At 47.1% G+C, this 68,079-nt stretch overlaps 7 protein-coding genes, 1 long non-coding RNA gene and 1 pseudogene across 22 annotated transcripts; 5 read left to right on the top strand and 4 right to left on the bottom strand.

The window, feature by feature from the left end:
• Positions 1–277: 277 nt before the first annotated feature.
• LOC125550192 (HSP20-like chaperones superfamily protein) lies at positions 278–4,467 on the bottom strand. Its single transcript, XM_048713130.2, has 6 exons — positions 4,290–4,467; positions 2,497–2,677; positions 1,903–2,059; positions 1,401–1,438; positions 1,262–1,298; positions 278–669 (listed from the first exon to the last, which is right to left on the bottom strand). Exons 1-6 carry the CDS (start codon positions 4,292–4,294, stop codon positions 635–637), a joined length of 453 nt encoding a protein of 150 aa, XP_048569087.2. The 5' UTR covers positions 4,295–4,467; the 3' UTR covers positions 278–634.
• Positions 4,468–6,628: 2,161 nt separating this feature from the next.
• LOC125550193 (membrin-11) lies at positions 6,629–9,696 on the top strand. Its single transcript, XM_048713131.2, has 4 exons — positions 6,629–7,075; positions 8,804–8,924; positions 9,020–9,169; positions 9,282–9,696. Exons 1-4 carry the CDS (start codon positions 6,792–6,794, stop codon positions 9,441–9,443), a joined length of 717 nt encoding a protein of 238 aa, XP_048569088.1. The 5' UTR covers positions 6,629–6,791; the 3' UTR covers positions 9,444–9,696.
• Positions 9,697–13,889: 4,193 nt separating this feature from the next.
• On the top strand, positions 13,890–18,485 carry LOC125550194 (chlorophyll(ide) b reductase NOL, chloroplastic). Of its 2 annotated transcripts, none has more exons than XM_048713132.2 (13): positions 13,890–14,369; positions 14,615–14,683; positions 15,020–15,123; positions 15,212–15,298; positions 15,582–15,649; positions 15,761–15,809; positions 15,897–15,982; positions 16,320–16,377; positions 16,924–16,974; positions 17,219–17,269; positions 17,370–17,411; positions 18,021–18,131; positions 18,236–18,485. In XM_048713132.2, exons 1-13 carry the CDS (start codon positions 14,117–14,119, stop codon positions 18,281–18,283), a joined length of 1,077 nt encoding a protein of 358 aa, XP_048569089.1. In that variant the 5' UTR covers positions 13,890–14,116; the 3' UTR covers positions 18,284–18,485. The 2 variants fall into 2 exon arrangements, with proteins under 2 accessions (XP_048569089.1, XP_048569090.1); XM_048713133.2 differs by having other exon boundaries at positions 13,894–14,369; positions 15,020–15,081.
• A 152-nt stretch (positions 18,486–18,637) lies between these two features.
• Positions 18,638–20,968, top strand: LOC125550195 (protein PHR1-LIKE 3). 3 transcript variants are annotated; one of them, XM_087517449.1, is made up of 8 exons: positions 18,638–19,152; positions 19,613–19,782; positions 19,898–19,983; positions 20,082–20,182; positions 20,299–20,359; positions 20,445–20,477; positions 20,568–20,603; positions 20,712–20,968. In XM_087517449.1, exons 2-8 carry the CDS (start codon positions 19,614–19,616, stop codon positions 20,748–20,750), a joined length of 525 nt encoding a protein of 174 aa, XP_087373575.1. In that variant the 5' UTR covers positions 18,638–19,152; position 19,613; the 3' UTR covers positions 20,751–20,968. The 3 variants fall into 3 exon arrangements, with proteins under 3 accessions (XP_087373575.1, XP_087373574.1, XP_087373573.1); XM_087517448.1 differs by having other exon boundaries at positions 18,638–19,502; positions 20,082–20,167; XM_087517447.1 differs by having other exon boundaries at positions 18,638–19,502.
• A 3,220-nt stretch (positions 20,969–24,188) lies between these two features.
• On the bottom strand, positions 24,189–32,911 carry LOC147974391 (uncharacterized). The gene is made up of 6 exons (XM_087520028.1): positions 32,505–32,911; positions 29,010–29,567; positions 28,127–28,707; positions 24,987–27,100; positions 24,660–24,867; positions 24,189–24,486 (listed from the first exon to the last, which is right to left on the bottom strand). Exons 1-6 carry the CDS (start codon positions 32,909–32,911, stop codon positions 24,215–24,217), a joined length of 4,140 nt encoding a protein of 1,379 aa, XP_087376154.1. The 3' UTR covers positions 24,189–24,214.
• LOC125553373 (UDP-glycosyltransferase 73C5-like) lies at positions 28,025–29,656 on the top strand. The gene has a single exon (XM_087519462.1). The coding sequence runs from the start codon at positions 28,143–28,145 to the stop codon at positions 29,616–29,618; it is 1,476 nt and encodes a 491-aa protein (XP_087375588.1). The 5' UTR covers positions 28,025–28,142; the 3' UTR covers positions 29,619–29,656.
• Positions 32,912–38,489: 5,578 nt separating the features above from the next.
• LOC125513137 (uncharacterized) lies at positions 38,490–44,132 on the bottom strand. 5 transcript variants are annotated; one of them, XR_015601951.1, is made up of 9 exons: positions 43,832–44,132; positions 43,669–43,726; positions 43,127–43,235; positions 42,997–43,058; positions 42,415–42,599; positions 39,960–42,327; positions 39,417–39,490; positions 39,217–39,291; positions 38,490–39,049 (listed from the first exon to the last, which is right to left on the bottom strand). It is a non-coding gene; the product is annotated as an uncharacterized LOC125513137 (long non-coding RNA). The 5 variants fall into 5 exon arrangements; XR_015601952.1 differs by lacking the exon at positions 38,490–39,049 and having other exon boundaries at positions 39,069–39,291; positions 39,960–40,017; positions 40,242–42,327; XR_015601949.1 differs by lacking the exon at positions 38,490–39,049 and having other exon boundaries at positions 39,069–39,291; positions 39,960–42,098; positions 42,218–42,327.
• Positions 44,133–44,899: 767 nt separating this feature from the next.
• LOC125532377 (uncharacterized) lies at positions 44,900–52,310 on the top strand. Of its 8 annotated transcripts, none has more exons than XM_087517445.1 (8): positions 44,900–45,409; positions 45,519–45,754; positions 46,607–46,753; positions 46,939–47,159; positions 47,832–47,939; positions 50,783–50,904; positions 51,094–51,310; positions 51,777–52,310. In XM_087517445.1, the coding sequence occupies exons 1-3, from the start codon at positions 45,278–45,280 to the stop codon at positions 46,704–46,706; spliced, it is 468 nt and encodes a 155-aa protein (XP_087373571.1). In that variant the 5' UTR covers positions 44,900–45,277; the 3' UTR covers positions 46,707–46,753; positions 46,939–47,159; positions 47,832–47,939; positions 50,783–50,904; positions 51,094–51,310; positions 51,777–52,310. The 8 variants fall into 8 exon arrangements, 7 of the variants coding, with proteins under 7 accessions (XP_087373571.1, XP_087373565.1, XP_087373567.1 ...); XM_087517439.1 differs by having other exon boundaries at positions 44,903–45,409; positions 46,560–46,753; XM_087517441.1 differs by lacking the exon at positions 47,832–47,939 and having other exon boundaries at positions 44,903–45,409; positions 46,560–46,753; positions 50,793–50,904.
• A 1,553-nt stretch (positions 52,311–53,863) lies between these two features.
• On the bottom strand, positions 53,864–56,341 carry LOC147974390 (uncharacterized; annotated as a pseudogene).
• Positions 56,342–68,079: the final 11,738 nt, after the last annotated feature.

The raw sequence follows: 68,079 nt of genomic DNA, 5'->3' as shown, positions 1-68,079 counted from the left end.
CACAAAAGCCATTTTTTCACGAAACTTGTCACATGTGTAACACTATATCATGTTTGTTTCCAACATAATTCAGATTCTTTTTGACGTTTTTCAAATTCTATGTTTTCTTAATTCCGGTGCATTTGCACCCAACACCCAAATCCGCACTACTGTGCTGCGCTGGTAACCACAAACTGAGAACTTGTTGCAAAAATCATCGAAATATCATGTTTCCATGAGGCAATCCGCAGCCAGCATCTACCATGCACAAACCCAAGAAAAAAATTAACATCCGACATATAATAATACTAGCACTAATTCTTCAGGTGCCCATGAGTATGATCCTGCCATCATGTCAGAGAAACCGCAAGGTGCTCAGCATACATGTCCGACATCTTCTTGCCACATAACACCGATAACCAAGTCGGCCACAAACCATGACTCATGGCTACTACATTCAGATTTCATAACCCTAGCTCAGCGACGACCAAAGAGTAGTAATCGGGTAGATAAGACATGGCACCATGTCACAAGTCTGGTACCACCATCCCAGCTTTTTAGCGCTAACGGTTACTTGCTATATAGCGTTAACGATTGCCTACTTGCTACAGCAGCACGACCTACTTCCTTCATATGTCCAGCCCGGCCTGCCTGCTCATTTCCCTCTCAGCTTCTCAAGGTCAGGGAGATCTGCAGCCAAACAAAGCCGTCGGGTTAGTTACAAGGAGCACAAATGTCCTCTGATTGCGACTTTTTTTCAGACTCCTTGTTGAGGGGATGCTACAACCACTATATAGTTTACGCATATGATGAAATTTGACTGTCGGCAGAAACTAATCCTTGTCAAGTGTGGTAAGAGACTGAATGGTCAACAGTACAAACTAAGTTATCAAAGGAACTCTCCAACTGTGCAGAATTATATTCCCTCCATCTCAAAATAAGTGTCTAATGTTTAGTACAACTTTGTACTCCCTCTGTAAACAAATATAAGAGCATTAAACACTCTTATATTTCTTTACGGAGGGAGTACTAAAGTTAGTACAAAGTTAGGACACTTATTTTGGAACGGAGGGAGTATTTAAGATAATGAAGTCTAACGAAAATCCTATCGTGATGCTACGTAAATACAGATTAGCTCACGCTCCAAACCATATATACAGGTTTGTGTACAGAAAGTTGTGTCCATATTGGTAAATTAATCAGGTTCAAATTTGATCGTCAGAAGCAGCATAACGTAAAGGCCAGGCGTATGTGGCATTCAAAGTACAAGATGGGCACTCACACAGCATTCCATCATCAGCATCGCTTTCGTCATTTTCCTGCGACGGCATGAGGATAACAATAAGTAACTCTACACTGAGGATTAGACATGAACCAAGCAAGGAAATGAGGGGGCACAGAAAGTTGATCATGGTTCATACCTCACCACCATCAAAGTCATCGTCTGAACCCGAATTCTCTGAAAGGGATTATGTGTTAGATTGACCGAAGCATAATGCATAATGAACTAAAATGCAGATAAAAGTGAAGAAAGTAGAGCCTCATAGCAGCTACATGATGGGATCACAGATTAAATAGCCAGAGTACTTATCATCATTAAACCAGCTTCGAAAGAGTATAAACTTAGTTAGCTTATCAGCAAATTGCTTGTCACATAACAATACATTGCAATATGAGAAAACTGGGAATGGCATACATGTGACCTTCAGGAAGAATGGTATGTCCCACCCCCCCATAATGACAAATTTAATTCACCCTGATTTTGTGTAAAGCATAATACTTGACGCAGACAACAACCAAATGTGATCTACTTAATTATATCTCACTTTCTTTTCAAATCCGTTTTCTATGATGAACTCCACGAGTTGGTACAAGAAAAATGTTTATATTGTTCATTTATAGCATATTATCATTAGCACATACCAGACTCTTCATCCTCATCGCACCATTTGTTCCAGTCAACTTTGATGTATGGATGTTTTGCCTCTGACTTCAGCAACCGCTTCCACCAACATTTCTTATCTTTCTGGATCGAACAGATTATGTTTCGCGAACCCACCTTTGTCTTTGTTTTGCTTCCCTACAGACAAGTTAAAAAAAAGGGTTACTTCACTAACAGTTCACAAAATAAAGTGATGATCGTCCTCATCAACATTGCACAGGAAATTATTCAGCAGCTAGTGGCTCAAATATAAAGGTCCACTTCAATGATAATTTGTTGACGCCACAGCTTACACTTTACAACATGCATCGATTAGTTCCTTCAAACATAGTGGCATGCATATAAATATTACAAAGTAGATCATCTATATGTGGACTCAAGTTCCTATGATTAAGTGGCTCTGTTACCAAAGACTGAAAGACAAGCGACAACATTCTAAGTATTATATATGTCCATTCAGTAGCTTTCTAACATGTATCCAAGCAACAACCCAGAGGTAAAAACTGAACCGAAATTAACATCAACTGAAACCAGCCCTGTATTACAATGTGGAACTGACGACCACAAATACTTACCTCAGGCAGTACGGAATCGAATAGCTCCAAGGCCAAGCTAAAAGATTCCCCATGAGCAACAGCTGAGAAGCTAAAGATGCCCTGAGGTTCAGTCTTGATCACAACATCTTCTGCGTCTGGGACTGAGATAGTCAGGTAAACCTTTTCCGCGCGTTGAGCCCAGAGCACCTCAGGTTGACGACTGCATGCCACAGAAAATGCATCATGTTGTGCCACAGCATCCAAAAAAAAGTGTGCACCTAGTCACTTACTTACAACAGAAAAACATTAAAAAAAAGCCCTAGAATAAGTATCATGGGAGGCGTACTATCTTCTTTTTTGCATACTTCAGTGTAATATATTCTAAAGAGGTGATTTGGCTGAACATTTCTTAGTCAGAAAGAACAGATTGGCTGTCGCAACAAATTGCATCAGTCTAACAAGAACTTATCTGAAAATGTCACTCATACTAGTAACAGGCAAGGCTCAAATATTGGCATAGTCAAATCATTAAGGTATGCCATGTGATATAATGCACGCCAAGTCTACACATTTCCTTCCCCCGCGTCACTGGAAAAGATGAGGAACGCTGTGGGACCGCAAATGAGTGGAGATCAAACTACTTAACAAATAACCAGATTAATATCCTAGGCACACCCTTGCGTGTTCAACAGACGCGCCCACATCCAATACTAAAACTGGCAAGTATTCCAATGTAATAGTGTGCAGCGGTAGACTGGCAGGCAACTGCTTCAACATCGATGAATCGGCATGTTTTTGTACTGAAACAACTAAACAGTGCAGTGACCAGAGCACAAGAGACACTGGGCAAGCGATCTAGCAAGGCAATGCGGGTCCTATTTGCGCAGTCAGGAACACGTTTCAGGTGCTTCCCCGACCAATGCCGAATATGACGCCCCCAGGAAGTGTAATTATATTATAAAGAGGTAATCTGGCTGAACATTTCCTAGTCGGAAATAACAGATTGGCTGTCGCAACAAAGTGCATCAGTCTAACAAGAACATATAATTGAAAATGTAACTCATGCTAACAGGCAAGGCTCAAAATAGTGCTGTAGTCAAATCATCAAGGTAAACCATGTGATATAATGCACGCCTAGTCTACGCATTTCCCCCGTGCCACTGGAAAAAACAAGAAACGCTATGGGAGTGCAAACAAAAGGCGATCATACTACTTAACGATAACCAGATTAATATCCTACTAGGCGCTCCTCCGGCATGTTCAACAGACGCCCGCCCACATGCTACACTAAAAATGGCAAACATTTCAATGTAACAGCGTGCAGCAACAGACGACAGGCATCCTTTCCAACATGGATGAAACAGCTTATTTTTGTACCGAAACGGCTAAACTGAACAGTGCAGTGGCCAGAGCACAAGAGAACTGGATGTGAGCTGAATCCGTTTCAGGTGCTTCCAGGACCAATGCTCGCTGAACATGACGCCCCCAAACAAACACCTAGAGCTGGCGGAGGAACCCGTGGACGGCCTCCGATCCTACGGCCACTTCCAACACCCGATCGATCTACTCCGCATGTATGTACACGATCAACCAAGCCCCCCAAAAAATCGTAAACGCCCTACAGCCCGTGACTCCAAGGGGATTCGGCGCGGATTTGACGGACCAGGAGGCGGTGGGAATTCCGTCCCGATTTGGGGCAGAGGACGAAAGCTGCTGGAGCGAAAGGAACCGCCCCGCCCCAGCCCCGCGCCGCATTGGGCGGGGGCGACGTCGAAAGGAAAAAAAAAACACCGGCGCGTGATTCGGGTTGAGGGGAGAGGATGGAGGGGTACCTCATGGCGACGCGGCGGGCGGCGGGCGGCGGGCCGGGGAGCGAGGAGGAGGGGTAGGGTTTGCGGGGCGCGGTGGGGAAAGCGGGGGCGCGGCGGCGGCAGGGGAGAGGAGAGGACGGTGAGGAGAGCAGAGCAGCGCACTGTTTCCCCGTCGCTTTGGTGTTGCAGCTTTATTTTGGGGCAAAGATGTGCCCCGAAATGCCCCTACACTTTGAAACAATCTCGCACGGGCTATATGCAAGTAATTTGAATTTTTTTATTTATTTTTTGTGTAAGTCGAATTCGCGTGTGAAGGAAGGAGGAGGACATGGCGGAGCTCGAGGCCAGAGCCGGGCGACGACGTTGCGAACGGCAGTGAGCCACGACGTTGACGGCAAGGCCGAGCCAGGAAATCTTCGGAGACGGGGATGGCACTGCGAGAAGTGGCGAGATGTAGCGTCCGAGACGGAGGCGAGAAAATAGGTTAACATACACGGATGGCGATGCAATGGCGAACATGAGGATTGGGGCTTACGGGGCTAGCCTTGAGCGGTGGGGGGAGGGCGGCATGACGCAGGGGGCGGTGGCCGATAGATGGGGCTGTGCTGGGAGGCGGCTTGGGAGAAACAAGATGAGCATTGGCGACACTGGTCTTGATCGTTGGATGAAGATCTGCCGGCCCATAAAAAATGACTTACACCAAAAAAAAATTCATTCGACTACCCGTCTTAAAAGATTTTACCTTTCTCTTACTAGCAAAGTAGAACATGTGTTCTGCCAAATGTAGTACAAATAGTACGTGCTCATAACTTCGTAACCACTCACACTTAAAGGATATCAACCAAATTACTAGGATGTACAATGAATACTTGGTTTCTTTTGTGGTTCCCCTTTTATCTAATGATACCTGTGCATCGATCTGACTTTTCCCTTTTGGACGGGTCTTCGTAATTTCTGACAGTCCTTTTCTATGTGGCCGGCGATAGTGCACTCGACACAATAGATATAGGAGGGGTTGAAAGGTGAACCAAACCTCATCATTTGTCAATAAAAAACGGAATGTAAGCCACACACGCAAAAAAAAAACAAGCAAGAAAGACCATATATCCAATACCAAAGCAAAAAACGCCTCAAAAGAAAGCCCTCTGTCCCATAGTATAAGAGCGTTTTTTATACTGATGTAATGTTAAAAACACTTTTATATTATGGGACGGAGGGAGTACAACATAGTCCTTGGAGTTTCCTGCTAATACCGGCAACACGGCGCACCTTCGTCGAACATGAAGGAGTACCATCTCCCGAAGGGGCTTTGTGACCCGACGAAGAGGATCGCCATTGGCGGTGCCATTATCAGGGTGGTGCATCGGTCGGGGTTCATTCGTGTACCCTTCTAGCCTCAAACTCATCGTTTGTCCTTGACAAAGTCAGTGCAGAACACTAGATCCATCGCTTTAAGACTGCATCCCTTGATCTTAGAATGCCATCATCCCCCGCATGATGTCGTCGTCGCACATGGCGGCACCCATCGACCAATCCACTCATGTACAAACCTCCTCGGCCCTTGAGGTTGCGCTAGAGAAAACACCGTCGAGACGGAGGCGAATTGGGCGGAGAAAAGGCCGATGTTGTCGTCTCCTCGACCCATCCCATAACACATATCATGCCGATATAACTGGTTGCTAGGAAGACGCGACTCCTAGCTTGTCGGCTCCCCACAAAGGACATCACATGAGTGGGCAATGAACTGGATGACAATATCGGCAATCGTCGACGAGACCTAGGGTTACACAATTTACTAACCAACGTAGAGCCCTATGGCATCCCTAACTTGCACGTCAAGATGATGATCTTCTAGAAGTCAGACGTCATGCGGGGCCCAGACTATGCCTTAGCGTGTTGGGCCCTGAGACTGACCCGGTGTTAGTTTCAGATTGCACCATCAGATGGTTCGACCTGCCGATCATGGTGAAACATGATAATGTTTCATGGCAATCAGTACTTTGTCAGACCAACCACTCAATCGTTCAGTTTATGGACATCTTGTCAACGAGGCTAATAGACTTGCGGGAATGTGTGAGTGTTCTTTTTTAAATATTGAAGTGCAAACGAAAATAGGGTTGCTCATAGTCCAGTTAAGTTTAGTCTCCTTGTGGTAGCACTGCTTGTTGGTTGCACTGTATACAAATGCTTCCGAAAGAATGACTGTAATTCTATCTCAGTGGAAGAAAACCCAATATTTTGTTGGGGAGAAATAGATGATGTGTGTGGAGTGTGTGTTTTAAGGCAACTCGTATGGAGCCTTGGGGTGGAAGGAAGGAAGGCAGGCAGGCTGCACGGCGAGGGCCCACACGGCATCGACGCCACCACCATCACGCCGTCCGTGCCCAATCAAGCGGCCAGCACCCGCCACCAGCCACGTCACAACGCCTCGCTCGGCGGCCCGAAGGAGATCGCGGCCCTCCCAAGCCCGATCCGAGACACCGGAAGCAACCCTCGATCGATCGATCGATCTCGACCGCGGCGATGGATTTCTCCGGCGGGGGCGGCGGCGCGACGCTGTCGGAGATGTACCAGAGCGCGCGGCGGCTGCTGCTGTCGGCCCGCGACGGCGTGGCCCGCGTCGAGCGGCTCGCCTCGGCGCCCGCCTCCTCCTCCTACTCCGCCTCGGCGCCGCTCGTCGGCGCGCCGGACCCGGCGGGCGCGGAGGCGGTGCGGAGGGAGGTGGCGCAGATCCAGGGCCTCTGCGCGCAGATGGACCGCCTCTGGCGCTCCATCCCGGCCAAGGGCCAGCGCGACCTCTGGAAGAGGTGAGCGACACTCCTCCTCTTCCTCTCCCTCCTCTGCTTAGGCCCTTACTTAGCCCCATTTAGCTGCTCCGTCACGAGTTCCTTCTCCATGCCGCGTGAATTGGCGATGAGGCGGAGTGGGATCTCCAAGCGCCGACGAGTCGTCGGCGCGGCGGGCGTAGATCACAGCTTTAGTGTATTGCATTCTGTCGTTATTGTTACTTGAGCGTGGATTTGGCGTTAATGGTGAGGACTGAGGAGCATGTGTAATCTGTGCCATGTATTCAACTTGTGTGCTAGTACTTGGTCGGTAGGCCTCCGTTATGCTTTTCAGGAGCTGTAAGTTAGGTTTGTTCGACGTGCCAACTTTGGTACGCTTCAGTTATGCTGTTGAGGATATGGAAGTTTGGTTGTTCAATGTGCCTAACTTGGTATGGTAGGCTTCAGTTATGCTTTGAGGAAATTGAAATTGGGTTGTTCAGTATGCCGGTTTGAACTTATTTAGCTTGACCACTATCAGTTTTCTTGCCACTGAATCTGCCTGTTGTTGGTAGACAGATCCATTGGCACTAGATTCATAACAAATAGTTCCTGTCGCAAAAAGAACTCTTTGCAAATTTTAGTTGCGCCCTTCTTGGTGGTTCAGAGGGGCAAGTCGCCGAGGTTTTTTTTAATTGTATTTCATGTAGATACTTTTTAGCAATCTTGCATTGGCAAATTATAGGTGCACTGTGACTGATTAGGGATGCCAGTGCCAGAACCACCGTGGCCTCCACATAGACACCCTCAAATAAGAATTCCTAATTCAGCCTTTCATGATGTTAGTTCTGCTTTGTATGTTGTCATGTACAATTCTTTGTAGACTTAACCAGGGTCATATTGTTTTAATTCAAGTACCCACCATACACAAGCAATAAATAACTCCCCGAGTATCATTACACTTCAGGATTTAGTCAGCAAGCAGGAATATTTTGATGTAGGAACTTGATAGTTCATATTGAAAACTAGCCTTTCTTCAGAGGAATTGGCATAACCAACATAGCATACAGAAAGTTGCAATCTAATTTGTTGCTTTTTTAACTTATCAGTAGTTATTGATTAATTGACCTATCCATCCACCTTCTGGGTACAGTGGAAATCCTACAGCAGGTATTAGGATAATACATCTTTGAACCTTGATTTTGCCCTCTGCTTGTACCAAATATTTCCATCTTGAAATGCACGTGAGAGGGAGTGCTTTACCTACATTCCTTTAATGTATAGGAGTTATACACATTAGATTGGATTGTTTTCTTGCTATTAAGATGACATTTTCTCTAATTCCCTTTCCTTTATTGTAAGAATTCACAGTTGCAGCAGTACTAAATAAATTATTAAGTACACGTATTTTCTTCTTGTGTTAATCTTTCTCTGGAATTCACCAGCTTAGATCTGAAGCTCTTGTCACTCTACATGTGTGGCCATGTGTCACACTGAGATAGTTAGACGCCCATGCTAGGTTCATCCGTCGTCAAGGATGCTATATTTCCTTTTATCCGTTTTGTAGAAATGGAGTTCTGTATAAAAGTTATATTTGTGGCTGCTAGAGCAACTCTCGAGAATTACTTTAGGGTATGCACTATGTTGTGAAATTTTTGTCCTGTTGCATATTTAATTTCGACAGTGTGCACAATTTAAAGGAAGAGCTGAATAGGAGTTATGTAGGTTGGTGTTCCAAGTTTTTAACATTGTTTGATGCTATCCTGGCAGAAAAGTGGAGCAGCTATCTGAAGAGGTTGATTCATTGAAGGAAACCCTCGACAAGCACTCATTGCGGCAACGAAAGCGGATTTTGGAAGCCAAGGAAAGGGCGGAGCTATTTGAGAGAGCTGTAAGTAGTCTTGAAGCAAACAAAGCATGAGCAGTTGCTTTTTCCTGCAGGATAATTTCGTTGCAGCATTAATGAATTGGAAATTACTGTTGTAGAATGGTGAGTCGTCGCATGTCCTTCAAATATTTGACGACGAAGCCCAGGCAATGCAATCGGCCCGCAGCTCTTCTCGAATGCTTGACGAAGCCTTTGAGACAGGAGTGGCCATCCTCCACAAGTACTCTGACCAGAGGGATCGTCTGAAGGTAAACGAAACAGTTCAACTTGCACAGCACCCTGCTGGCCTTTGTTGGCATGGTGGAAGAATGTGCCTGCCTGATAGTAGTAGAAGTAACATCTCCTTGCACTTGATTGCAGAGCGCGCAAAGGAAGGCTCTAGATGTCCTGAACACCGTTGGCCTGTCAAACTCGGTCTTGAAGCTTATCGAAAAGCGGCACCGAGTCGACAAGCGGATCGCGTACGGCGGCATGATCATCACGGTCGTGCTGATGGTTGCGTTTTGGCGATGGACACACTAGTTCTCGATGTTCTCTAGAGGTGGGCACAGTAGCGCATGAGGAATTAAGGAAGGGGGTTCTTGTTCAGTTTAAAGTTTGCTATCTGTAGCCCTTCCTTGTGTAGCAGGCACAACTCTGCTCGGTTACTGATCTATCTTCTTTGTATTACTATTATATACTGTGTGTATAGCGCGGACTATGAAAAGATGTTGACAACCCTCAGATCAGATATATTCTTCTGCATGCACAGTACAGTGGCCTGTTCTGTTACTATGACATTTCTGTTGTAAGAAATGCAGTCGTGGGCGTGCACATCTTGCATGCAAAAAGTATGCTAATACTGCTGTTTATGACCTCTCTTTCATCCTGTTTTAGTTTGCGCTTTTGCGGTTCTCTATTGGATAAACAGTGTTCCGTATTGCGTTTTCAGAATTCTGTAACTTGTCTTCTTGAAGACAATGTACTCCATTCATTTCACAGTTGAGTATCTTTGGAAACAGTGGGTGAAACAAACGATTTAACAAAGTAGTACAGCCGAGCCACAGGGCAATCCAATAATCCACCTCTTCATAGGAAATTCAGTCCAAGGATGAAGAAAAAAGAGGCAAACAGATCACACGATCCTCTCCAATTCCCTCGCGTAGCCGAGGGTCTGGTTGATGACCGGCGCCGCCGGTATCTCCCTTCTCGCTGCACCCAGCTATCTCGTCTCTGCGGACGCAGCAGATATCATCACAGTGATGCACAGCAGCGCAAGGAGCTAATCTGTGGAAGGGGTGGAGACAGAGGCCGATACATCAAGTCATGTATCAAGTCAAAATTCTTGCCTTAGATTTGTCTAAACGTGAATGTATCAAGTCATGTTTTAGTATTAGATACATCCATCTCTAGACGAATCTAAGACAAGAATTTTCGGACGAAAGGAGTAGAAAACGCGGGCTCAATGTTATAAAAATGCGGAAAACAACACGTGCACATAACATAATTTTATATTCGAAAAAATCACTATATTTTTATGAAAAATAATCTACTCCTTTTTTTCTTTTCTTTTTTTTTTGCTATTAACCAAATAGGTATATATAACCTTGAAAAAATAAACATATGACCGCACGCACCGGCTCTGGCTTGATTCATGCCATCTTCTTGGGGCGGTGAGGTTTTAGGGCGAGGTTTCTCGTCGTGCGCGCGTGCGCACCGGCGAGGTTTGATGTCAGCTGCTTCATCAAATTGATCTACGGGTCCAATGGTGACGACGGAGGCTCTGGGTTGCTAGTCCATAGAGACATGCGAGCGAAAAACTTTCTGATTGTCATCAAGCTGGCTCTGGTAGAGAAGCGGCGACTCGTTCTGATAGTAGTGATCGTTCGGTGGTGCATGGTCCTCGATGTAAATTTTAATGTGTTTTTAGAATCTAACCCGTTCACTGGGAACATGCCCAGCGCGAATGCGCCGGCGCCGACTCACATACAAAGCTGGTGCCCCTCCTCCCACATCGTGTTGTCCCCCATCTCTCTTCATGGACTTTGCAGATATTGAGAGAGAGCAAAGCAGAGTAGGGAGAGGGTTTCCGGTGGCCGCAACAGGGACCACTGCCGAACACCATCAGATTCCATGCTGGCTAGGAGCTCCTCCTCGCTGCCTCTCGACCTTCATGCGGTCGCGGTGGCAGGGCCAGCTATGGTGGCGGACGCGGACGGCGACGGGCCCCTTCTCCACCCCGAGGCCTGGGCCGAGGTAACTTCTCCATGGCCGGGGAAGGCCCTCACCTGACGACGTTGTCTCCCCGCGAGTGTGTCTCCCTAAGCGTCATAGGCTGGTCCATGTAGATGGCTTGTGATCGGCATTGATGCGAGCGTCAAGCGACGTGTGTCGACGGTGCCGGAGGAGGCTCGGGCTCGAAAGCGTGGAGGCACAAATGATGGCTCTATATTTTAAGGATTTTTATAACTCATTTGCATGTTCTCTTCATATATTATGCCCCATCTAAACTAAATATGTGTCTAATATGTATGATTACCGATTTTTGCTTGTTTATTGTGAGCATCGCACATTTGTGACTTTATTTGTTTTTTACTTGTTTTCATTTGTCTATAGATGTTTTGGAGCAACCTAGGTCTTCCACTCGAGGGACAAAAACATACTTCTCTCTACTCCCTTTTTTGGAAAACTTAACATCTATTCATTAGCACAAATAACACCAGAAATAAAAAAATTATATTCAGGTTTGTAGACCACCTAGTAAAGACGAAGGCATGTTGCCTTCATCCCCCTTCCTCATTCGAGGCGGGCAAATTTCATTGTAGTAGATAGTTGGGAAGTCCTGCCCTATTGGACTAGCGCATCAGAACAACAATCACGACCGATGAAGAGAAGCGTAGATCGGATCCAACCTGTAGACACACGAACATAGACAAACGAAGATTAAATCCATGTGGATCAACCGAAGACAAACGCGACCGAATCCCATGAGATCCGCCGGACACAAACCTTCTCATGCCCTCCGACGTCGCTGCAAGCATTGCCACGATGGAAGTTATGCGGGGAGAACCTTTACTCCATCTTCAGAATGCCACTGCCGCCTCACCTCTATAAGGAGGACACAAACCCTATCAAAACTTAAAAAAACATAAAAAAGGGAGCCCTCCTGCCAGCAAGGGCTGGTATCCCCCGTACCTCCATGGTCTTAAGGCCACAAGAGAGACAAGGCAGACTAGCGTCGGCGCCGACGAGAGGCACGGAAAACCCTAGCGGCTGGTGCCCTTGCATGCACGCGAATTGGTACGAGCTCCCCCTAATCCTTTTGACTGCCTATATTCTTGTTAAATTGAATTTTGTGGCCGTGATCGATCGATCTATTTTGCTCAAACCCATAGATCACCTACCCATTGCAAGTTGCCACGTCAGAAAACCAACTCGTTCGTTGGGAACATGCCCATTGCGCATGCGCACACGTCTACTCACACACAAACCTGCCCTCCCTCCATCGTATTGTCCCCCATCCCCCTTCATTGACTTCTCAAATAGCGAGAGATAGCAGAGCATAGCAGGGAGAGAAGAAGAAGGTTTCTGATGGCCGCGATGGCGACCTTTGACAGGGACCGTTGACAAACACCAACAAATTCTGTGCCGGCTAGGCGCTCCTCCTTGCTGCATCTCGACCTCTGTGCCATTGTGATGGCAGCGACCGACTATGGTGGCGGCCACGGATGGGGACGTGTCGGGGCCGAGGCGACTTCTCCACAGTCGGGGAAGGCCCTCACCTGGGTCTCCCTAAGCGTCACAGGCAGGTCCACATAGACGGCTCGCGACCGACATTGACGCGAGCATCAAGCAACATGTGTCGACGGTGCCGGAGGAGGCTCGGGATCGAGCGCGTGGAGGCGCAGATAATGGCTCTATAGTTTAAGCATTTTTATAGCTTATTTGCATGTTCTGTTCATATATTATGTCCCATTGAAACTAAATACGTGTCTAACATGTATGATTATTGATTTTTTTGCATTTTTCATAGCGAGCATTGCACATTTATGATTTTATTTGGTTTTACTAGTTTTTTTTTGTTTTCTTGTGTCTACATATATTTTGGAGCAATCTGGAAAACGGAATCCTCCATGGTCAATAGAAAAAACGGTTGGTATCCACAGCACCTCCGTGGTCACAAGGCCACAGGAGAGACAAGACAGACTAGCGCCGGCGTCGACGGAAGGCACGGGAAACCCTAGCGGCCGGTGCCCTTGCATGCGAGCGAAGGGATACTGCCTACCTTCTTATTAAATTGAATTTTGTGGCCGTGATCAATCGAACTATTTTGCTCAAACCTATGGAACACCTACCTGACCCAATACTCGGAATGCGACAAATACACACCACATCATACTACGGTCCATTAAACCAAAACTTTTCGTGCAAAACTCAATCACTGGCCTTGCGATGTCGACCCACTAAAACCAAAAACAAGTTCGGAATTTAGCTACCTTTTCTTATACTACTCCATCCATTCCTAAATACAAGTTTTTTTAGAGATTCTTATATAGACTACTAACGGAGCAAAATGAGTGAATCTACAATTTTAAATACGTCTACATTCATTCATATGTAGTTTATGTTCAAATCTCTAAAAAGACTTATATTTATGAATGGAGGGAGTAGATTTTTGCATGGGCAAAAGTTTTACATAGCCCTTCATGCCAACTAGCGGTACTACTTCAAACCGACATTAATCAATCAGTAGTTGGATGATTAAGGCGGATAATACCACTTATCACCATCCATTAAGCATATAAAAAAATCATAAAGTTGACGCCGTGCGTTTTCATTAATATACGGATTATTATTTCAGTGAGAAGCGACATTTTTATGGATAACGAGGGTCTGTGATGGTTTCGTCGACTTTAAAACTCCACAACTTTAACCCGATTTTTCGATAAGCATCGTCTGCGTTGTGATCGGCCGATTTTATAACAAAGAAAAATTGAGAACTTTGTTCGTCGGAGAATGAAAAAGGAGACGAGGAAGACGACAACTGAACCCCGGGAGTTCGCGGACGACGGACCGCTCGCCGACGCTGACGTGCGGGCCATCGCGCCGTCGGGCACGCCAGGCTCTCCCCGGCTCGTTATCTCGGCGAGCAGAGCACCGCAGCGCGCACACGCGTCGCTCGCTCGCTCGCTCGCCCGGGCGCCTCCTCCTCCCCGATGGCCACCGTCGCCGCCTCGCTCCCGCTCCGGGCCGCCGCCCGCGCGGGCCCGGCGCCGTCCCGCCTGCCCTCCGACGCAGCCTTCTTCCCCGGCCGCCCGTGGCAGCGCGGGCTGGCGGCGAGGGGCCGGCCCCGGGAACCAGCGGGGTGGTTCCGGGCGGAGGCTCTCTCCGGCGGCGGCGGCGGAGGACCGCCGCGGAGGGAGCCCATGGCGCCTCCTTACAACGTCCTCATCACCGGTTCCACCAAAGGTGCTGCCTTTGTTCGTTTCACACCGATTTTGTCTCTGAACAAGAGTTCCGCTGAATCAATCAATGGACGGATGGCCGAGCTTGAAATTGGGGACAAGGATTGATTTGTGGTTCAATCGTGGCGTACATTGTAGAGGATGATAGAGGCGTAACACATCACTTGTGGAAATTACATTTATTGGCTTCAGTTAACATCCGTTAGCTCTTGCTTGCTCAGTGACCTCTGGATGCATCTTCTTCAACAGGTATAGGATACGCGCTGGCAAGGAAGTTCCTCAAGGCTGGTGATAATGTTGTAATATGCTCAAGATCAGGTCAGAAAGAAACACCTGCTTTTAACTGTTACTTTTCTTTAGGTGTTTCATAAAACAAATTGATGTTTAAGATGCATGTCAAATCGATCCGCATTTAGCAGTTCCTGCACTTATATATTGTAATAATATATACGATCCGCGTTTAGGCAGGTTCCAACTCTTTTAGATCATTGATCTGTTCAAAGAGGCTTTTTATGATTGTTCTAAATGACAAACAAATCAAATGTTTCGATATTGTTGAGACAACTTCCATAAAGAATGAAATGGACACATGCAAGTTCCGATTTATACCAGCTTAGTCTTTTCTTGACATGCGGTCTACTCTATCCTCTGCAGCTGAAAGGGTAGAATCTGTAGCCAGTGACTTGAAAAAGGAATTCGGAGAGCAACATGTGTGGGTACCTACTGCTGAGCTACTTGGTCCCTATATTTTCATTCAGGTTTTTGTTCATAAAAATCGTCAAAATAGTACAGTGCAACACGTTTAACTCCATAGTCTCTGTTGTCGCCTTTTTTGTGCTATCATAGGGGACTGTCTGTGATGTTAGAGAAGGAAAGGATGTGAAGGCGCTTGTGGATTTTGCGCGTGACAAGCTGGAGTATATTGATATTTGGGTACATAGTCACCTCTCCCTCATCAAGCACTTGCATTGCACATGCACTTTTATTCCTGTTCCTTCTTTTTTTATGTACAACTATGACAACCACTTGCTATGAAATGACACTGATGCTCACTGCATACTTACCCTTATTTGAAATATTTGGTAGTTCAGTGCTTGATGTATGAATTGTGCTTGGAAATTGATACTCAGCTTTCCTTAACTGTTTAAAGTTCATGCATTAAATTGAAGGGCTCAAACAAATTGGAATTTCTTCTGAATTATTTCTATTGATGCAGATCAACAACGCCGGATCAAATGCATATAGTTACAAACCATTGGTGGAAACCTCTGATGAGGCTCTAATGTAATTCTCTATCTCTATATTGGCAAGGCTTGAACATGCACACCTTCATTCAGTTGTACTTTCGAGTGCCAATAGTTCATTGACTTTTTCCTTTTTTCTTTGATTTAACAGTGAGGTGATCACCACTAACACTCTTGGATTGATGCTATGTTGTCGTGAGGTATTGCTTTCCACTCAATATTAGATATTTGTCGTATAGCATGGTGACTGCTGAAGAATTCCAACACTCATCGTCTTGCCATCTTAGGCAATAAATATGATGTGGAACCAACCTCGAGGTGGTCACATATTTAACATTGATGGTGCTGGCTCTGATGGAAGGCCAACCCCAAGGTACCATTTCCGTTTGTTCTCATATGTAGTAATTCTGGATACTCAGCTGAGTGTGCTGTCACATGATTTCGTTTAACTGCTCATATAGTTTGAACCTGAGGAATTGAACATAGTGCGATGTGTCCTGTTCTTTTGGCTGATATAAGTATCTCCTTTTGTTCTTCTCCACATGTGTGTATTGTACTTGACATACTGAATTTGCATGGCCATATGGCAGTATCAGTTATTTGTATTAAATGAAAGTTGTGACAAAACGAAATACGAAGAAGACAGACTCAATCATCTTTTGGTGAACTAGTAGTCTTGAATTTTAAGTAATTATTATTATAATCACCAGGTTTGCCGCTTATGGTGCAACGAAGAGAAGTGTGGTGCACCTTACAAAGTCTCTACAGGTAAAGATAACATGTGTGGCGATTTAACCTGAAATGATTAGTTTCTGTTTGAGCAGCTCCAATGGCGCATTTTGAAATAATGAACTATTTGCTGTACTGTAACCTCATGAAATTGTCGATAGCCTCTAAGCACAAACATTCAGCAGTACAATGAGATAACTACTGTTTTATCAATATTTAGAGCCATGTTAAATTCCCAAGTAGTTGCTCATTAATAACTGGCACAAACTCATATTTGGGACATCGTAAAGCTGTAATCATCCATAGAGAAAATAATAGGCGATTTATTGCTGTGTGCTCGAACTTGGCTCAGTGGCACGAATTTTTATTAAGTTCACATTTATTTCCACAACAACAACAAAGCCTTTTGTCCCAAGCAAATTGGGGTAGGCTAGAGATGAAACTTCACAAAAACTGTGAGAACCCAAAAGAGAAGACAGAAAGTACAAGCAAGCAAAATAAATCAAGGCAGTATACTGGTGCAGGTCACAGATTTGCAGCATTATTAGAAACTGTGTGGAGAAGATAACACGATTCTTATTGCAGGCTGAGTTGCAGATGAATGAAGTGAATAATGTCGTGGTGCATAATTTGTCGGTATATGGCTCCACCCTTTCTTTAGATATCTTTTACTCCACTATTCTAGAGTTCCTAACTAATCTCTCGCATAAAGATAATTAGAAGTTGGTGTGGTTTAACTAACTAGTTTGTGTAAGGTTGTAAGTATTGGTCAATGGAATATCCGTATAAGTAAATGATCGCCTTTTGTTTCTAAGTTCTGTTTATAACTCTGAAAAGGATAGTCACACACTAACAGTAAGTACATAACTAATTTTTGCAGCCTGGCATGGTTACGACTGATCTTCTTATGTCTGGTGCTACCACAAAGCAAGTAAGGGATAAACACAATCTCTTTCTGACATTCTTTTTCTTTTTGCCATTGTTGATAAGATAATTCATGGTTACTAAATTGTGAATTTTACTGATGGCAGGCAAAGTTTTTCATCAATATATTAGCTGAAACTCCTGATGTGGTGAGAGCTATGCCATTGTTCCTGTTTTTTTTACAGGGCCATTGGTCCTTTTCCTCCAGAACAATGTTGACTCTTCTTCTAAACTCTAAAGCTTATGTTTGGCTGCAGTAGTAATCATTTTTAGCTGCTTTAGGCCTGTGTCCATTTGATGTGTAGAAGAGTCCGACCACTTAGCTTGAACGTGGTCTCCAGACTTGTTTATACGTTCCTGAAATTTGTGATTTGGTCGTTGTTGAAGGGCTGTTAACCTTTTGTGCTTGCTTTAACAAAGTTAAAAAATGGTAACTTCAAGTTCTTCATATGATGTTGCAAGGCAGACATGTGTTATCAAATGTGTCGATCTGAAGTTCTGAACAAAAAAAATAGTTGATCTAATATAAATTGTCAAAGTTAGCTTTCGAAGCTTATAACTTCGCTTAAAAATGTTAGTCTGTCCATGACAGACACGTTTTCTTTGTACGGCAAATGAGCAGTATCCTCTAGGTTCATTTGCGATGGATATCTGTTAATGATTCAGCTTACCTGCCTTTAATGTTATTTTACACTTTTTTATCATATTATCTGTTTGGTAATATGGTAATATAATAATCATGTTGACTATTAAAATAGGTTGCGGATTACCTTGTTCCAAACATCAGAGAAATCCCTACCAAGCAATCCATGAAGCCGACTTACATTCGCTTTCTCACAGGCTTGAAAGCCTACTCCAGAATATTTTCAGTAAGAACTATCTGAAACCTGGGGAGGGTCTTTTATTAATCTTGGACATCCCCAACCAATGTCAAATTTACTGTGATAATCATTCTTCCTGATTTTATTTGCAGAGAATTGCTTTTGGTGCTCGTAGGAACAAGTATGTTGCCGAGGATTAGTTTTCTTACTGCCATCTTCCAACCCAGAAGAAACCTAGGGATATTCTTGTTATCATATTTTAGAAGTCCATTCTTTTGCTGTAAAAATAGGATGTATCACTGAGGGCACCTTGAGAGCACAACAATGTACTCCTCATATATACAATACATGTAATTTGATTAAACCTCATCAAATTTATTGTCATTGATTGAATCATTCACAGTTCACTGGATTATTTATGGACCTTGTGATCTAGTTGCATGTTGCATTTTCAATGCAAGAGGAGCCCATGATACATCTATGCACCTACACATTAAGGCTGAAGCCATTTTTCCTTGCTACTTCCTATAACTTGTGTAGTCTTGCCTAACTTATCTGTTGGGGCGAGTTCGTCGTGCAATTAAGCACCTATGATCAATTTATTATGTTTGTGCAACATTTTTTTCATTGAAAGGCATGTAGGATGGCATTGCAACGACAGGACATGGTCATGCACTCATGCTGGCATGCTGCTACCTTGCTGCTAGGTGTTTGGCGTAATAGGATAGGACTTTGATCACATCTCACACATCCAGATTGCCTGATAAGTCAACCGCAACACTTACTACTGCACCTAAATTATCATTCTGGTTATTTACTTCTCTATCACCTTCCTGATAAGTTAATGTGATGTGCGCCATTCGTGGATTTGGCAGCGTATGCTCATATTAGATAATCATCCTTGTTGCTTCCTTACCATTTTGAGAAAGCTTTACTTCTCTGCCAACCTTTCCATCCATACAAAGCAACTGTGAATTGTGATGAGTTATGTTAGTCTCTTACAAGAACTGTATGAAAGGGTGACTGGCTTTATAGAGAAGGACACTATCACTCACTCTTCTCGCTAAAGGTATGACATACATTCCCGGTTCCTTTTGCTTCCTCGCACATACTGTTATGAGCATCACAATTTGTTTTAGTTTCTCTTATGGTACTTTAGTGCATTCTTTTTTCTAATATAGGATGCCAGAGAATTGATGTTCTGCTTGATCTCCACTTTGTATTTGGAAATATTTTCTGTATCTATATGGGCACATGCCCACGTTAACGAAATATACAAATTTTACGATTGATTCTGTCTTTTTAGTTACAGAATCTCAACACACAGCCATACTGCATCATCATGATGCACACATCCTTCTTTTTTCGGAAAGGGGATAACACCGGCTTCTGCATCATCCTGATGCACACAGCCATACTGTATTGTCCTTTTGCCAGTTTGCAATGCCTTGCTTCTAAAGAGAGTTGCACAATATAATATTTTCTGATTTCCTTGATCTTTACTGACACGTGGTGAGCTTGATTTGCAGAATGATGTCCAACGGCAAGCCGACAGAAAACAATGATTCTTCTTACATGTCAGGCATACTGGCCAGCTGTCTACTCAGGGCAATGCAGCCGACAAGGAGTTTACTTCGCTGGACCGACGATCTCCATAAGATCTTCGTGGAAGCTGTAGAGTATCAAGGAGGCCCCTATGGTTTGGTTTCTTGAACTTTGAGCAGACAATGTCAAACAATTCATTCTCTGTTCCTTGGATCGGAAATTTCTCGATGAAACTGATGCTGTGCTGTTCAACTGTCCCAATTCCTTAGAGGCGAAGCCAACTGCGGTGAAGCAGAGAATGGAAGCTATGGGAGTCACAGGCCTGACAATCTGGAACATAAAAAGCCACCTCCAAGTACCTCCTGCCCTCTTGCAGCTCTTCATCAGTTAATTTTGAGGGTTTTCGTTCCGCCGTGCAGGATCTCAACACTTGGCTTTGCTCTTCCATGCCAGAGATACAGGGAGAAGTGCAATTTAGGAGCCGAATCTCCTCGGGATGTCCTAGGCACTGCATCACCAAGCAAGGCAGGAGATAATGTGTATGGTTCTTTGATGTAGTGAGATTGTTGGATCTGCATGCCTTTGTGTTCTCTATTTTGTTTTTCATAACTGACTGACTGACTGATTACTGTGCTTGTTCATAAGTTCTGTAACTTGTTCTGATGTGCAGGACATCTGAGGCCGAGACGGTGGTGGACAATGATGCAGCAATGAATCTGACTGGAATGGAGGTATAAATTCTCTTTTTATTCAACTGAAGTTTTGGAAATCCTGCATCACCTGTTCCTAATTGAGTCTATCTTACCTGTGATTTAGATGGCGACCTATTTGCTTATGGATGACACGGAGGTACAGTTTTCTTCACATGCCTGGGAATGCACTTGATCTATGTGAAGGTGTGATAACAACCTACTTTGCTATCTGTGTTGCCTCTCGCAGATGGTGGAGACCGCATTTTCTGCAGATCAGTTGCAGGTACATTGAAAGCATAGGCATATTACCTAAGATTTATTTATGTGCTAATGCACTACTACACGGCTCTTGTTTTATGTAAATTAAACCGAAAAATAAATTTTGATACAGATGATGGAGAAGGAATTGATGAATGCAATCCAGGCATGAATGAATTGTGCAGCATTGTTCTCGGAAAACCTAGTTACCATCTTGTTCCTTGTAAGATGAGGTGCGCCGCCCCCTGTGAAAAATGAATTTAACGTCGTTTGTGTGCACATGTCCCGCATATCAAATATTAAACTGATAAGAACTGCTTCGCGGTCGGACAGTCGGCAGCCGTATGTTTAGCCATGCCTGTTGTAGTTTTCTCGGTTTTCATCAGACAATCGCTCTGATCTGGCCTTGATACCGTCGCTGATAGCCTGGCCTGGACAGTGGACAAGCATATACTATCATCCAAAGGCAAGATCTGGTCAGTTTTATAGTAGTACATTTCAGGGCCATATAACAGGAGAGGGAACACACTTGCCATACCATGTCAGGAAGGTTAGAGCAACTCTAGCAGACCCCGCAAAACGCCCCGGCCGGCAAAATAACCACCAAATTGCGGGTCGGGGTCAGAAAATCTGCACGATCAGACCCCGCATCCCGCACCGGCCCATAAAAATTTTTGCGGGGCGCGGCAAATCTTCTCTCCCAACCTCTATCTTCACGGGCTGGGAGGCCGACCCGAGCTCAACCCCTATCCGGCATGAGATTTGGCGGGAGGGACATTTCCGCGCGCCCTTTCCCGCTCCCCGCACCCTCCGCCACCATTGCCCCCCCTCCGCAAGCTCTGGCTGCTCCTCCCCGGCCGTCCCTCGCCGCCATGAACGGCCCCATGCTGTCCCCCGTCACCGTCGAGGTCGCGCACGCCCTTTCCCCTTGGGCGGATCTCGTCGCCGGCCATGTTGGCCCCGCCGCCGCCGCCCAAGCACACGCCGCGCCTGCCCGCAAGCGGCAGTGCAACGTGGTTGTGCAGGGCGGGAATCCGGCTGCCCCCGCCGCAATGGTCCGCGCTCCGGGCGCCAATGCCGCAGTGCGATCCCGGCCGGCGGCGGAGAAGGCCGGCAAGGCCGCGGGCCCAAAGCGGAGGAAGGTTCCAGCTTCAAGGAAGCCATCTTCTTCAACCTCTCACTCCACCCCCCGCAAGGAGGTGCTCCGGCGATGCCGCTCAACGGTGACGCTCCCACCGCGAGCGAGGTGTTCAACGAAATGGCCGGAAGGTATATCTCTTCGGTCTTCGGCGATTCTCTTTCATTTTTTGCCATTGTTCTCGATAGCTCGTGACTTGTTATCGTTCGCTATAGCGGTGGTTCGAACAATGCAACAACCGAGTTCGTGAACTTGTTGGACATGAACGCGGTTGACATTGATCAAGCCCCTTTCGAACCATTCGACTACAATGAAACGGAGGGCGGCGTGGACGATCATGGTTGTGCGGACGAGTTGGAGGAGATCGAAGCGGAAGCGTTTGAGCATTCACAAGCAAAAACTGGGAAAAGCCAAAGATCGAAGAACTACACGATCTTGGAAGATCAAACTTTGATCAAAGCATGGAGTGCGGTGTCTCTTGATGCATGCACGGGTACTTTTTAAAACTCCAAGAGATATTGGCAAAGGATCGAAGATCAATACTTCCGCATTATGAAAAACTACCCCAATAGGACTCCACGCACATTTCGGTCGCTTCAAGGTCGTTGGGAGAACATCGAGCCTATGTGCAGCCGTTGGGAAGCTTGCTTGGAGCAAGTACGCAATGCACCTCCAAGTGGCACCGTGGAGTCTGACTATGTGAGTTTGCTTTGCCTTTGTTCAAGTTGTGCATCATCATAATGTATCATGAGAAATGATTGCATCACTTTGTTCACATTGTGTAGGACAAGATTGCTCAACATAGATACAAGGACATGGAAGCTTCGAAAGGCAAATTCTTCAAATTAGAGCATTGTTGGGAGTTGCTTCAAAAGTGCGAGAATTGGAAGTTGATCGACAAAGAATCCCCACCAAAGAGAGGCTCACTTACAAACATGGATGAAGATGAGGATGATGATGGCCCAAGAAATTTGCACAAGCCCGATGGCGACAAGAAGACTAAAGAGAAGATGAAGTGAGAGCAAGAAGCATCGAGCTTGAGGGAGAAGATTGATGCCATGATGCAATCAAACAAGTTGATGTTGAATTCGTTGGAGATCAAGAAAGAGTTGGCCGAGAAGAAGGCAAAAAAGAAGCAAGAAAAATGGCAAATGCTCAAGGAAGAGGGGCTGCGCAGAGCTGCCATTAAGGAGAGAAAAGCACGCGCCTCTGAAAACAAATCGATGTCGTTGTTGCTCGCCGAAGAGAACAAGATCATGTCAATGAACCGCAATGACATTGACGATGTCACCAAAACATGGCATGATATGGCAAGGAGAGAGATCTTGAAGAGGAGAATGGTCGCCTCGGCCGGTCCGTCTGCCAGTTCCGGTGATGTTTTCTATGCTCCATATGGTGGCAATGTGGATGATTTCGGTGCGGGAGTTGGAACAAGCGACGAAGGTGGCTACGGTGGCGCCGATGAACTTCAAGATGGACTCCATGACGCGGAGTGAAGATCGACCCCCAAGATGATGCCGGACATGGGCACATACCTTTGCATGCCCTCTTTTGCGTAATGAACTTCGTTTTTATTTGTGCGCAAACTGTTTATGTCATTTGAATTTGAATTTGTTTGTGAAACCCTATGACAAATTTCAGATTTGTAATTTTTCTGTTTGCGGGTCGTTGCGCTGGTGCCCGAGCAAAACCCGCATAGCCGATCCGTAAAAAAAACATATTTTACAAATATACTTTTTAACGGATCCGTTTAGGGATCTGCATCTGTGCCAGCCCGCGCAGGCCCGCAAAAACGGTTTTGCGCGAACTGCAAACACGTTTTGCGGGCCGGCGTTTTGCGGGGTCTGCTAGAATTGTTTTTAGAATCATAGCATGGCCGCTGCCTGCAGGTATCTGCATCTGTGGCAACCCAACCCCAGACCCGGCCATCTTTTAGCACGACGGCACACCGTCGTTGCCTCGCCGTCGCGCTCTAGGAGTAGGATGGCGTGCCGGGGAGCAAGCTCCGACGGCAGCGCACTTCGTGTTGGTCCCGCTGATGCACCACGGCCACCTGATCCCGGCGGTGGAGCTGGCCGGCCACTCCAAAAAGCCCCCAGCCCAACACAATCCCATCCAGCAACACAATGCCAAACAAGGATTTATATATGTCAACAGATGGGGGAAATGTGAATCCAACGACTGAAGAATAGCGCATTTAACAAGGCCAAGCAGTGAACAAATTAAGGCAGCGACCGACACATAGCAGTAGTAGCAGCTAGCTAGTTTATGGAAACCAAACGTGCTTCATGGCAGAATGCTCGCTAATTAATTAGGACATGATAACACACACAGCAGGAAGCATCATATATATATATATATATATATATATATATATATATATATATATATATATATATATATATATATATATATATATATATATGGTCTCACTTCACAGCTGATAGCATCACACACTCGTATCTAGCCGTGGCCACGGAGGGAGGAGAGATGACTCACTAATCCTGAGACATAGACTCATCCTCTGAATCTGAACTGGGCTTCCATGAATCTGAACTGGAACTGGGCTCATACGGCTCATCCTGTGAATCTGACATGTTCAAATTCCGCGCGAGCTCCACGTCCAACTCGGAGCTGAAGTGCACGAGGTCCATCTGTAGCACGCCATCCACGTTGCCGGTTCCCTCATGGGTGATATCGTCGCGGAAGTACTTGCCGTCATCTGGATACACCATCTTCCTTGCGCAAATCATGTCATAGTAGCAACGTCCTATTAACAGAATAAAACCCGGATCAGTAAGATGATAATAAGCCAATTCAGATTCATGATGAATAGTGCATTCAAGCATCGTGAGAAGCAGATCGCCGTGACCCAAAGTACTAATCAAATGCCGCTATCACTTGCTAATCAGCCGTGCCGCGGCAGAAAAGTAGAGGACTTACCCGCATATGCATAGGGCAGAGGGCAGCAGAATGCTGCTGTCCTTGGCTTGCGTGTTATGTCCCACAACTCGGCGTAAAATAGGGTCCTCGAAACATTCTCATCAGAAGTTGCCATGAAGTTCACGTGGAAGCACGTATCAGTGCGGGGGTAAATGCCATGGGCGATTTGCTCCATACAAATTATAAAATCAAGTTCATACTTTGGTCCCTACAGCAAGCAAGAAATTAAAAAGCAAGAGTGTTTGTTGGTCAAATCAAGGTAAAGCCAATATACGTATGTAAGTAGCAACTAATGATTGAAAACAGAAGAGGAAGTTCAATGCCTACCCAAAAATGTTGGTCCGTGTAATCCTTGAGCAACTGTTCAATCTTTGAACGGAACCAGCTCCTCCGCTCCTCATACTGTGATCTCTCGCTTGATACCACCCTCAAGGCGGCCTCTGCACAAAGTTCAGGGGCAGGAGCTTGCACGGTGCCACTAGTTTGAGACCTGAATGTTTTTTTGAACTCGAACCATAAGGCCGAGATAAGAGCTCTGATGTCATCGACGCACAACACAACACCACTAGTTTGCGCCTTGGTTATATGTGAGAGCAGCTTGCTTCGGCCATCGGGCTCGAGCAGCAGCATCTGGTGAAATTCGCCCAGCTGAAGGGGCAACGGGTGAATAGCAGCCATGGCCGCCTCGTGGAAGGGGTTCTTTTCAGACCTCTTTGTTGTAGATGATAACATGTCAACAAGGTCGCATTTTGCACTGCAGAGTTTCTCTAGAGCACAAGCAATTGAGGACTGGGGGTCGGCGAACAAGGCAAGGTTTGCAAGCCCCTCGAGGGAACGGACAACTAGGCAGATCAGAGATAGGGGGTCCATGACGTCATTGTACTCTTTCAACATCATGCGGTCAGAAGCCGGGAGAACGGAGCCACAGGTCTCATGCCAGACTGAGTTAATGATGATGTTGGAGAGAGCGTCACAGGGGCCATAGCAGTGGCCGGCCATGAGGATGCCGCGCATGAGAGAGCCCGAGGGTGCGTGCAGCATCTTGAAGGCTTGGACGTACAGGTGGTGGATCATGCCATGGAGGTACATCTTGAGAGAGCGCATGTAATCGCAGTCGTCGCCACCGCACGAGGCCTTGAGAAAGTGTTTCTGGAAATCTGCTATCGTGAGGCAAGCTTGCAGCTTGCTAGGTAGTCCGGACTGCAGAGACGAGATGGCGGTCCCGTCCAGGCGGAAGGTGGTGGAGCTGATCCTGGCGCCAGCGGTTGCACTACTAGAGACGACAAGGGGCTTTGTCTCGGACGAGATAGCACCGTCATCGAGGTTGTGACGGACATGGACGACCAGCCCATCTTTGGTGTTGCTAATGTTGGCGACACACATCGGGGTCATGGTCATGTGCAGCACACGGTGGATTGCTCGGACATCCTCAGCCGTGAGAGGGGTGCCATTGGCCGAAAACAGATGCTTGTTGAAGAGGTCGAAGTCGCCATGTTTGAGCCGGATTGCCATGACCTGAACCAAGGTGGCGGGCAAACGGTGGCCTGCCTCGGTGGCTGCACACTCAAGGGCAGCCTTGGTCCTGTCGGATTCAGGGTCGAGTGCCTTGGACGGCTCTGCATGGTAGAGATCGTGCTGGACGAGCTTGACAGCGAGGAGGAGATTGGCGTTGGCCCTGTAGAGGTAGCAGAAGGCTTGTGGCTCGCTGAGGCATCCAAAGTATGCCACAAGGAAAGCCATGAGACTGTGGCTGGACCTGCATGCAACCTCGTGCCAGGGGTCGAAACCGGGTCTGTGCCTCTTTTTCTCGGACCTCATGCTCTCATCATCGGACTCCATCTCATCGGACTTCGTGTTGGGCTCGGCGTCGAGGGTGGTGGTGGGATGGAGGGCGAGGGTGCTCTCATCGGACTCCGTCTTGGGCTCGACGTCGAGGGTGGTGGTGGGGAGGAGGGCGAGGGTGTTGAGGATGATGTTGGAGACGGGGTCGAGGGGGCCGAGGCAGAGGCCGTCGGTGCTGAGGAGGCCGTAGAGGTCGGGCATGGCCTTGCAGGGCAGCCGGAGCCGGCGGAACGCCTGGTCGTAGAGACCGACGATGAGGTTGCGCGTGGCTTGGCACAAATTGTCGTCGTGGGGAAGAGGGGCATACTCGTGGCGGCAGTTGAGGCTGTGCAAGCACGAGATGAGCCCCCTCCGAGAGTGAGAGCCGTCGGAAGAAGAAGAAGTGGATCCAGACGCCATCTGCGAGCGAGCGAGCGAGCGAGCAGAGACGGTGGACGGAGCTTGTGTTTTTCTCTGGGCAGCGGCGACCGTGTGATCGAGTCGGTCTGATGGGGAGATATTATATGGAGTGGGATGAGTTCGTTCATTGGTCGTGACTTGCCTCCTTTGTCCCCGAATACGTACAATATGAACATATATATTACCATATATAAACGTATATTACCATATAGTATATATATGCCCCTTTCTCCCTTTATTGGCATGCAGCCACGCCGTAAACGAGTCGGCCGTTTTGCAAACCTTGAGATCGAGATCCACTTGTAAACGGGTCCCCAAATACGTACGCGTACACGTTTTAGCGGTCGACGACCGACACCTCACCTGCGCGCGTCTACGTTTTCTCTTTCCCTCGCTCGTCTCGTCTCGTCGTCGTTGACTCGGCCTCGCGTCTTCAAGACTAGTCACACGCACGTCTCTCTCTTTTTTTAACACAATACAGACGTAAACATTTATATACACACGAATACACATACACTCACTCCTGTAAACGTACACACGAACACTCTATCCTCATGAGCATCTTCGCAAGACTAAGCCTGTATATCATCTTGAAAACCTAGCTACCATCTTGTTCATTGTAAAGTGCACGAACTGATACGGTTTATATACAGTATTGCTAAAAAAAAGGATTTCCCTTTGTACAGCTTATGAAGCATACAGTGATCCCTTGTTTCAGCAGTATGGTTCACTTTGACCTGCATCTATGTGAGCACTATATTGGTTTCAGCTTGGTTGGGGTGCGCCCCTCTCTATGAAAAATAAATTTAACATCAAATATTAAACTAATAAGAATAGATACAACTCTTGGTGGCACGAAGCATCTTGGTGCATGTTGTAGTTTTTTCATGTTTAGCCGTGCATGTTGTAGTTTTTTCGGTTTTCGTCTAACAATCGCTCCGACCCTGGCCTTGGTACCATCGCTGATGGCGTGGACAGGACAGTGGACAAGCAAATGATCCAAAGCCAAGACCTGGTCAGTCTTAACATACTATGTAACCTGGCCAGTCTTAAACATATCATATCAGGGCCATATAACAGCAGCTAGCGTAGCAGGTTAGGATCACATAGGATAGGATGGCTGCCGCCTGCAGGTATCTGCGCCTGTGGCGATCCAACCCCAAACCCGGCCATCTTTTAGCACGACGGGCTAGCAACACACCGCCATTCCAACGCCCAAGGCACACCGTGGACGGTGAGAGGATGGCCTGCCGGGGAGCAAACTCCGATGAAGGCGCTGCCAAAGCGCATTTCGTGTTCGTTCCGCTGATGCACCACGGCCACCTGATCCCGGCGGTGGACGCCGCGCTGCAGCTGGCCGCCCACGGCGCGCTCGCTAGCATCGTCGTCACGCCGTCGTACACCGCGCGCCTCCGCCCCGCGGTCGAGTCGTCGGGCCTGCCGGTGCGGCTCGTGGAACTCCCGCTCGACCTCGCCAGCACAGACGACGTCGACCGGATCCCCCCGGACCAGGAGGCCGCCTACCTCCTCGCCGCGTCGCGCCTCCGGGCCCCGCTGGAGCACCACCTCCGCGCGCACGCGCCGCCTGTGACGTGCGTCGTGTCGGACATATGCCACCCGTGGACCACCGGCCTCGCCGCCAGCCTCGGTGTCCCGCGGCTCAGCTTCCTCGGCATGTCCGCCTGCTGCCTCCTCTGCCTGCAGACGGAGCACCATGCCGCGGCCATTCGCAACGCCTATGCCGCCATTGACCACTGGCACCTCATCCCCGAGGAGCCGGTTGAGGTGAAAATGCCCACCGCGGCCCCTGGGTTCCTGCGGCTACCGGCGTGCAAGAAGCTGGCATACGAGAAGCTGGCATACGCTGTCGAGCGGGCATGTGTCGAGGTCGATGGTGTCATCCTCAACACCTTTTTGGAGCTAGAGCCGGAGACGGTCATGAGCTGCATGGAGGTCAGGAACGTCAACGTGTGGGCCGTCGGTCCGGTGTCGTTGTTCCACTATCACCAGAACGCGGCGGCGCTGGCGGCAAGAGGGAACGCGCCCACCATCGACGCCGACGAGTACCTCCGGTGGCTCGACGACAAGGAGTCGTCCTCCGTCATCTACGTCAGCTTCGGGAGCAGCGCCGTGCACGCGGCTCCAAAGCAGGTCATGGAGATCGGCCTTGGCCTCGAGGCGTCAGAGCACCCGTTCATCTGGGTGGTATCATCGGAGAATGCCGGACAGGACCAGGAGATCCGCAGGTTCCTTGAGGAACTGGAGGCCCGGGTCAGCGGTCGCGGCCTGCTGATCAGGGGCTGGTCACCGCAGCAGCTGATATTGTCCCACGCGTCAGTGGGCGGCATCGTGACGCACTGCGGGTGGAACTCGATGATGGAGGCGGTTGCGGCCGGGCTTCCAATGGTGACATGGCCGCACCTGGCGCACCAGTTCCTGAACGAGGCCTTGGCCGTGCGCTCGATGGAGACCGGCGTGAGCATCGGGGTCGAGTGGTCGAAGGAGGAGGGGGTGGAGGTGGCGGTGGTGGAGCGAGGGGTGGTGGAGGAGGCGGTGAGGAGCATCATGGGCGGAGGAGACGAGGCGGCGGAGAGGCGGAGGAGGGCGACGGCGCTCGCAACGAAGGTGCGAGAGGTCGGCCAGGAGGGCGGATCTTCTTTCATAAACCTGCGTCGTTTGGTCAAGCGCTACCAAGCAGTGACGTCCCATGATGCATGAATATCACCTCAGATATGATAGACAGTTTAAGTTTTTGCAGCCCCTGCTTTAAGTTTTTACACTTGGATTGAATAAAGAGTTTAAGTTTGATCCAAACAAACCTATAAGATTATTTTTCCTTGAAGGTGAAGCCAACAATACCTCTTTATTCTTTTTTCTTGGACGCGAATACTCGGAGGGCTTTCCCTCAAGACCTGTTTGATTGCTTGCATTAAATTTAGGCCCCCTGCATCTGTGGCCCGACTCAGCCTGGCTGATTAGAAACAACCTCTGGGCCATGTTGTGCACGTCGGTTGGTCCTTATTGCTGATCAATTTTACGTATTGTGCTTCAGATTATTAGCCAGGAGTTTGCCACCGGCAGTAGCCAACCCTATCCTATCACGTCAATCCCATAAAGGCTATTATCCATTGTTGTTCGCTCGTGGTTTTGTCGCATAATTAGTAGTATTTTTTGGGCTAATTACTAGTCCAAAATCTCTGTTAATACCTGCATATTGATCATGTGCTTGACCATATGTCTCTGTCCTGGGTTTGGTTGAATTAATTAAGATTTCATTTAATGTGGCTTAACCTGAAGATTGAGTTATTCCTATTTAAGGTATTGCTTGGTCCTACTTCTAGCTATAGGATATGGTTCTTGATGCTGGTTTCTGATTTACTAGGTGTTTATACCATAGTTGCTAGAAATCCGGATGGCCCGGGTCGAGGAGGAAGGGGGCCGAGGATCGTCTTCCGAGCGAACAAGGTTATACATCTCCGGGACGCCAATTTCTTACATGGGTCAAGATCCACTTAATTTCGGGTCGATGACCTGGGTTGATTCATGAAGGGAGATCTTCTCTCGGCAAACAGTTTCGTAAAAGATAAAACTCAATCCTTCATATGTTCCCGCCAAGCAGTGCCATGGAGTCAGCGTCAATTAATTAGTACTCAACGCATCTGATTTGCTTCTTCCCTACAGAGCACGCACAAAGCCATCCCCAATCCCTCCCCTAAAAAATGACATCCCAATAATCCTTCATATGTTCCCGCCAAGCGGTGCCATCGAGTCTCCGACCTCCCCTAGCGACTTCCCAGGTGGCGATGACGACGATGGAAGAATGGAGCACAACAAGCCGCGGTGTGACGGCCGTGTGAGCTTTGGCGGCCGTTGAGGGACTTGAACTTGTAGACGAAAGCTAAATCGAAATAGAAAATTCAAAAAAGAAAGCTAAATCGAAACCTGAACTTCTAATCCTTAAAATCAACACACCAAACTCTCTGATCCTGATCTATTTTGAACCTTGAGCGTGTTCTCAGAGGTATTGTCTACGTGGTAGGTCTGGCTGCAGCCAGACGCGACTGGGCCGGGCCGGTCTATTTTGAACCTTGAGCATGTTCTCAGAGGGATGGTCTACGTGGCAGGTATGGCTGCAGCCGGACGCGGCTGGGCCGGCCCGGTCTATTTTGAGCCTTGAGCATGTTCTCAGGGGGATTGTCTACATGGTAGGTCTGGCTGCAGCCGGACGCGACTAGACCTACTCAAGAGAATCGAACTTGGGTGCTCGTGCTTTAGAACCGCTCCCCCTAGCCAACCTACATTTAGTGATAGATGAGAAGCACGAAAATATTTAACCACATTCCACAACATCGAGATTTGACAACATTTTTAATATTTTTTTGAAAATTGTCAATAATTTTGAAATCCAAATATTCTTGAAAGCACAAAACAGTTTTATGTCGGGGGAGTGGACGGCCGCAGTCAAGTCCCGGGTTTGAGCTGTCACGTCCGCAGACCCTGTTTGGGAACGTGCTCAAGATTCAAAATAGACCAGGGTCGAAGAGTTCGTGTTGTGCTGATCTCAGAGACTAGAAGTTTAGGGTTTGATTTTGCTTTCCTCTACGAGTTCAAGGTTTATTTTAGCCCTTTTCCCCGTGTGGGACTGTGACCATCCGGCCGGCTGCCGGCGTACCTAGCAGGATGGAGACTCGGAGCGAGGGCGTACTTGGCGTGCATATGGCGCGCGGGCGGATTGCAAGGGATGCCTGCTATCTTGGGTACTCATTAGGACTCAGCAACCATGGAACGGGATCGTGACCCGGTGACCGACCTACGTCGACCCGCTGTCATTCCCGACCCTCGATCTGGGTCGATCAACCTTGGGTCATGGAACGCGACATCGAGCCCGCTTCCTGCTAATATGGTTTATACCACCTTTTTTTGCGGTTGGAAAGAGCTTTCACTAATCAAGGTGGATCAAGATGATCCAAAGCACACAAGTTTCAACTTCCTCCGGTCCGAGCGCAGCCATACAGCTGTTTTAACACATGTCCGAGCAATTCAAGCTAACTCATGACTCACACAATTACTACCGCACCCTACAACCATCACCTTCACTTCCCGCTCACCATGGATGGTTGCTTTTATCTCCTGTACCAGTCCAGCATGGATAGACCGATTAGTATCAGTTTGCAAGATCATGGCCGCCGCCTCCGAACTATCCGTCTCGAGCATAAACGGTTGTGCGCTCCACTCAATTGCAAGGGCGGACCCTTCTCTACATGCTTCAAGCTCCGCTGAGAGAGCATTATCACATGTAAATAGATGGCGGCATGAGGAGAAAATGATTTGGCCATTCGCCTCCCAGTATTCAAGAAAGTGTTGTTGGCTGGCTCTTGTTAGCTTCTGGTGTGACTGAAGAAGGAAGGACAGATGTCGTGGTCGTTCTTCTCAGAAATGTGAATAGTAGCAAACAAATGATAGCTAGCTAAGCTCTTGGAGATCAAAGCCACACAAGTTGTATTTCTGCTCACGCATACTTATGTGACATCTCAGTTATAATACCATACATAATTGATGCATCCGAAGTATGCCACAAGGAAAGCCATGAGACTGTGGCAGGACCTGGTTGCAACCTCGTGCCAGGGGTCGAAACCGGGTCTGTGTCTCTTCTTGGACCCCGTTTTGGCGGCGGCGGCGTCGCTGAGGGGCTTGGTTTTGGGGTTTAGGAGGGCGAGGGTGTTGAGTGTGATGTTGGAGACGGGGTCGAGGAGGCCGAGGCAGAGGCCGGCGGTGTTGAGGAGGCCGTAGAGGTCGGGCAGGGCCTTGCAGGGCAGCCGGAGCCGGCGGAACGCGTCGTCGTAGAAACCAACGATGAGCTCGCGCGTGGCTTCTTGCAAATTGTCGTCGTGGGGAAGAGACGCCTCCTCATCGCGGCAGTTGAGGCTGTGCAGGCACGAGATGAGCCCCCTCCGAGAGTGAGAGCCGCCGGAAGAAGAAGAAGAAGAAGAAGGGGATAATCCAGACGCCATCTGCGAGCGAGCAGAGACGGCGGGCGGACGGAGCTGGCGTTTTTCTCTGGGCGGCGGGTCGCGGGGAAAGGCCGGCGGCGACCGTGTTGCGGGGAGAAGAGCAGATCAATGGGCGGCGACCGACTTGTGCTTCAAAGTAGCACCGTGATCTTCATGATAGAGAGTCTTCTATGTTGTCACTTTCATATACTAGTGGAAATTTTACATTATAGAACTTGGCTTGTATATTCCAATGATGGGCTTCCTCAAATGCCCTATGTCTTCGTAAGCAAGCGAGTTGGATGCACACCCACTTAGTTTCTTTCGTTGAGTTTTCATACACTTATAGCTCTAGTGCATCCGTTGCATGTCAATAGCTACTCACTTACATTGATATCCATTGATGGGCATCTCCATAGCCTGTTGATACGCCTAGTTGATGTGAGACTATCTTCTTTTTTTGTCTTCTCCACAACCACCATTCTATTCCACATATAGTGCTATGTCCATGGCTCACGCTTATGTATTTCGTGAAGATTGAAAAAGTTTGAGAACATCAAAAGTACAAAACAATTGCTTGGCTTGTCATCGGGGTTGTGCATGATTTAAATATTTTGTGTGATGAAGATAGAGCATAGCCAGACTATATGATTTTGTAGGGATAATTTTCTTTGACCATGTTATTTTGAGAAGACATGATTGCTTTGTTAGTATGCTTCTAGCTTGAGCAGCAACTGGCTTGCTGTTCTTCTTGAAGTTCCCCTTCTTCTTTCCTTTGCCCTTTTTCTTAAAACTAGTGGTCTTGTTGACCATCAACACTTGATGCTCTTTCTTGATTTCTACCTCCGCAGCTTTCAGCATCGCGAAGAGCTCGGGAATTGTCTTGTTCATCCCTTGCATATTATAGTTCATCACGAAGCTCTTGTAGCTTGGTGGCAGTGATTGGAGAATTCTGTCAATGACGCAATCATCCGGAAGATTAACTCCCAATTGAATCAAGTGATTATTATATCCAGACATTTTGAGTATATGCTCACTGACAGAACTGTTCTCCTCCATCTTGCAGCTATAGAATTTATTGGAGACTTCATATCTCTCAATCCGGGCATTTGCTTGAAATATTAACTTCAATTCCTGGAACATCTCATATGCTCCATGACGTTCAAAACGTCGTTGAAGTCCCGATTCTAAGCCGTAAAGCATGGCACACTGAACTATCGAGTAGTCATCAGCTTTGCTCTGCCAGACGTTCATAACATCTGGCGTTGCTCCAGCAGCAGGCCTGGCACCCAGCGGTGCTTCCAGGACGTAATTCTTCTGTGCAGCAATGAGGATAATCCTCAAGTTACGGACCCAGTCCGTGTAATTGCTACCATCATCTTTCAACTTTGCTTTCTCAAGGAACGCATTAAAATTCAACGGAACAACAGCACGAGCCATCTATCTACAATCAACATAAACAAGCAAGATACTATCAGGTACTAAGTTCATGATAAATTTAAGTTCAATTAATCATATTACTTAAGAACTCCCACTTAGATAGACATCCCTCTAATCCTCTAAGTGATCACGTGATCCAAATCAACTAAACCATGTCCGATCATCACGTGAGATGGAGTAGTTTCATCGATGAACATCATTATGTTGATCATATCTACTATATGATTCACGCTCGACCTTTCGGTCTCCGTGTTCCGAGGCCATATCTGTATATGCTTGGCTCGTCAAGTATAACCTGAGTATTCTGCGTGCGCAACTGTTTTGCACCCGTTGTATTTGAACGTAGAGCCTATCACACCCGATCATCACGTGGTGTCTCAGCACGAAGAACTTTCGCAACGGTGCATACTCAGGGAGAACACTTCTTGATAATTTAGTGAGAGATCATCTTATAATGCTACCGTCAATCAAAGCAAGATAAGATGCATAAAAGATAAACATCACATGCAATCAATATAAGTGATATGATATGGCCATCATCATCTTGTGCCTGTGATCTCCATCTCCGAAGCACCGTCATGATCACCATCGTCACCGGCGCGACACCTTGATCTCCATCGTAGCATCGTTGTCGTCTCGCCAATCTTATGCTTCCACGACTATCACTACCGTTTAGTAATAAGGTAAAGCATTACATCGCGATTGCATTGCATACAATAAAGCGACAACCATATGGCTCCTGCCAGTTGCCGATAACTCGGTTACAAAACATGATCATCTCATACAATAAAATTCAGCATCATGTCTTGACCATATCACATCACAACATGCCCTGCAAAAACAAGTTAGACGTCCTCTACTTTGTTGTTGCATGTTTTACGTGGCTGCTACGGGCTTAAGTAAGAACCAATCTCACCTACGCATCAAAACCACAACGATAGTTTGTCAAATAGACTCCGTTTTAACCTTCGCAAGGACCGGGCATAGCCATACTTGGTTCAACTAAAGTTGGAGAGACAGTCGCCCGCAAGCCATCTATGTGCAAAGCACGTCGAGGGAACCGGTCTCGCGTAAGCGTACGCGTAAGGTTGGTCCGGGTCGTCTCGTCCAACAATACCGCCGAACCAAAGTATGACATGCTGGTAGGCAGTATGACTTGTATCGTCTACAACTCACTTGTGTTCTACTCGTGCATATAACATCAACATAAATAACATAGGCTCGGATGCCACTGTTGGGTTTCGTAGTAATTTCAAAAAATTTCCTACGCTCACGCAAGATCATGTGATGCATAGCAACGAGGGGGAGAGTGTTGTCTACGTACCCAACGCAGACCGACTGCGGAAGCGATGACACGACATAGAGGAAGTAGTCGTACGTCTTCACGATCCAACCGATCAAGCACCGAAACTACGGCACCTCCGAGTTCGAGCACACGTTCAGCTTGATGACGATCCCCGGACTCCGATCCAACAAAGTGTCGGGGAAGAGTTCCGTCAGCACGACGGCGTGGTGACGATCTTGATGTACTACAGCAGCAGGGCTTCGCCTAAACTCCGCTACAGTATTATCGAGGTATATGGTGGTAGGGGGCACCGCACACGGCTAAGGAATAGATCACGTGGATCAACTTGTGTGTCTAGAGGTGTCCCCTGCCTCCGTATATAAAGGAGTAGAGGGGGGGGGGAGGCTGGCCGGCCAAGGAGGGAGGCGCAGGAGGAGTCCTACTCCTTCCGGGAGTAGGACTCCCCTCCAATCCTATTCCAATTAGGATTCCCCGAGGGGGAAAGAGGGAGAAGGGTGGCCGGCCACCTCTCCTAGTCCTAATAGGACTAGGGGAGGGGGGAGGTGCGCAGCCCCCTTGGGCTGCCCTTTTCTCCTTTCCACTAAGGCCCATGTAGGCCCATATGGCTCCCGGGGGGTTCCGGTAACCCTCCCGGTACTCCGGTAAAATCCCGATTTCACCCGGAACACTTCCGATGTCCAAACATAGGCTTCCAATATATCAATCTTTACGTCTCGACCATTTCGAGACTCCTCGTCATGTCCGTGATCACATCCGGGACTCCGAACAACCTTCGGTACATCAAAATGCATAAACTCATAATATAACTGTCATCGTAACCTTAAGCGTGCGGACCCTACGGGTTCGAGAACAATGTAGACATGACCGAGACATGTCTCCGGTCAATAACCAATAGCGGGAACTGGATGCCCATATTGGCTCCTACATATTCTACGAAGATCTTTATCGGTCAGACCGCATAACAACATACGTTGTTCCCTTTGTCATCGGTATGTTACTTGTCCAAGATTCGATCGTCGGTATCCAATACCTAGTTCAATCTCGTTACCGGCAAGTCTCTTTACTCGTTCCGTAATACATCATCTCACAACTAACATATTAGTTGCAGTGCTTGCAAGGCTTATGTGATGTGCATTACCGAGAGGGCCCAGAGATACCTCTCCGACAATTGGAGTGACAAATCCTAATCTCGAAATACGCCAACCCAACATGTACCTTTGGAGACACCTGTAATGCTCCTTTATAATCACCCAGTTACGTTGTGACGTTTGGTAGCACCCAAAGTGTTCCTCCGGCAAATGGGAGTTGCATAATCTCATAGTCATAGGAACATGTATAAGTCATGAAGAAAGCAATAGCAACATACTAAACGATCGTGTGCTAAGCTAATGGAATGGGTCATGTCAATCAGATCATTCAACTAATGATGTGACCTCGTTAATCAAATAACAACTCATTGTTCATGGTTAGGAAACATAACCATCTTTGATTAACGAGCTAGTCAAGTAGAGGCATACTAGTGACACTTTGTTTGTCTATGTATTCACACATGTATTATGTTTCCGGTTAATACAATTCTAGCATGAATAATAAACATTTATCATGATTATAAGGAAATAAATAATAGCTTTATTATTGCCTCTAGGGCATATTTCCTTCATTTATATCATATTGCTTGAGTTTATCCCTCTATATCATGTCATCTTGCCTAATGCGTTATTCTGTTCTTATGAACTTAATACTCTAGATGCATGCTGGATAGCGGTCGATGTGTGGAGTAATAGTAGTAGATGCAGAATCGTTTCGGTCTACATGTCGCGGATGTGATGCCTATATACATGATCATGCCTAGATATTCTAATAACTATGCGCTTTTCTATCAATTGCTCGACAGTAATTTGTTCACCCACCGTAGATTATGTTATCTTGAGGGAAGCCACTAGTGAAACCTATGGCCCCCGGGTCTATTTTCCATCATATAAGTTTTCGATCTATTTTATTTTGCAATCTTTACTTTCCAATATATATCATAAAAATACCAAAAATATTTATCTTATTATCTCTATTAGATCTCACTTTTGCAAGTGGCCGTGAAGGGATTAACAACCCTTTATCGCGTTGGTTGCAAGGTTCTTGTTTGTTTGTGCAGGTACAAGGCTGACTTATGTGTAACCTCCTACTGAATTGATATCTTTGTTCTAAAAAACTGAGGAAAATACTTACGCTACTTTGCTGCATCAACCTTTTCTTTACAAAGGAAAACCAATGCATGCTCAAGAGGTAGCACCAGCGTCCAGCTTAGACCTGTGATACCAGTCCTCATTGAGAAGGTGCAACAGTTCGAGGTGCCGAAGAAGCATATGGGGCGGCTGCATGCCTTGGTTACACCGGCGTCCAGAGCAACCACTTCGGTTCTACGTGTAGGTTGGCATCCTGGACCTCGGATCCCTTGTCGTGTTGCTGGCAATGGAGAAGTTGCCGGTGAAGAAGCTGCAGATCGCGGACAAGGGAGTGAAGGTGCCGATCCGCCTTGGTAGATTCTACGAGTGGCGCGTGCAGATTCAGTGGTTGGAGGACAGCCCAGTGTTCGTCAAGGGGTGGAAGAAGTTTGCTGCCAAGATTAAGATGCGCGAAGGCGACACCCTCGTCTTCAAGTACAAGGACGATGGGTTCAACCTTCAGATGTACAGGGCCACCACGTCTATGGAGGTGGTGTTCCAATGCATTCACCAAGCCGAGTGAGTGCCACCCCTGATGAACTACTAGGGGCTGGGGCGCGCCCATGGCGCGCCTCTTGACATGAAGTTGTGCGCACTTGTATTGCTGCAGCGCCTCAAAGCATCTCATCCTACCATTTTCATACGTCCGTACACATTTGTCATCGATTGTTAGCAAACTAACAGTTGTTGTTAGCATCACGATATTTGTTTTATCTTTTTATGTAAGAGGGATGAAAGCTTTGGCTTCATTTAAAAAAGCAAGGTTTACTGAATAGCATAGAAAATTAAGTAAAATTACTAAATGAAATGAATGAAGATTTTCCATGCCATTCAGATCAAAGGAGAAAACAAACGAGCTTTACCAGCATTATAATTTATTCAACTAAACAATTGTATGTAGCACCAACTCAAGATGCAAAAGTGTTAGCTCTGCAATCAGATCATGTGGGTGTACTCTTCTCAAAGATTTTCTGTAGGCTGATGCTGATGATGTTCGCAGTTCTGCTGCAAAAGCAATTGAACCTGCAGCTTTCATTGGTTCAGACTTTCGTCCTAACAAATCAAGTGCCCGTTCAATCTGCAGGTTGCAATTTCAAGTAATCACAAGGCAAAACAAGCAGAAGAGGGTAGCCTAAACCCTGCAAGCCAATTTGTTTTCGTCATTTCTAAACCCACATTGTCTTGATCAATGTTCTGCATCAGCAGTGCAGACGTATCAAACATATCGTCCAAATTATAAGATCCACAAATTCAGTTTTTCGTTGCTCCCCACCAACTATAAGGCCTTAATACCTAGTTACCGACGGAGTTGCATAAAGTAAGAAACGCAGCGACATGAAAGCAATTTGCAGTATCAATACCTCTCGCCTTTGAGGTTGTCATCGACGCCTCCGTCATCCCCAAGATCCTCCTTCAGTGTTCCGCTTGCTTAAGATCTGAAAACAATACGCACACCATAGTACACAGAAGAAACAGAACATTAAGCTGTCAGCAATCCATAACTTCTGTATACACACCGAATCCAATCCGACGCCGCAAGAAAGATTCAAAATCTACTCACCGTGTCGTGGTTGTCGTGGTCGACCAGGAGTTCAGGAAGGCTTCCCCGAGCTGGCTTTGGCACATGAGTGAATCCTGAACCAGAGAAACACCAGAAGAAATAGATCATCACCATGCCAACTGAAAACAGGAGGTCTAGGGAAGATCAAAGAAACACCTCAACAACCAAATCGACTATATCTCTTCTTTAATAATTTCTTTTCTTCTTTGTAATTCTAATTTTTCAACATGGCAGAAGAATCTATCCCTATTAAATCTTGCATTAAGATCTAAATTTACTGTGTGACATACATGATAATACCCCAGCCAAAAATCTGAGAAGAGAAAAAACTAAAAAACTAAAAAACTGAGAAAGTTCCCTTAGTTATTTTAAGTTTCCATCGAACTGGCAAAATCATCTGTAGGTAGTTCCAGTTTTACGCCGCCTGCAAGAACTGAACTTCCTCGGCCACCTCACAAATGTAGGACAACTCAGGCAAGCAACAATATATTGAGGATGAAAAAAACGCTTATCAATACATGAGTTGAGAAACCAATAATATACCTTCAGATTTAACAACGCAATTATCCTAGAAAGATCTTAAGCCAGGAGAGCTCTTCAACTGAATAAAAAAAAGCAAGTCTGCATATCAATCAACAGTAAACAAAAAACACGCTGCTAATTCTTAATATCATAAACCTGTAACATTTGTACACACGAAGCCATGTCAGTAGTTCTTACGCCAAATCAGTATACCACTGCCATAGTACTACACCGTGTAATTACTATACGATTAACAGACTAAGGAAAAATCATTTCAACATGAATGAGACGAACCATACATACCTAATTGAGGTATAATTAAGGTGTAAATTCAGGCACATATCTCTGCTTATAGAAGTGTCTCTTACAGTACTCTCTTCCATAGCTTGATTACAGATCTAAGCTTCTGTGTACCATGAACCAGACAGCCAGACATGGCAATGATGAGCATCGATATATTAAAAAATATATTCCTTCAAGTCAGAGGCAGAAAAAAGAGAACACTCATTCAGCTACCACATAAAGGCATTCACATCAGAAATTAAATGTAGTGGCTTATCAAAATACAAAGGTAATAAAATAAACCTGAATAACCGGATCATGATTTGGTTCTGGGAAGTAAACAAAATATCAGTAGAAGGACTGAAACATCTTAATACACAATGTATTTATTTATTGTTTGTGAGAATAACTAATGTATCACTGTTGGGTGGGGGCCTAGTTGTAGATTTGCCTCAGTATTACAAAATGAAGTGAAGCATTAGTTAGTAGCAAGCACTTGCTGAAACACTTCAAAACTCTCCAACCACAATGGAATAAAACACTTGCTGTGGTGAAATAAGCAGAAACTTACAAAGTAATACTCCTAAACTCTGATTTCATACAGTTAACCTATCTAATGCTAACCCACATAGTAATCAATCAAAAAACAGAACTTACAACGTGCAGGTCCATGAGAATTTTAAAACACTTGGGACTGTGCTATTGTCAATGGCAAACTAAATGCTATTAACTGACAAAAGCGTGACACTCAACCAACTAAGTGACCATGTATGCTCCGCTTCCCTGTAGGGGACATCTCAGGTTAAAAGGCCCCAAATATTGAAGATTTAAATTTTAAACAAGTGAGGTGAAGAGGGAGACTATCTGACATACAACCAGCTCCGAGTAACTTAGTTCCATATTTTTTTCTCAACATATATCTTATAGTATCTCAAGATTTATGGAGAAACAAATAGCTAGAGTTGTTGATTAAGCCACAAGAAAATGTATCACAATCAAGAAATAAATAAGGAAGCAAAGCTATAATGTCAGAGGACTAGAGGAGTCATTACTCATTAGGAGAAATTAATATACTATTACTGTAACTAAAACCACTTTAATTAAAAGGAGCTGTCATGTGCACTTCAGGAGACGCTCACACATCAAGAATGTTGATTTTAGGAGGCTAGAAATTTCCACATTACCGTATCTAGAATTCAAGAGCATATGCTCATCGTGTGCTAGGTATATCACCAGTACAAAGCATTATCAACAACTTCACTGCAGATTGATTCCAGGTATTTTGTTAATCCAAGGGAAACAATCAGGGATGGAGCAGCTCACAGCGACCCCAAGCAGCTGCCTGGGCTCAACCGGAGAGTCTATCAAGCATTAGCGTCAATATATGGGTTAGCAATGATGTTTTGCTGGGCAAACACCGGCCAGCAGTGACCCTGCCCATGCTCAGTCAGTGAGCTAGCTCCACCACTGGAAACAATGGATATCAACTAAAACATGAACACTGCCAGCTCACCAGACCTTGAAGCTGTACAAATTAAGAAGCTCGACCAGAGTACAACCTAAGATAGCCAGAAAACTATGGAAGGACGGTGCACCTGCCGGATGGCATAGATCTAATCAAGTTTGGTGACCTCCTTGTGAATTTCTGAATCTGAAACCATCAGAATAGTCTCATGGATTCTTGTGGGGGAAAGAGACCTCATGGCTTCGGTGGTCTTGTTGTCACTGAAACTTAATTGTGGAGATCGTGAACTCTCATGGAGTCATGTGTATGACTGAGAGTATGCTAGCTTGATGTTGCTGACAAGTAGTTGGATGTGAATTCAACTTCAGGTGTTCTCTAGTTACCTTTACCCACTAAAACCAGAGAACAACCGCCTACTGGGCATTTAATGGAAAGGAAAACTGGTTAATACTTCATCCACCTAGCTTAGGATATTGACAGGAGAAATAGCAACAGAACCAAATTGAAGGACATAATATCATCAGAATGGCACCTGGCTTGTAATCGCTATAGATCTGGCCAGATTTGGATCGGTGGTGACCTCCTTGCGCAAACCTCCTGGTGTATTCCCCTTCAGGACCATGGCTTACCAAATCTGAATATCTATTGGTCGACTTAAGGAATGATCGAATGAACAATATCACGATTTAGATATAAGGATAGAGGCATTAAATTCAGTATGGAGGATACAGGCAATCCAACTCTAGCTGGCAATAGGACATGATGCAAGTTGCTTTGCTATACAAGTTCAATCCAGTTGCCACCAACAATGTTGCACTCAATCATAAAGCAAAGGGCAAAGAGAATGTTGCTTTCATATGTCAGGAAACTCTTTGAACCAAGACTGCCAATCGTTATGCCCCTTTCAAGGACACCTATAATGCACACAAAAAAGATGCCAGTTGTGGTAAGCCATAAAAATGAGATGCTGCTGCTAGCCACTGATGCAGAAAATCAGAGAAGGTGGGCACAGAGTAAAGATCAAAGATTCACACAATAATTAGCAACCAAGCAAATGAAAATCTTCTTTAGGCTAAAGGTTATTCATTGAAAATAGAGCTAACGACGTCAATTGACAACAATGGGAAATAAGTGTACTGTTCTTAAACTACCACTGACCACGAAGGCTAGCAACCATTGTGCGTAGGGCAACTACTATCTTGAGGAAGGACTGGGATTTATTTGGCTGGTGATGCTTAATTGCCCCAACAATAGTGATTCAACAAGGCGTCACCAACAACGAATGCTAACGTCATATTTGGAAGTACATACCTGTAGAATATTATCTTCCCGGTTTAAGATTGCTCTCGTTAAAGAATGACAATAGTAAATCCCTGCAAAAAATGCTACGGTTTGAAACACCATCACCATTGACTACACTGAATGAACACAAAAGACATACCTCAGCATCCCAACGTGTACAGGGGTGCCCTTCTCATGTACAACTCTGTAGTTTGTGATTTCAGGCCATTCCATGGAGGCCACCATGCACTCATCACAAATTATGCTAACTGCATCACCACAGTGACATCCATTTCACCTTCTGCTCACAATCAATTAACCATGGATATACATTTACTATTTTCTGAATCGCTAGTCAAGCACATGAAAAAATATTTCAGTTCAGAGGAGTTGTATTCGGCCACACCTGTCAGAAGACGCCTCAATCTATAGGTAAGCTATTCTATGTTGCATTGTTTCTTATGACTTCATCTTCTATCTACACTTTGCAAATTTATGTTGTGGGGCTTCACACAGAATTAGTATATTTCGTAATAATTAATTTGTATTTCTCAAACAAAGTCTTAAAAGAAGCAACCAAACACCATGCCATCAGCAGCCTAGCAGCCAGCATGGACCATAGTCTATTTCGAAGAATTGATAACTCATCTGCAACCAATTCAAATGGATCATAGTGTCAAATTTAGTAACGAATGTTCCAACCTGGAGCCTAGCCGTCTCCTTTTGACTTGCCTAGTTTTTTCTCTTCCTTCTCTCTTGCCTGCAAGCAGAACAACCTGGCCCATAAGTGATCTTTCCCCACACATTCACATAGAACAAGCAGTTTGACGTCGGCCAAAAATCAGGAAAGCCGGTCGCCAATTACCAATTCGGGCCAAAATCATAGTCTTTGATGAGGAAGTCACCGAGTTCCAGGAAACATACCTTCTGGTCCTTCTTCAACTTTTGCTCCAGGAAACGTCTTTGATGACCGTTTGCGCCACGACGAGGAACGCAGAGGGGCGGTCACCGCTGGCTGACTTGCCGGCGTCGAGGTAGATACTGATCCAGCGTCTCCGCTGCCAGCAGCCTACCACCACTGCCATCTCGTAGGTCGTCGGATGCAGCGGAAGGAAGCCGTGCTACGCCGCCACCGAAACGCCATGACGCATACCTCGCCTCGTCCATTGGGGCAGCAGCACGACGCATCGTCGGATCCAACCGAAGGCAGGCTCGAGCAGACGAGAAAGCGCCCTGGTCTCGCGTGCGTTGACTGCCTCCGTGGAGTTACCTTGGGGAGGTGTTAACTGAGCTGCAGTAAATCGCCGGACGTGGCATAGGCGAGGAGGCGCTCCTTCCGCGACTCTTAAAGGGTTTAATTGATGAGTGCTTTTGCTGCTCATGATGTATAATGGGGCTGATGTTGTGATGCTGGCGTATAGAGGCCGTAGAACATCTTCTTTGGGCTAGGAGTGTGTTCCCCTAGTGTAAATAGTTGTCAGGTTGCTTAGGTATGCACCCGACAGTAACTTAAGAGTACTATCTACTATCTCCATTCAGAAATATACGACGTTTTGATAGGCTAAACTAGCTACTTGTTGTTAATCTGTCATCAAAATCTGCTACTATACTTTTTTTAATCAATCTGCTACTATACTTATTAGTACATGTTCTATGTGTGATTGCGATCTGGTGGCAACCACACCAATTTTGAAAAAGATGAGGACATATCTGTGCTAGAAATAGCAACAAGCAGCCAACCAAACAGCTAAGTACTTTTTTTTTGACATCTAACCAAACAGCTACCTTGCATCTAGGCAGTTTTTTTTTTCTTTTTTGAGGATAATTTTGAGGATGTTTTTTTCTTCAGGTGAGGATAATTTTGAGGATGTGCAACGCAGGTTACCAAACGGGGGCAGAGCATGGTCAAAAGGCCGTTTTCGTGTGGGCACGCCCCAGGGAGCCCAAAATCGACCCAGCTTACCAAACACGCCTCGTTCTAAAAAAAAAACACGCCCAGTTGGACACGGTAACGGCGGCGTCCGGCCGGCGGCACACGGAGGCGTGTCGGGATCGATGATACCCCCTCTCTCCCCCGCCGCCTCCTTTCTCTCCCGTGCGCCGCCCTCCACCCCGAACCAGATCGAGCCGCCGGCCAACCTCACCCCAGCTCAGCCTCGCTGGCCACACCCTCCCCTCCACCGCCGGTAGACCTCCCCGAAGCCGGCTCTCCTCCCCGCCGACCCAGTGCGCTCCCGGACCCAAAACCCTAGCGAAGCTGCTGCAGCAGCAGCAGGAGGAGATTCCTGCGCTGGCGCCGCCGCGGGGCCTCATGGCGCAGTCCCATGACCTGGTGCTCGCCTTCGCCTCCCTCCTGCACCGGCTGGTGACCGTGCTCCCTCTCCGGCGCGGCGGCCTCGCTGCTCCGACGACCCCAAGCTCCGCCTCCTCGTCTCCATTAAAGGTAGCAGCTTTCTCTCTTTTCCCTCCCGCCTAACCTCGATTCAGTCTTGTATACGCCTGCTTGGAACTGGATCCGCGTTGAATGCGTCCTGTGGTTCGATTTTGGTCAGGTCACGGTGCTGTTCCGGTGGTTTTCCGGTGGCGGTGGTGTTCCAGTGTGGTTGTGCCTTCCGGTGGTGGTCTGTCCACCGGAGCTCCTGCTGCCACTCTTCTCCGACGACGCCGTGGTTGGACTGCTGATTTTGGTCAGGTCACGGTGGTTTTCCCGTGGTGTTCCAGTAGTGGTGGTGTCCACCGGAGCTCCTGCCGCACCTTGTTCAGCTCCGTCACCGGCTACGTCATCAAGGTCGTGTTCCTGTTCTGACATCCCTAGCTGCAACTTTGATTTCAGAAATAAATAGATCGGCAGTTATTTGTTGTGCAGATCTAATGCATGTGAGAAACGAAGATTGTTCTGCTAATTGTTATTTGTTTAGTTAGTTCTTGTGTTTAAATCTAACTAATGCTTATCAAACAAGTGTAATGTTGTTTAGTAATTTGATTTGTTTGTTTGGTAATTGTGTGTAAATATATTGTGATTTCTCTCTTGCTGTAAGGTTTGGGCAGTGTGAGTGTCGATGTAGTTTGGAACTATATAAGTAATGTGTTATGTCTTACCGGAACAATATAAGTAAGCGGGGATTCCAACCTGGGTGTTGTTTTATTCATTTGCCATGTTTAATGAGTTTACCACTAAGATAGGAATTTAAATCCATGTTGATTCATTGCTCTTGTGAAATTTTGATAATTGTGTTGACAAACAAAATCTGGAGCATTTGCAGTCACGCACATTAATTCTTTATTGTCTGGCATCACTCTTTTTGTTTCTGCTTTCTTCGGATAGCATAGGAGTTTCTAACCTCAGAATATGTTGGTTTTTCATGTTGTGCACATCTTTGATGGTTGTGCTTAGCGGTCATATTCTTGGCTGAAGGAAGCACGCAAAACATTTGTAAGGCTTGCACTTTTTTCCAGCTGTGTCATGTTGGTATAAACTTGCATGTAGCAAGCAGATGCCTAAGTATGCTCTTTGCTAGTATCAATTTACCCATTATTGTAATATATGACCAGTTTGTAGTAGAGAGGGATTTGATCATCTTCGTCTGGTGCAGGCCTTCTGGCGCGGCCCTGTCGCTGACCGGCTGTTTATTTGACGCAGCTCGCCTTCCGGGAGAAGGACCATCTGTAGATGTAGCACCGCAGCGGCGACAACCAGACCGACCTACTCCTGCTCCTCCGACGGCGGCAACCAGGGATAGGCTGCTGGTGATTGAGCCACTGCCGAGAACATCGACATGAATGCCAGGTCCATGTCTTGCTCATCTAGTGTGTAGAAGTTTTCCCCTGTTTCTGTGAATCAAGAATAGGCGAATAGCCATGTTGCACAGTCTCAGCTAAAGTGCAAAGGGATTCATCAACAGCCATACTAGTGTGTAATACTACTATCTATTTGTAGTTGATCCATGTGTGCCTTGATTCGATTTTGCTCAGGTTCCGGTGATGTTGTGGTTGTGGTGGAGTCCTCTGGCGGTGGTGCTGACCTCCAGGGGTGCTGTGGTGGACTGGTGTTGGTGCTGTCCATCGGAGCTCCTGCTGCCGGTGTACATGTTGCCGAGCTGCTGCTGGGGACGTCGACTACGACATGGTCCCCCTGCCTTCTTCGACTTGGACCCCTCCTACAGCACCGTGTCCCCACCGGCGTCCCACAGAAGGTCTCTCGTTCTCTCATGATTTCTCCCTATTTTCCTTGGACTGCGCCTTGTATGCATGTTTGTCTAGAAATGAGGTTTGATTTTGTTTATTACCTTGCTGTGATGTAAGGTGTTCGATCTCCTATGAAGATCCAAGCGTGTTCTAGTTGAATCATGCATATCGGTATTCGATATTTGCTGTCCACATAAGTGATTTGCTAAGATGATAAATTGATGTTTGATCCCCTAGGTGATGATGAACCTGTGAATATCTAGTCTTGTATGTGTTTTTTCTAGAACGAGTTCTTGCTCTGCTTTGCTCTACTTGATTTGATTAGATGCTCTATCAAGTAGATTGGCTACTGTTTTGGTTTTATTTATGCATTAAAATCGTTGCTAGTTTGAACTGATCGATTGGCATGATAATATTGATGATTTGCCCAAATACCAGTCTTGGGTAGGTTTTCAGCTAGTCAACAGTCATTTTGCTCAATCTTGACTGCATATTGATCATGTGCTTGACTATGTGTCTCTGTCCTGGGTTTGGTTGAATTAATTAATCTAAACCTTGAACCAAAATTTCATTTAATGTGGCTTGAGCTGGAGATTGAGTTATTCATACTTAATAGTATTGCTATGGTTCTAGTTCTAGCTATAGGATATGGTTCTTGATGCTGGTTTCTGATTTACTAGGTGTTTATACCATAGTTGCCAGAAATCCGGGTGGCCCGGGTCGAGGAACGGGGTTGAGGGTCGTCTTCCGAGCGAACAAGGGGTATACATCTCTGGGACGCCAATTTGGTAAGTGGGTCACGATCCACTTAATTTTGGGTCGATGACCCGCGTCGATTGCATGGAGGGAGATTTCCTCTCGGCAAACAGTTTTTCGCAAAAGATAAAACTCAACAAATAAAAAAGATTGAACATATGGGGTCCACAAGTCAGTGTCAGTTAACTAGTAGTCGACGCATCTCATCTGCTTCTTCCTCGCGGATCAGGCACAAAGCCATCCCCAATCTGTTATGACCAGCATATTAGGGGCTTAGCCCAGTGGGTTGTGGCCCAAGTTATCTTATCGTTATTAGGGGCTTAGCCCAATTATCTTATCATTATTTGCTTAGGAGTCAAGTAAACCTCTCTATATAAGGAGAGGAGATGTATCAATCTAATCAAGCAAGAAGCAATCATTATTTGCTCGGCTTCCCAAAGGGAGCCTCGAGACCTAACCCTAGCTGCCTCTTGCGCCGCTGCAGCCTCTTCTTCATCGCGCCACGGCGCCCCGCCGCCGGAAGCCGCGATTGCACCTTCGTCAACCCTCCTTCCCGTACAACCTACGCCCTAGACCGGGTAGGATCCTAGCTCCTACCAATTTGGTATCAGATAGCTCGGTTTCGATCATGTCTGCACCACCACCCAACCCGCCGCTGCCCGTCACCACCGCGCCGCTGCCCGTCACCACCGCGCAGCTGCCTCTCTCCACCACGCCGCTGGTTCTCCCCACTGCGCCAATGGACTCCACCGGCCAGACGCCGCCGCCCCGCGCCGCCCGTCACCGTCTACTCGCCGGCGGAGATGATCGGGATCCTCAACGACCTCGTCACCGCCGTCCAAGGCATACGCCTCTACCTGGCCGGGCCCTACGGGCAGCCGGCCGCCGCAGCCGGGCCAGTCGCCCTGCCCTGGTACGCGGCCACCACGGCACCGATCGGGCCTCTACACCACCACTGGCCCGGTCAGCCACTGCCTGCCGTCGCCCCCCACTGGCCGCAGTGGCCGGCTCCGGCAATCGCCGCGCCCCCGACGCCTCCCAGGTCCGGGCAGTCGCAGCTCCAGCTGCTGGCCCCACCGCCGCCCGCTGCCGCGCCTCAATGGCCACAGTGGCCGGCCCCGGCCCTCGCGGCGCCCCCCACGCCACCCGGGTCCGTGCCGCCGCAGCCGCAGCTGCCGGCCCCACCACCGCCCAGCACGGGCCCGGGTCACCCTCGCAGGGAGGCGTACCGATCCAGCAAGTGCGCTTCCCGCCGTCGCCGTCCCCAATACCGGCTTGGCTGAGCGGATCATCGCCGCCACCCGTCTACACGTCGGCTGGAGACCCGCCGGCACCCACTCTACAGTTCAGCGATCCCTCCGGCTCGGCGGGGCACTCCACGGGCCGCGGCCATACTGACCGGGCACCCCAATCCTCGCTGCTTCGCATCTCCGAGCCAGTCGGCCACGGCGCTCCGACTCAGACACCGCTGTGGTTTGCCAAACTGGACTTCGCCACTTATGACGGAGGACCCCCTCAACTGGCTCAACCAGTGCGAGCAGTTCTTTCGCGGGCAGCGCACCCTCGCCTCGGAGCGTACCTGGCTCGCCCCTTACCACCTCCGCGGCGCGGCACAGACCTGGTACTACGCCCTCGAGCAGGACGAGGGCAGCATGCCCCATTGGGAGCGCTTCCGCGAGCTCTGCCTCCTCCGTTTTGGGCCACCGATCCATGGGAGCCGCCTGGCAGAGCTAGGCCGCCTTCTCTTCACCTCCATGGTTCAGGATTTCGCCGACCGTTTCCAGGCCCTGGCATGCCACGCGTCGGGCGTGACGGCACATCAGCGGGCCGACTTCTTCGTCAGTGGACTTCCGGATCACATTCGCGTGGACGTGGAGCTTCGGGGACCCCAGGATCTCCAGACGGCCATGTACTATGCCCGCGCGCCACCGCCTCTTCTTCATTGCGCCACGGCGCCCCGCCGCCGGCAGCTGCGATCGCACCTCCGTCAACCCTCCTCCTTCCCGTACAACCTGCGCCCTAGACCGGGTAGGATCCTAGCTCCTACCACAATCCTTCCCCTAAAAAAATGTCATCCCAATCCTTCATCTGTTCCCGCCCAGCGGTGCCTCCGAGTCTCCCCTAGCGATTACCCAGGCGGCGATGACAGCGATGGAAGAACGGAGCACAGCAGGCCGCAGTGCAGTGGCTGTGTGGGACTGAGACCATCCGGACGGCTGCCGGCGTACTTGGCGGGACGGAGATGGTGCATACGGCGCGCGGGCGGACTGCGGTGGGATGCCCGCTATCTTGGGTACTCATTAGGCCTCAGCAACCATGGAACAGGATCATGACCCAGTCACCGAGCTACGTCGACCCGCTGTCGTTCCCGACTCTCGATATGGGTCGATCGACCTTGGGTCGTGGAACGCGGCATCGACCCCGTTTCCTGGTGCTATGGTTTATACCGCTTGCTGTCATTTCTTAGTTGATGTTATCCACATGTTGCTTATTTTTGGTATGACCACTGGGACTGGTTTTTGTCTCGACTGGGCTGTGTGCTGAACGTTGGCTGGAGGGCTAAAACTTTTAGATTGTATAATATGTGTCACTGGTTACACTTGTTGGTGCTGATCTGGACTGCTAGATAAAAGTGGTTAATCTTTTGCGAGTCAACACAATGCTGCCTTATATATAGGTATAAATTCTGTTGTTGGCCTGTTTGAAATGCATGTGCTGCTGCTTATCTTGAAATATTGAATTTTTGCTTATCTAGCTAGCTTGTCTGTTTATCATGCAAAGTTGGCATGTAAGGACACACCCAGTGCATAGGAGCTCCCACACAAGATGGGGTCTGGGGAGGGATTATAGGAACCTAATCTTACCCGTGCTACAGTGCAATGCAGAGAGGCTGGTTCGAACCCAGGACCTCTTGGCACAAGTGGGGAGGATGTCACCACTGCGCCAGGCCTGCCCTCCCAAGTTGGCATGTAAACGGCTTGAAAATCCATCAGCCTGGTAGGTAACCTAGTTAGCTAGATTATGTTTTATTATTGTTACACTGTTGCACTTCAATATATCTATATCTTTGTGCTCCTGCAAATTGCTTCAGCAAGTGCTTGTCTAAACTAGTATGTTCCTTGTGTTCATATCACTAGAGTATTTCCAGGTTATTGAGATTTGATCTTGCCATGCTACTGTTTACAGGTTCGTTTTTGGATCAAGTCGGTGCTTTTCCAGGGTTAAGAAGCAATGACTTGACATGGCTCGCTCGCCGAGACATCTCTATGCGCGCCATCTCGAGTAGTTGTCGTTGACATGCTAGTAACATTGTTCTTGTGATGCTCCAGGTTCAGTAATAGGGTAGTTTTTCTGCTGTGTCTTGGCTGGAGCCCTATTTGGTTCTAGTAATTGTTGCACTTCGGTAAGTTCTTTCTCTACTTGACTTGATTAGATGCTCTATCAAGTAGATTGGCTACTGTTTTGGTTTTATTTATGCATTAAAATCATTGCTTGGTTGAACTGATCTATTGGCAGCATAATATTGATGATTTGCTAAAAAACCAGTCCTGGGTAGGTTTTCGGTTAGTCCATGGTCATTTTTGCTCAATCCTGAGTTCCTGACTGCATATTGATCCTGTGCTTGGCTGTATGGCTCTGTCCTGGGTTTGGTTGTGTTAATTAATCTCTACCAGAAATTCACTTAATGTAAATGTCTTCAAAATCCATGAGCCTGGCAGGTAACGGAGCTAGCTAGATTATGTATTATTGTTGGTTACACTGTTGCACTTGAAGTAGTACAAATTGCTTCAGCAAGTGCTTATCTTAACCAGCAATGTTCCTTGTGTTCATCGCCAGAGTATTTCATCGGCCATGCTACTGTTTTACAGGTTTACTTTTTGGACCAAGCTGGTGCTTTTCCAGGACCAAGGAGCAAGGAGTTGTCATAGCTCGGTTGCCGACCGTCTGTCTATGCGGCTGCTGCCACTTTGGCTGTGGCCTATATAATGTTTTGGTCCTGGTAATGTCTTGAGTAGTCGTCGACATGGTGGTAGCATCGTTCTTGTGATGCTCCAGGTTCAGGAACTGTAGTAGTAGTAGTTTCTTTTTTGAGGGGTTGTAGTAGTAGTAGCAGCGTAGTTTTTGGGCCGTGTCTTGTTAGGGGCCCTATTTGACTTTGGTGGGATGATGACCGGCTATTTTGGTCTTGTGCAGACCTCCTCGCGGGGTGACCGACTGTGTATTTATGCAGGGTGGCCCGGCTGCTTGGTTCCGGTCCGGCGTCTGCTGTAATAGTAGTGTGTTGAAGCAAGTGGTGTAATTATATTCGGCAGTAGAGTGTAACAAGAGTTGCAAGGAAGTTGTTCGTTGTTGTTTGCTTTGCACACACATGTATGTTGCATTTCTAGTCTTGCTCTGATATACTCCCTCCGTTCCAAATTACTCGTCGTGGTTTTAGTTCAACATTATGCGTCCTCGTGCATGCGGCTCGGGCGCTTGTGAGGGGAACATATCGGCCTACTGGATCCCCTGCTCGGTCTATAAGAGCATCTCCAGCCGGCGTTGATATGTGGGTTGCAGATTTGCAGTAGTGGCCCTTGATGCTTAAGAGCATCTCTAGCAAAACTCGTATAACTCCAGTGAAGCACGTTTTTCCGATGGTTTTATGGGATGGCCCAGAGCAGGTCTGATAAAAAGGGTCGGCCGTAAACCAAACACGATTCTGGTATATATGCCCCGCCCCGCAAGCACTGCAACGACACGAAGGCCGGGAGCTCCATCGTCCACGCTCAAGCGTCGCGGGGGGCGGAGAAGGCTTGGTTCGAGGCCAAGGAGGCCGCGGCCGCGAGCGTCCCGGCGCTCTTCGAGGAGTACCAGCTCGCGCAGGTCCTCTCTAGCACCCTCATGTACCACCGCCTCCACTACAACCCGCCCCGCGAGGACGGCGAATACAGCGAGCTGCGGTCAAACAACTAGGCAATATATAGCAGAATCTCTGATAAATTACAACTGCGAGAAATCTGCTTTCAAATTACCACAAGCTTCACAGAATGCTCTTATCATTATAAAAGAAAACGACCTACATAATTAACAAACAGTAGGGATCTCAGCTTTTGACAGGGAAATCAATTGCGGTTGACAAGGGACTCACAATTAAGCTCGAAATGAAATAAAATAAAAACTTCGTGACAAAGTAGGAAAGTAGAAAAACATATAGCGGGATTACAGGTGCCCTATGCCTGCAAGACCATACCTCGACTAAAGCACATCATCAGGGCAGGGAGAGCAAGGATACTATCTACAGATGCATCTTGAGCCTTGACTAACATAAGTTAGTAGGATCATTTTTAGATGATGATTACATGAGTATATGTTTTAGATATAACCAAATGGGCAACTAAAAAATTTATGTCAACTAGCATAAGTTTAAACCTTAAATTACTGGTTCTGAACAAAATCAGCAGACACCACACCACAGGTTGCCATTAAGACTGGAACATGCAAGACAACCAGAGCTGCGCAACAAACATCACTTTGCTCCTTTTTATTTGAGAGATTGCCCCTCTAAATACAAAAGAAAATAAGAAAGCACCCAGCGCAACATATCTAATCCCTGCAACACAACGCCAAATCCTCCGTCTCAAAATAAGTGTCTCAAGTTTAGTACAACTTTGTACTAAAGTTGGTTAATACAAAGTTGAGACACTTATTTTGAGACTGATGGAGTAGTATTTATAACAAGGCCAAGCAATGAACAAATCAAGGCACCGGCCAACGCATAACAGTAGTAGCAGCAGCTAGTTTATGGAAACCAAAGGTGCTGGAGTAGAGTATGTCACAGCGCAATGTCATCTACTTGTTGATGGCAGAATGCTCATTAATTAATTAGGACATCATAACACACACAGCAGGAAGCAACATATATGGTCTCACTTCACAGTTGATAGCATCACACACTAGCTCACTAATACTGAGATTACTTCCGCGCGAGCTCCACGTCCAACTCGGAGCTGAAGTGCACGAGGTCCATCTTTAGCACGCCATCCACACTGCCGGTTCCCTCACTGGTGATATCGTCAGGGATGTACTTGGCGTCATCCGGATACACGATCTTCCTTGCGCAATCCATGTCATAGTAGCAACGCCCTATTAACAAAATAAAACCCCACAGTGATTATTATTCAGTAACATTGAATGGTGCATGCAAGCATATGATGAGAAGCAGATCGCCGTGACCCAAACTACTGATCAAATGCTATCACTTGCTAATCAGCCGTGCTGCGGCAGAAAAGTAGAGTACTTACCCGCATATGCATACGATAGAGGGCAGCAGAATTCTGTCCTTGGCTTACGTGAGGGTGAGGACACAACTCGGCGTAAAATAGGGTCCTCGAAACATTCTCATCACAAGTTGCCATGAAGTTCACGTGGTTGCACGTATCAGTGAAGGGCTGCCGGCCATGGTCGCTTTCCTCCACACCAAATATAAAATCAAGTTTATACTTTGGTCCCTGTAGCAAGAAAGAAGCAAGAGCGTTTGTTGGTCAAAGCAGTGTAAAGCTAATATACGTACATAAGTAGCAGCTAATGATTGAACACAGAAGAGGAAGTTCAATGCCTACCCAAAAATGTTGGTGTGTGTAATCCTTGAGCACATGTTTAATCTTTGGACGCAACCAGCTCCTCTCCTCCTCATATTGTGATCTCGCGCTTGATACCACCCTCAAGGCGGCCTCTACACAAAGTTCAGGAGCAGAAGCTTGCACAGTGCCACTAGTTTGAGACCTGAATGTTTTTTTGAACTCGAACCATAAGGCCGACATAAGGGCTCTGATGTCATCGACGCACAACACAGCACCACTAGTTTGCGCCTTGGTTATACGTGAGAGCAGCTTGCTTCGGCCATCGGGCTCGAGCAGCAGCATCTGGTGAAATTCACCGAGCTGAAGGGGCATCGGGTGTCTAGCAGCCATGGCCGCCTCGTGGAAGGGGTTCTTTTCAGACCTCTTATTTGTAGATGATAACATGTCAACAAGGTCGCATTTTGCACTGCAGAGTTTCTCTAGAGCACACGCAATTGAGGATTGGGGGTCGGCGAACAAGGCAAGCTTTGCAAGCCCCTCGAGGGAACGAACAACTAGGCGGAGCACAGATAGGGGGTCCAGGACATCATTGTACTCATTCAACGTCGTGCGGTCAGAAACTGACAGAACGGAGCCACATGTGTCATACCAGATTGAGTTAAGGATGATGTTGGAGAGAGGGTCACATGGGCCATAGCAGTGGCCGGCCATAAGGATGTTGCGCATGAGCGAGCCCGAGGGTGCGGGCAGCAACTTGAGCGCCTGGACATAGAGGTTGTGAATCATGCCATGTAGGTTCATCTTGAGAGAGAGCAGGTAATCGCAGGCGTCGTCACCGCACGTGGTCTTGAGAATGTGTTTCTGGCCATCTGCTATCCTCAGGCAATCTTGCAGCTTGTCAGGCAGTCCAAGCTGCAGAGACGAAACTGCGGTCCCGTCCCAGTGGAAGATGGTGGAGGTGATCCTGGCGTCAGCTGGTGCACCAGAGACGACAACGTGCTTAGTTTCGGACCAGATGGCGCCATCGCCTCCATCGTCGAGCTTCTGACGGACATGGACAACCATCCCGTCTTTGGTGTGGCTGATGTTGGCAACACACATGGGGGTCATCATCATGTGCAACACGCGATGGATTGCTCGCACATCCTCAACCGTGAGAGGGGTGCCATGGGCTGAGAAGAGCTTGTTCTTGAAGAGGTCGAGGTCGCCATTTTTGAGCCGGATTGCCATGACCTGAGCCAAGGTGTTGGGCGAATGGTGACCTGCTGAGGTGGCCGCCCACTTGAGGGCAGCCTGCGTCCTGTCGGATTTAGGGTCCAGTGCCTCTGGCTCTGCATGGTAGAGATCGTGCTGGACGAGCATGACGGCGAGGCGGAGATTGGCGCCGGCCCTGTAGAGGTAGCGGAATGCCTGTTCCTCGTTGAGGCATCCAAAGTACGCCACAAGGAAAGCCATGAGACTGTGGCAGGACCTGGTTGCAACCTCGTGCCAGGGGTCGAAACCGGGTCTGTGTCTCTTCTTGGACCCCGTCTTGGCGGCGGCGGCATCGTCGCTGAGGGGCTTGGTTTTGGGGTTTAGGAGGGCGAGGGTGTTGAGCATGATGTTGGAGACGGGTCGAGGAGGCCGAGGCAGAGGCCGGCGGTGCTGAGGATGCCATAGAGGCCGGGCAGGGCCTTGCAGGGCAGCCGGAGCCGGCGGAACGCCTCGTCGTAGAAACCGACGATGAGCTCGCGCGTGGCTTCTTGCAAATCGTCGTCGTGGGGAAGAGGCGCGTGCTCGTCGCGGCAGTTGAGGCTGTGCAGGCACGAGATGAGCCCCCTCCGAGGCTGAGAGCCGTCGCCGCCGGAAGCAGAAGTGGATCCAGACGCCATATATCTGCGAGCACGAGCAGGGACGGCGGACGGAAGCTGGCCTTGTTTTCTCGGGAGAGGCCGTGAGTTGCGTCTTTCTTTTGTTGGCAGTGAGGCCGTAAACGAGTCGGTCTGTCGACACTGTTTTGGCTCCTCCTTCCTTCTCCCTTCTCCACGTACTACGACTCTTTTTTTTTTTCCTTCGATCGGCTCGTCTCCGTCTCCGCCTCGTCGTTGACTCGCTCGGCCTCGCGTACGTCCTCACACGCGCGTACGAATTGCATGCATGCATGCATGCCTTAGGTAGGTACTGCACCCCCACGAATTGCTACGTGCACTGCTTCTTCTTCTTCCTCTGGATTTTGGGTGGGTACGTGCACTACCTTTTTCCTTTCCAATTTTTCCTTTTTATTGACTCAACAGCTAGCTACCCAATTACTCTCCCTCTTTCGTCACCTCCTGTGATCAACTCGACCGAGATGGAGACGTAGATCCTGTCCCACGACGAGAGAGCAGCACCGTTTGCCTCGCCGTCGTCTTCCCCCGCGACGCGAGGTCAAACGTCGCGCTGGCATGGGCGCTCGCGCAGGCGAGTGCCATTGATTTGTCCAGCACCACCATGCAGACCTCCGCCCGCCGCCGGCACCGTACCAGCGACCAACTCCTTAAAATGGGTTGCCCGAGTCCGAGAATCGTCACCGCATGCCGACCCGACCATGGCTTTGCGATAGGTGTAGGAGGCCAAGCGACAGCCGATCAAGGATGCCGCGGCGTCTAGTGGGCCTTCTTCACTAGAAGACCACCGACAGGCATTCTTTTTTTAGAACATAGACATCAGGGACGTCCGGTTTTAAATTAATAAAGCCCTCAATAAAATTCATATTTACAATCTAGTAGGAGGAGGTTAGCTGAGCATCAATAAAATTCATACTTAGCTTATAAAGTAAATTCGGACACTTCTGGAACTAGAACGGTAGGTCAAGAGCTTCCTTTTTCTAGCAGTGAAAATCCTGCTGATTAGCTGGCCAATTGTGTTTGATATGAACCACAATTTGTGATTGAGAAGCGTGATTCTTTAATGATATGAACCACAATTTTCATGAGCCACAATTTGTGATTGATAAGCATCTCCACCACCTTCCTAGCTCAGTTTGGTAATAGAAATGACAAAAATCACCTTGTTATGTCTTTGCAAGCGTATCTATTTTCAGTAGGTTAATTTGGAGTTCTAAGACTATGCAACAAGTGGAAGTGACTATCTTTTGTATATGTACTACTTGGAAATAATAGCTTTGCCCTTCCTATTTCTTCTTCTAGAAGACGATGTTTTCTGTTACATGGTCGTAATCAATGTGACCATTGTTGATCCACTTTGGCGATTGAGGTTTAAAGTTTAGTAGTCTTCGGTATTAACACTTCACATTAGTTAATCATTCCCCTGTTAGCACGGATAGACAAAATTGTACCCATTGTTCAGAGCCGAACATGGACTCAATCATTCCACTGTTGTTTGAGAGAGAGAGAGAGAGAGAGAGTTTTGTTGTTTGTACCCACCGCCGAAGCAGGTTAGACTAGTATATTTGCTTGTCTTCGTATGCATTGACTACACAATGGATCCCAAGCATTCCTCTTTTTCAAACTCTAAAGCTTCTGTTTCGCTGTAGTAGGAATCATCTTTAGCTGCTTTAGGCATGTGTCCATTTGGCATGTATAAGCGAGTCTGACAAATTAGCTTAACGCTCCAGACTTGTTTATACGTTCTTCTAATTTGTGATGTGGTCGTTGTCGAAGGGCTGCTAACCTTTTGTGATTGTTGTAAGAAAGTTAAAAATGGTAACACGAAGTTCTTCATATGATGTTCTAAGGCAGACATATGTTATTCATATGGTAGTTTTAGGGTGAACACACATTCATAGTAATCAAATGTGTCGGTCTGGACAGAAAAATAGTTTATCTAATATAAATTGACAAAGATAGCTTTCACAGCTTATAACTTATCTTAAAATCTTATTCTATCCATGACAGGTATAAATTGACAGCGCATTCTTGGGAAACTCCTGGTGGCCGTGTCTGCATAGATGCAGACAATTTTGGCAGCACATTCTTGGGCTGTGGGTTTGAGGTTAGTCTACTGAGCATGATCTTCAAAGTAGTACTGCTATTGCGGTCAAGCTACAAAAAGGTTCAGTGTTTACCGCCTGCAGTGACAAGTTCAGTTATAAATTGACTTGAATTGCTCATGATTTATCTAGGATGCTATCACTTCTGATTATGTTGAATGGGTTGATGGGGAGTGGGATAGCAAAGCAAAGTCAGTTATTAAGTATCTTGCCATGAAGAACAAGAAACTGGAGACTAAGATTACAAAATATGAAGATGAAATTAAAAGGAATGAGAAAGAAAAGAGGGCAATGGTTAAGATGCAGAAGGAAATATTGCTCTATAGGGATAGGATTTTAGGATTTGGAGGTCTGCTGTATCTTGTCCTGCTTGCCATTATGATTGCTCTCATAGTTAGCAAGTAGATTGGTCATAAAGTTATTGACATTGTTGTTATTGACATGATGAAATGCTGATGAATTATGTGCTATTCAGTTTATGGGTACAGTGTAACAGAGATTGCAGCAGAAATAACATGTGGCCATCATGATCTATATTTGGTAAGTGATGCACATTTGGCATGTTCTATATTTGGCAGACAATGCACATTTGGCATGTTCTATATTTGGTAAGTGATGCACATGGGCACATCACCTAGCAGCACTACTGATTTGGGCAACAGCCCAATTCATTGTATTGTTGCAACATATGAGCAACATCTAGCAGCACCTACACCTTTGATGCAACACTGAAGCAAAGCAACAATACATATTCAATATTCTGAAATTTTACTGAACTTGACACATAGGGTGAGCACTAGATATTCAGTTCTTCAGTCACAAAGAACCCGACCAAACCATACCGATTGCATAATTTATATGCTTACATATACCAGCATACCTAACCAACATCAAACCCAAAATATTGTTAACCAGCATACCTAACTAAAGATAACCATCATATAACAACATACCTAACTAAAAATAACCAGCAGCTTCCTCCTCCTTCAGCAACTGTACTCATCTTCACTTCTTCAGAAATTTGAGGCGGCGTGAGCGGCGCACCACACACGTAGAATTCTTCTTCTTGACCGCCGTCCTCTTCGACAGTTGCGCCACCTGATTCTGAGCCACCTCCTCTTCTTCCACCTTCACTATGTCAGGGAGTAGGGGAAGGAGCTCGACGTCGATGGGCATTGTCTTGCCACCCTCGACGGCGACCAGCGTACCATCTGCACGGCGTCCTCCTCGCCCTCTTCATCGTCATCATGGATGACCAGTACCTCGTCCACGTCGTCCTCCGCGACGTCAGAGCCCAAGGGCTGGACTGGCGCCGACACGTGGCGGACCTGGTAGCCCGGGCTGGCGGGCGCTGGGAGAGCGAGCTCGACGTGGGCGCGCTCCACCCTTGACGCGACGCGTGCTGGATATGGCCGCTGCGGCATGGTGGTGGAGCGGTACTGTTGGGGAACGTAGTAATTTCAAAAAATTTCCTAAGCACACGCAAGATCATGGTGATGCATAGCAACGAGGGGAGAGTGTGATCTACGTACCCTTGTAGATCGCAACGGAAGCGTTGACACAACATAGAGGAAGTAGTCGTACGTCTTCTTCCCGATCCGACTGATCCAAGCACCGTTACTCCGGCACCTCCGAGTTCTTAGCACACGTACAGCTCGATGACGATCCCTGGGCTCCGATCCAGCAAAGCGTCGGGGAAGAGTTCCGTCAGCACGACGGCGTGGTGACGATCTTGATGTTCTACCGACGCAGGGCTTCGCCTAAGCACTACAACGATATGATCGAGGTGGAATATGGTGGCAGGGGGCACCGCACACGGCTAAGGAACCATCTCAATGATCAACTTGTGTGTCTAGAGGTGCCCCCTGCCTCCGTATATAAAGGAGCCAAGGGGGAGGGGTGCGGCCAGCCCTATGGAGGCGCAGGACGAGTCCTACTCCTACCGGGAGTAGGACTCCCCCCCCCAATCCTATTCCAAATAGGACTCCCAAGGGGGAAAGAGAGAGAGAGGTGGCCGGCCACCTCTCCTAGTCCTAATAGGACTAGGGGAGGGGGGGAGGCGCGCAGCCCACTATGGGCAGCCCCTTTCACCTTTCCACTAAAGCCCAATAAGGCCCATATGACTCCCGGGGGGTTCCGGTAACCTCCCGGTAATCCGGTAAAATCCTGATTTCACCCGGAACACTTCCGATGTCCAAACATAGGCTTCCAATATATCAATCTTTATGTCTCGACCATTTCGAGACTCCTCGTCATGTCCGTGATCACATCCGGGACTCCGAACAACCTTCGGTACATCAAAATGCATAAACTCATAATAACTGTCATCGTAACGTTAAGCGTGCGGACCCTACGATTCGAGAACAATGTAGACATGACTGAGACACATCTCTGGTCAATAACCAATAGCGGGACCCGGATGCCCATATTGGTTCCTACATATTCTACGAAGATCTTTTATCGGTCAGACCGCATAACAACATACGTTGTTCCCTTTGTCATCGGTATGTTACTTGCCCGAGATTCGATCGTCGGTATCCAATACCTAGTTCAATCTCGTTACCGGCAAGTCTCTTTACTCGTTCCGTAATACATCATCCCGCAACTAACTCATTAGTTGCAATGCTTGCAAGGCTTATGTGATGTGCATTACCGAGAGGGCCCAGAGATACCTCTCCGACAATCGGAGTGACAAATCCTAATCTCAAAATACGCCAACCCAACATCTACCTTTGGAGACACCTGTAGTACTCCTTTATTATCACCCAGTTACGTTGTGACGTTTGGTAGCACCCAAAGTGTTCCTCCGGCAAACGGGAGTTGCATAATCTCATAGTCATAGAAGCATGTATAAGTCATGAAGAAAGCAAATAGCAACATACTAAACGATCGGGTGCTAAGCTAATGGAACGGGTCATGTCAATCAGATCATTCAACTAATGATGTGACCTCGTTAATCAAATAACAACTCTTTATTTATGGTTAGGAAACATAACCATCTTTGATTAACGAGCTAGTCTAGTAGAGGCATACTAGTGACACTCTGTTTGTCTATGTATTCACACATGTATTATGTTTCCGGTTAATACAATTCTAGCATGAATAATAAACATTTATCATGATATAAGGAAATAAATAATAACTTTATTATTGCCTCTAGGGCATATTTCCTTCAGTCTCCCACTTGCACTAGAGTCAATAATCTAGATTAAACTGTAATGATTCTAACACCCATGGAGTCTTGGTGCTGATCATGTTTTGCTCGTGGAAGAGGCTTAGTCAACGGGTCTGCAACATTCAGATCCGTATGTATCTTGCAAATCTCTATGTCTCCCACCTGGACTAGATCCCGGATGGAATTGAAGCGTCTCTTGATGTGCTTGGTCCTTTTGTGAAATCTGGATTCCTTTGCCAAGGAAATTGCACCAGTATTGTCACAAAAGATTTTCATTGGACCCGATGCACTAGGTATGACACCTAGATCGGATATGAACTCCTTCATCCAGACTCCTTCGTTCGCTGCTTCCGAAGCAGCTATGTATTCCGCTTCACATGTAGATCCCGCTACGAGCTTTGTTTAGAACTGCACCAACTGACAGCTCCACCGTTCAATGTAAACACGTATCCGGTTTGCGATTTAGAATCATCCAGATCAGTGTCAAAGCTTGCATCAACGTAACCTTTTACGGTGAGCTCTTTGTCACCTCCATATACGAGAAACATATCCTTAGTCCTTTTTGTTGGGGAACGTTGCAGAAAACAAAAAATTTCCTATTCGTTTCACCAAGATCCATCTAGGAGTTCATCTAGCAACGAGTCATCGGATGCATCTACATACCTTTGTAGATCGCGTGCGGAAGCGTTCAAAGAACGGGGATGAGGTAGTCGTACATGACGTGATCCAAATCACCGATGGCCAAGCGCCGAACGGACGGCACCTCCGCGTTCAACACACATACGGGACGGGAGACGTCTCCTCCTTCTTGATCCAGCAAGGGGGAAGGAGAGGTTGATGAAGATCCAGCAGCACGACGACGTGGTGGTGGATGCAGGGCGTCACAGTAGCAGGGCTTCGCCTATACTATGAGAGAGAGACGTAACGGGGAGAGAGGGAGGCGCCAGGGGCTGGTGTGTCAAGTCCCTCCTCTCCCCCACTATATATAGGAGGGCCAAGGGGGGGTGGTGCGCAGCCTAGGAGATCCAATCTCCTAGGTGCGGCGGCCAAGGGGAGGTTTCCCTCCCCCCCAAGGCACCTAGGGGTGCCTTCCACTAGGTGGACTCCTCCCCCATGGAAACCCTAGGCGCATGGGCCTAGTGGGGCTGGTGCCCTTGGCCCATGTAGGCCAAGGCACACCCCCTACAGCCCATGTGGCCCCCGAGGACAGGTGGCCCCACCCGGTGGGCCCCCGAGACCCCTCCGGTGGTCCCGGTACAATACCGATAACCCCGAAACTTGTCCCAATGGCCGAAACAGCACTTCCTATATATAATTCTTTACCTCCGGACCATTCCGGAACTCCTCGTGACGTCCGGGATCTCATCCGGGACTCCTAACAACATTCGGGTTACTGCATATACATATCTTCACAACCCTAGCGTCACCGAACCTTAAGTGTGTAGACCCTACGGGTTCGGGAGACAAGCAGACATGACCGAGACGACTCTCCGGTCAATAACCAACAGCGGGATCTGGATACCCATGTTGGCTCCCACATGCTCCACGATAATCTCATCGGATGAACCACGATGTCGAGGATTCAATCAACCCCGTATGCAATTCCCTTTGTCAGTCGATATGTTACTTGCCCGAGATTCGATCGTCGGTATCCCAATACCTCGTTCAATCTCGTTACCGGCAAGTCACTTTACTCGTACCGTAATGCATGATCCCATGACCAGACACTTGGTCACTTTGAGCTCATTATAATGATGCATTACCGAGTGGGCCCAGTGATACCTCTCCGTCATACGGAGTGACAAATCCCAGTCTTGATCCATGTCAACCCAACAGACACTTTCGGAGATACCCGTAGTCTACCTTTATAGTCACCCAGTTACGTTGTGACGTTTGGTATACCCAAAGCACTCCTACGGTATCCGGGAGTTACACGATCTCATGGTCTAAGGAAAAGATACTTGACATTGGAAAACTCTAGCAAACGAACTATACGATCTTGTGCTATGTTTAGGATTGGGTCTTGTCCATCACATCATTCTCCTAATGATGTGACCTCGTTATCAATGACATCCAATGTCCATAGTCAGGAAACCATGACTATCTGTTGATCAACGAGCTAGTCAACTAGAGGCTTACTAGGGACATGTTGGTGTCTGTTATTCACACATGTATTACGATTTCCGGATAACACAATTAAAGCATGAATAAAGACAATTATCATGAACAAGGAAATATAATAATAATGCTTTTATTATTGCCTCTAGGGCATATTTCCAACAGTCTCCCACTTGCACTAGAGTCAATAATCTAGTTACATTGTGATGAATCGAACACCCATGGAATTCTGGTGTTGATCATGTTTTGCTCTAGGGAGAGGTTTAGTCAACGGATCTGCTACATTCAGGTCCGTATGTACTTTACAAATCTCTATGTCTCCATCTTGAACATTTTCACGAATGGAGTTGAAGCGACGCTTGATGTGCCTTGTCTTCTTGTGAAACCTGGGCTCCTTGGCAAGAGCAATAGCTCCAGTGTTGCCACAGAAGAGCTTGATCGGCCCCGACGCATTGGGTATGACTCCTAGGTCGGTGATGAACTCCTTCACCCATATTGCTTCATGTGCTGCCTCCGAGGCTGCCATGTACTCCGCTTCACATGTAGATCCCGCCACGACGCTCTGCTTGCAACTGCACCAGCTTACTGCCCCACCATTCAAAATATACACGTATCCGGTTTGTGACTTAGAGTCATCCAGATCTGTGTCGAAGCTAGCGTCGACGTAACCCTTTACGACGAGCTCTTCGTCACCTCCATAAACGAGAAACATTTCCTTAGTCCTTTTCATGTACTTCAGGATATTCTTGACCGCTATCCAGTGTTCCTTGCCGGGATTACTTTGGTACCTTCCTACCAAACTTACGGCAAGGTTTACATCAGGTCTGGTACACAGCATGGCATACATAATAGAACCTATGGCTGATGCATAGGGGATGACGCTCATCTCTTCTATATCTTCTGCCGAGGTCGGACATTGAGCTGAGCTCAATTTCATACCTTGTAATACAGGCAAGAACCCCTTCTTGGATTGATCCATATTGAACTTCTTCAATATCTTATCAAGGTATGTGCTTTGTGAAAGACCTATGAGGCGTCTCGATCTATCTCTATAGATTTTGATGCCTAATATATAAGCATCTTCTCCAAGGTCCTTCATTGAAAAACTCTTATTCAAGTAGTCCTTGATGCTGTCCAAGAGTTCTATATCATTTCCCATCAAAAGTATGTCATCTACATATAGTATGAGAAATGCTACAGAGCTCCCACTCACTTTCTTGTAAACGCAGGCTTCTCCATAAGTCTGCGTAAACCCAAACGCTTTGATCATCTCATCAAAGCGAATGTTCCAACTCCGAGATGCTTGCACCAGCCCATAAATCGAGCGTTGGAGCTTGCACACCTTGTCAGCATTCTTAGGATCGACAAAACCTTCCGGCTGCATCATATACAATTCTTCCTTAAGGAAACCATTAAGGAATGCCGTTTTGACGTCCATTTGCCATATTTCATAATCGTAGAATGCGGCAATTGCTAACATGATTCGGACGGACTTTAGCTTCGCTACCGGTGAGAAAGTCTCATCGTAGTCAACCCCTTGAACTTGTCGATAACCCTTAGCGACAAGTCGAGCTTTATAGATGGTCACATTACCATCCGCGTCTGTCTTCTTCTTAAAGATCCATTTATTTTCTATGGCTCGCCGTTCAACGGGCAAGTCAGTCAAAGTCCATACTTCATTTTCATACATGGATCCTATCTCGGATTTCATGGCTTCCAGCCATTTGTCGGAATCCGGGCCCGCCATCGCTTCTTCATAGTTCGAAGGTTCACTGTTGTCTAACAACATGATTTCCAAAACAGGGTTGCCGTACCACTCTGGTGCGGAACGTGTCCTTGTGGACCTTCGAATTTCAGTAGGAGCTTGATCAGAAGTATCTTGATCGTTATCATTAACTTCCTCTCTAGTCGGTGCTGGCACCTCAGGAACATTTTCTTGAGTTGCGCCATTTTCCGGTTCAAGAGGTAACACTTCATCAAGCTCTACTTTCCTCCCACTTACTTCTTTTGAGAGAAACTCTTTCTCTAGAAAGGACCCATTCTTGGCAACAAAGATCTTGCCTTCGGATCTGAGGTAGAAGGTGTACCCAATAGTTTCTTTTGGGTATCCTATGAAGACGCATTTTTCCGACTTGGGTTCGAGCTTTTCAGGTTGAAGTTTCGTGACATAAGCATCGCATCCCCAAACTTTTAGAAACGACAGCTTAGGTTTCTTCCCAAACCATAATTCATACGGTGTCGTCTCAACGGATTTCGACAGAGCCCTATTTAAAGTGAATGCGGCAGTCTCTAAAGCATAGCCCCAAAAAGATAGCGGTAAATCGGTAAGAGACATCATAGATCGCACCATATCTAATTGAGTGCAATTACGACGTTCGGACACACCGTTACGCTGAGGTGTTCCAGGTGGCGTGAGTTGTGAAACTATTCCACATTTTCTTAAGTGTGTGCCAAATTCGTGACTCAAGTATTCTCCTCCACAATCTGATCGTAGAAACTTGATTTTTCTGTCACGTTGATTCTCAACCTCACTCTGAAATTCTTTGAACTTTTCAAAGGTTTCAGACTTGTGTTTCATTAAGTAGACATACCCTTATCTACTCAAGTCATCAGTGAGGGTGAGAACATAACGATAGCCACCGCGAGCCTCAACACTCATTGGACCGCACACATCAGTATGTATGATTTCCAATAAGTTGGTTGCTCGCTCCATTGTTCCTGAGAACGGAGTCTTGGTCATTTTACCCATAAGGCATGGTTCGCACGTGTCAAATGATTCATAATCAAGAGACTCCAAAAGTCCATCTGCATGGAGCTTCTTCATGCGTTTGACACCTATGTGACCAAGGCGGCAGTGCCACAAGTATGTGGTACTATCATTATCAACTTTACATCTTTTGGTACTCACACTATGAACATGTGTAGTATTACGTTCGAGATTCATAAAGAATAAACCATTCACCATAGGAGCATGACCATGAAACATATCTCTCATATAAATAGAACAACCATTATTCTTGGATTTAAATGAGTAGCCATCTCGTATTAAACGAGATCCTGATACAATGTTCATGCTCAAACTTGGCACTAAATAACAATTATTGAGGTTTATAACTAATCCCGTAGGTAAATGTAGAGGTAGCGTGCCGACGGCGATCACATCGACCTTGGAACCATTCCCGACGCGCATTGTCACCTCGTCCTTCGCCAGTCTCCGTTTATTCCGCAGTTCCTGCTGTGTGTTACAAATATGAGCAACGGCACCGGTATCAAATACCCAGGAGTTACTACGAGTACTGGTAAGGTACACATCAATTACATGTATATCACATATACCTTTTGTTTTTTGCCGGCCTTCTTGTCTGCTAAGTATTTAGGGCAGTTCCGCTTCCAGTGACCGCTTCCCTTGCAATAAAAGCACTCAGTCTCGGGCTTGGGTCCATTCTTTGGCTTCTTCCCGGCAGCTTGCTTGCCGGGCGCGGCAACTTCCTTGCCGTCCTTCTTGATGTTCTTTTTACCCTTGCCCTTCTTGAACTTAGTGGTTTTATTAACCATCAACACTTGATGTTCCTTCTTGACTTCTACCTCTGCTGATTTCAGCATAGCAAATACTTCAGGAATGGTCTTTTCCATCCCCTGCATATTGAAGTTCATCACAAAGCTCTTGTAGCTTGGTGGAAGCGACTGGAGGATTCTGTCAATGACCGCATCATCCGGGAGATTAACTCCCAGCTGAGTCAAGCGGTTATGCAACCCAGACATAGTGAGTATGTGCTCACTGACAGAACTGTTTTCCTCCATCTTACAGCTGAAGAACTTGTCGGAGACTTGATATCTCTCGACCCGGGCATGAGCTTGGAAAACCATTTTCAGCTCTTCGAACATCTCATATGCTCCGTGTCTCTCAAAACGCTTTTGGAGCCCCGGCTCTAAACTGTAAAGCATGCCGCACTGAACGAGGGAGTAGTCATCGGTACGTGCCTGCCAAGCGTTCATAACATCTTGTTCTGCAGGGAGAACGGGTGCGTCACTGAGCGGTGCTTGTAGGACATAATCTTTCTTGGCAGCTATGAGGATGATCCTCAGGTTCCGGACCCAGTCCGTATAGTTGCTGCCATCATCTTTCAGCTTGGTTTTCTCTAGGAATGCGTTGAAGTTGAGGACTACGTTGGCCATTTGATTTACAAGACATATTGTAAAATATTTTAGACTAAGTTCATGATAATTAAGTTCATCTAATCAAAATATTAATGAACTCCCACTTAGATTAGACATCCCTCTAGTCATCTAAGTATTACATGATCCGAGTTAACTAGACCGTGTCCGATCATCACGTGAGACGGACT

The sequence above is a fragment of the Triticum urartu genome, chromosome 4A, assembly GCF_056163025.1.
Source record: "Triticum urartu cultivar PI428250 chromosome 4A, HENAU_Tu73, whole genome shotgun sequence".
NCBI lineage: Eukaryota > Viridiplantae > Streptophyta > Magnoliopsida > Poales > Poaceae > Triticum > Triticum urartu.
The sequence above is the reverse complement of the archived record's forward strand: the minus strand, read 5'-3'. Positions and strand labels throughout refer to the sequence as shown.

What these genes read in the sequence shown, in the direction of transcription:
- LOC125553373 (XM_087519462.1), top strand. Translation starts at nt 28,143, where the DNA reads ATGGCCTGCCGGGGAGCAAACTCCGATGAAGGCGCTGCCAAAGCGCAT.
- LOC125532377 (XM_087517443.1), top strand. Translation starts at nt 45,278, where the DNA reads ATGGCGCAGTCCCATGACCTGGTGCTCGCCTTCGCCTCCCTCCTGCAC. An exon ending in CCTCCTCGTCTCCATTAAAG is followed by an intron (nt 45,410 to 45,518) that starts GTAGCAGCTTTC and finishes GATTTTGGTCAG; the next exon opens with GTCACGGTGCTGTTCCGGTG. An exon ending in TCACCGGCTACGTCATCAAG is followed by an intron (nt 45,755 to 46,559) that starts GTCGTGTTCCTG and finishes CGTCTGGTGCAG; the next exon opens with GCCTTCTGGCGCGGCCCTGT.
- LOC125550192 (XM_048713130.2), bottom strand. An exon ending in TCGATTCCGTACTGCCTGAG is followed by an intron (nt 2,060 to 2,496) that starts GTAAGTATTTGT and finishes ACTTGTCTGTAG; the next exon opens with GGAAGCAAAACAAAGACAAA. An exon ending in CGATGAGGATGAAGAGTCTG is followed by an intron (nt 1,439 to 1,902) that starts GTATGTGCTAAT and finishes AATCCCTTTCAG; the next exon opens with AGAATTCGGGTTCAGACGAT.
- LOC125550195 (XM_087517447.1), top strand. Translation starts at nt 19,426, where the DNA reads ATGATGCACACATCCTTCTTTTTTCGGAAAGGGGATAACACCGGCTTC. An exon ending in ACATAAAAAGCCACCTCCAA is followed by an intron (nt 19,984 to 20,081) that starts GTACCTCCTGCC and finishes CTTCCATGCCAG; the next exon opens with AGATACAGGGAGAAGTGCAA. An exon ending in AATGTGTATGGTTCTTTGAT is followed by an intron (nt 20,183 to 20,298) that starts GTAGTGAGATTG and finishes TCTGATGTGCAG; the next exon opens with GACATCTGAGGCCGAGACGG.
- LOC125550194 (XM_048713132.2), top strand. Translation starts at nt 14,117, where the DNA reads ATGGCCACCGTCGCCGCCTCGCTCCCGCTCCGGGCCGCCGCCCGCGCG. An exon ending in CATCACCGGTTCCACCAAAG is followed by an intron (nt 14,370 to 14,614) that starts GTGCTGCCTTTG and finishes CTTCTTCAACAG; the next exon opens with GTATAGGATACGCGCTGGCA. An exon ending in TGGAGTATATTGATATTTGG is followed by an intron (nt 15,299 to 15,581) that starts GTACATAGTCAC and finishes CTATTGATGCAG; the next exon opens with ATCAACAACGCCGGATCAAA.
- LOC125550193 (XM_048713131.2), top strand. Translation starts at nt 6,792, where the DNA reads ATGGATTTCTCCGGCGGGGGCGGCGGCGCGACGCTGTCGGAGATGTAC. An exon ending in CAGCGCGACCTCTGGAAGAG is followed by an intron (nt 7,076 to 8,803) that starts GTGAGCGACACT and finishes CTATCCTGGCAG; the next exon opens with AAAAGTGGAGCAGCTATCTG. An exon ending in ACCAGAGGGATCGTCTGAAG is followed by an intron (nt 9,170 to 9,281) that starts GTAAACGAAACA and finishes ACTTGATTGCAG; the next exon opens with AGCGCGCAAAGGAAGGCTCT.
- LOC147974391 (XM_087520028.1), bottom strand. Translation starts at nt 32,911, where the DNA reads ATGGCGTCTGGATTATCCCCTTCTTCTTCTTCTTCTTCTTCCGGCGGC. An exon ending in TGGCACGAGGTTGCAACCAG is followed by an intron (nt 29,568 to 32,504) that starts GTCCTGCCACAG and finishes CAAACGACGCAG; the next exon opens with GTTTATGAAAGAAGATCCGC. An exon ending in CCATCCTCTCACCGTCCACG is followed by an intron (nt 27,101 to 28,126) that starts GTGTGCCTTGGG and finishes CTATATGGTAAT; the next exon opens with ATACGTTTATATATGGTAAT.